This window comes from Eptesicus fuscus, chromosome 15 (genome assembly GCF_027574615.1).
Source record: "Eptesicus fuscus isolate TK198812 chromosome 15, DD_ASM_mEF_20220401, whole genome shotgun sequence".
Taxonomy (NCBI): Eukaryota; Metazoa; Chordata; class Mammalia; order Chiroptera; family Vespertilionidae; genus Eptesicus; species Eptesicus fuscus.
In genome coordinates, this window is record NC_072487.1 from 53224059 (window position 1) to 53296147 (window position 72089).

Here is a 72089-nt window from a genome sequence, read left to right on the forward strand (position 1 = left end):
TATAGGAGAAGGTGTCCCAGAATAGAAGAGAGAGAGAATAGACCTGCTCAGTTTCTGATTGGTCCATCTAAATGCACCTTTGACACTCCATCCAGGCCTTGCCTAGGAGAGAGAAGGGGAAATGTGCAGAATGTCCATGGAGGCAGCCAAGTGGGGAGAGGAAGGGCCATCAAATCCCACCCATGCTGGCTACAGAACCTGGAGCTGTTCAGCCTAGAGAAGAGCTCACATGGGGCCCAATTGTGGCCTCCACACTCTGGTGGGTTCTCAAAAGCAGAGAGTACAGATGTTATTTCTTTCATTACAGAAGTAAAAACCAAAACCAGAATGGGAGGAAGGGGGGTCAGAGAAACTGTAAGGAGGCAGATATCAGCTGGGGGGAAAAAAAACTTTTTTAAAACCAGGGCTATATAGAGAGAGGATGGAGAGGAGGCAGGCTAGCCATCCCTGGAGGTGACCAGGCATTACATGCCCACTTGTGGGACAAGTATTGAAGGGATTAAGGTCCTGGAAAGCCCCTCTAACCCTGAGTCTGAGCTATAGTTCTGTCACAATTCTGTACACTCTAATATAGCTGTCACCATCTCTTCTGTATCCTGAAGAATGTGACAAGCACAGTTTTATGAAGAGAGTAAACAGAAATCCCAGCCAAGGTAGTACTGCAAATCAAATTCACATTTTGAGGTTCCCTCCTCCTCACTGTACCAAACACACAGCGATGATATAGCTAAAATAGAAAAATGGAAATTTTAAAGATATAACTTTGAAAAGAAGACAAAATTCTCAAGAAAACCACAATGTGGTAAGTGAAGATGAAGAAAAGTTAGCGGCAGAACTATATTCAGTGCAAAGGGGAACCAGAGCCAAACTCACTATTGGAAGCAAAGCAGGTAGCAAATAGCTTCCACTACTCATGAGAAAAGCTGGAACAAAGTTCTACCGACTGCTGCCTGGCGCTGCAGACCACATGAAGCTGCATGCTCAAGGTTGCAAGACAACTAAGCAAAACAGAGTGATGAATTGAATGCAAAAATGGCCTTAATTATTCAGCCTTTTCTGCACTCACAGCTTTTGTAATATGACTTTGCAGCTCACTCTCCCAATAAAAGTTGGAATCTATGTTTCCACCTCTTGAATCTGGGCTGGCCTTCTAACTTTATTTGGTCAACAGAATACAATGGAAATGATAGTAAGCTGGTTCCAGGCATGGGCCTCAAGAGCTAACAGAAAAAGACAGTTTGTAATGAGTCAATAACCAGATGGACAGCAGGTGTCTCATCAGTAACAAGAGATCCAAAAGACAAGGTTCTGAATGCAAATCACTATTTGCCTAGAATTCTATACCCTGCTGAACTATTGCTCAAAAGTGAAAGAAAAACAGACATTTTAATAGTTGACTACCCTTGACCTTCACCATATGCACTGAATTCAACTTAAGAATTGAATCCAGAAGAGGGAATGGGATGCCAAAAACCAATGATGAGCAGGAACATTGGTAAGACTTGTTGGCAAATTTAATTACTAAATAAAAAAATAACTAAATTTTTGTTTAATTAGTGGAACCAAAATTCTAGGAAACAATAGAAAATACAGAGCAGATATTTAGTGGGTTGCTTGACATTGTTACAATTCTTGCCAGATTCAATAGAAGAGAAAGATACTGAATAGCTTTAGATTTTAGGAGGAAAAGGAAATATAATTTAGGATGTATGCTAACATGTTAAGGGTATTACTTCAGCAGAGAAAAAAGGGGGTGACAGAAGGAACACTCAAAATAAGATGGCAGAAATATGTCCACAATCACAATAAATATAAACCAATTAAAGCCACCTATTAAAAGACAAACTAAAGTGAGTATAACAAAATGGGATGCAGAATGTTTTGTACAGTATGATGTTTATATAAAGCTTTAAAATACTATATATTGTTTATGGACATGTACATCTGTAGTAAAATATAAAAACAGAGATAGGAAAACAATACAACCAACTTCCAGACAGTTGTTATTTCCATGGAAGGAAGAAGGGAGGAAATGGGGTTGGGGAAGGGTAAAGAGGTGGCTTTGGCTGCATTTGCAACACTTGAGTTCTTGAAAAATGAGATCTGGAGGGAAAATATTCACATTTTTTAAATCTGAGCTGTAGGTATAAGCTATATGGTAGCTATATATTTTTTTCTTACTGTATGTTTGAAATATTTTATGACATGTTTTAAAGTTGGAAGGAAGGAGGAAAGAAGTAAGAAAGGGCTCCTGAAGCTGTCCAATTCACTTCTGAATTACCAGCCCCTAGCAGGTGTGGATACACCAGAGTGCACCATTCATGTCTATGCAGATGAACCGGATGACAGGTACAGTGCTCAGAGGCATGCAGAGTCACTCCCAGTAAGAGAATTACTGGGGAAACAAGCAAAGACTACAAGCCCATTTCGGCACAGCAACCGGCAGCATCCACTGTGGAACCATGAGATGGCATTGACTGTTCCATGGGAGTGAATTTTTAGATAACTCAAGTGTATATCTTTAAATGCCCAAACTTTCAAATATCTTTTTAATAGATTCATTTTTAAAATGTAATACAGTCATAGCCGGTTTGGCTCAGTAGATAGAGTGTTGGCACACAGACTAAAGGGTCCTGGGTTCGATTCTGGTCAAGGGCACAGACTTCAGTTGCAGGTTCGATCCCCAGCCCCAGTTGGAGCGCGTGCATGAAGCAATCAATTGATGTGTCTCTCTCACATTGACGTTTCTCTCTCTCTCCCCCTTCCTTCCACTCTCTCTAAAAATCAATGGAAAAATATCCTCAGGTGAGGATTAACAAAAAATAAAAATGCAATACACATTTAGACAAGTCTGGAGGTTTTATTTTTTTATTTTTAAATATATATTTTATTGATTTTTTACAGAGAGGAAGGGAGAGAGATAGAAAGTTAGAAACATCAATCGGCTGCCTCCTGCACGCGCCCCACTGGGGATGTGCCCGCAACCAAGATACATGCCCTTGACCGGAATTGAACCTGGGACCCCTCAGTCCGCAGGCCAACGCTCTATCCACTGAGCCAAACCGTTTAGGGCAAGTCTGTAGGTTTTAGATACATTCTTATCATTTACAATTCTTTCTCTATCTCCTAAGAACATTTTTTTAAAAAATAGCTAAGATAACAACACATGCTTGTAGGAAATTCCAACAATACAGTAACATATCAAGTAGAAAAAGCAATCTCCTCCCCGCTCCCTTCCCTCCAATCTCACCTTCCAGGTATAATCACTGTGGACTCCCTGCTCTCCTAAACAATTAGAGCTGTACGCAGCCCCCACTCAGACCACTTGGTGTCTGCCTGCAAGACACCTTCAAGGCTTCTTCACACATTTGATTTAACCCTCTAAACAGCTCTGGGAGAGAGGGGGTGATCATTTCTTCCAGAATAACAGCTGTAGTCAGGAATTAACTCTGGAGCCTGGCTTTAAATCCCGGTTCTGCCATTTGTGAGCTCTGTGGCCTTAGGCGGGTTTACTTCTGTGCTTCAGTTGCTTAGTGCTAACAAATAGTGCATACCTAGTAGATGGTGAGAATTAAATATATTGACACACTATAGGACTAAGAACAGTACCTGACACACAGAAACCCAATAAATTACTATTTCCACTTTATAGATGAAGAAACTGAGGCTCTGAGAGGTTAAATGACTTACCAAATTCAACGGATGATTATGAAACAAAGCCATAGACCTGCCAGGAGCACATGAAGCCCCAAGAAGCCACAGGATGTGGGGTGTTATTCTGCCCTATGACTTAATTTCCCCAAATGCTCATTTGACATTATTTTCCTCTCTCACCCTCTGAATCAGGTGGTAAGCTGTAACATCTTGCTGCTAGCTCCCTGCCTCCATCAACCCAACATCTATATACTAGTACAATTGTTTGACTTACTGTGGACTGAAAACCAAATACAATACTGTTGGTGAGAACAATGTACAAAACAAGTACAAGGAGGCACAGACTGAAATCCTAAGCAGAGCTCCCATTCATAAACCGGATGAGTGTTAAAAGTCTTCTTTTCCAGCTGCTCAGAGACCTGCAGATTCGGGCTGGGTTCTGGATAGGTGAGATGGCTGGATCCATGCCCTCTGAATAAGTGAAATATGGATGCATGAATATATTTTCTAAATTTTTAAACTAAAATTTCTGGTGTAGGCATTTAAAAATTTCTCCACTCTTAAAATGCAGAGCTCTGACAGTGTGTTTCACTTTAAATATCCACATTTCATGCCCAGGTACTGTGTGTCAGCTCTGAGCCCCTCACTCTCCATTCACATTCTGGAGGCACGAGACCTAGAGTCATCCGGAGGTACCATGCTGCATTTAAACAACATCCCAACTCCCCACAATAAATCCTCTTTCCGACAGATAGTTGCGAGTTTGTAAGACGTCTGTGTATCTGAATCCTATGCTATGCTGAAAACTAAACACAGGGCCACAGCTCTGGGCTGGACCCTGGGGCATACCAGGGTAAGTGAGACCCTGAAGGAGGTGGGGGTCAGAAAAATAAAATGCAGTATGAGAAGGATTTCTGGAGGAGGGGGTATACATGCAGTTTGGGGAGAGCTTGGGACACTGCTTGCTTTGGGGCTCCAAAGATCTGTAAGATTTCTGATTTCCTAGTTACGTTCTTGTGCTTGTTGAGCTCATAATGAAAGCCTGTGCATTAGACACTGCTGGGGCCCACGCAAACATACCCAGCTTCAGCAGAAAGGGTGACAAGGGAGATAGGATTTTCTGGCTTATTTGACAATTAGATAACTCAGGTTCTAAAGGGATTTCTTTGGTTTTGATTATCTAATTGGATTACCTCAAGATCCTTACCTCTCCTCTGGTAAATATGGAAGACCCAGATCATCTGTTACCCCAAAAAAGTTTCAGAAAATCCAGTGCTGAAGTCACAATGGGGATAGGCTCAGCGTGAGAGCGGCATTGTTCCTGGGACCATCCTGAGTAGGTTGCTGGGTGAAGGGTTGCTTAGGAGTCCAGACTGAAGAGGCAGCCTTGGCAAGAACAGGGAGGCATTAAAGGCTGAAGACACTTGGCAAACTGTAAGCCAGCAGATGAGAGAGACAGGGAAGGGGGGTGAGGCTGAGGAGCACTGGGACTGTCTTTGCCATGTGAGACCTGGACATTCAGCTAGACCGACCTGTGTCCATTTTGGCTCCACTACCTGCAGGCTGTACGACCCTGAACAAGTCCCCTTATCAGCAGTAGTTTCCTCATCTATAAAATGGGACGGCACCTATCTCATCAGGTTGTTTATGACGACTGAAAGAAAAAAGGTGTGTAACCCAGTTCCTGATACATAGAAAGTGCTCCAAAAAAGTTCCTAGTAGCTGTTATTCTAATTCTTACCATCATTACGAAATGTGTCTTTTACTCACGTCAGAGACCAACATCCCCATGGCAGTCAGGCTTTGGGAGAACTGACCCTGTGACCCCAGCTCTCTGGTTTCAGACCTCCTGGAGGGCATGAATCTTTACTCCACAAGATCCCACTAAATGGCTTAATAATAGGGGCTCTCAGAAAGAGAGACAGATTCAGCATAATTACTAGTCTCCTGCTCTCTTTATAATCTTTATTTTGTGGTGATTGTTTGATTATAATAGTTGGGGGTTTTTGTGTGGTATTTAATTAGGCAGATAAAAGTATGTTAGGATGAAACAATAGTATCTCTAATTTAATGACCTGTTCTGCATCTTATCCTAAAACCATGACAAAAGATGCTTCCATTCAATGGAAAAGAATATATCTTTCCCTCTCCCTCCCTTCCTCATTTCCTCTCTCTCTTTTTCCTCACGTGATATCCAATTAGCATGGCTCCTACCTCATGGCTAACAAGCCATGGCTAGCCACTCCTCACTCGTTTACACTCAACATGACTGACGGAATCCAGAAGAGAAAGGAATTTGGGAGGAAGTATGGTGCAGTGGTGAGTGCCTCGGGCTTCCAACCCCAGCTCCTGGCCCAAATCTGTGACCTCACACCAGTCACTCTCCTTATCAGGCCAGTTTCCTCCTCTATTTTAAGCCTAGCATGGCTCTACTTTTACAAATAAAATATATATTATAACTTGTATCCATGGGACCAAGATTTGGGGAGATTTATAAAATTAAACATAGTTTAGGAGGGGATAATTAAATGTAATAAAAATAATGCCCAGCTAATCAGAGTCCAGAAAGAGATATTAGCAGGTAATGGGATGATTTCAGAGGTCTTGCCTCACTCTAAAGTTCAATTATTTTAATTCTGGGCTGTAAAATGCCAACATTTACCCAAGTCAATAAACATCTAGAGACTGATATTTCATTGGAATCCAAGTCTGATTTTTCAATATTGATTTTTGTGGAGTCAATTTTGGTTGAAAGCGCCTTTTAAAATCGGTGCTCCTGTGGTGTCAAATGTCAACATTTATTTTTCCAGAACTCTTTTTCCTGTGGGGACTCTGGTCAGCGAATGAAGCTCTTGATACTTGGAGTTGCTATTTTCCTTGGTTCTGATTGAGGGCCTGGATTAATTATGTAGGGTATATTTTCTTTTTACCAAGCCTTTAAGGTCCCTGTTTGGACATAAAAAATAAGTTCTACTATATGCATGCCCTTCATGAAAAAGCCAGGAGAGGAAGAATGAAAAGGTGGGAGAGGAAGGGACTTTCACTTATGGTCCAGCTGAAAGTTTGGAAAGCTTCAAGTAGACCTGCAGTTCCCCATTCACCTGCAGCATGACCTTGTGCAGGCTGCTTGCCCTCTGAGCTTTGTTGGGTTATTTGCAAATGGCGATAACCACATCTACCTTAGAAAGAAGATGTGAGAAACAAATAAGGTAGCTCACACCAGTGCTTGGCCTGGAGTCTGGCCCACAAAAGGTGATCAGCAAATGGCAATCTTCGCCCAGCCCCTTGATTCATTTTCCCTCCATTACTACATTTTGTTTAAAATTTTTCAAATCTATAGAAAAGTTGAAAGAATAGTACAGTTAACATCTATATACCTTTCATCTATCCGCTAATCATTAATATTTTCCTCTTTCTCTCTACCTGCTTTCCCATGAATTACTTGAGTGTAGGTTGCAAACCTAACACCACATCATCCCTAATACTTCGGGATGCATCTTTTAAAAATAAGGATACTATTCACCTAATAGTATTCCCACTATACAATTTGAAAAGTAATATTCATTAAATAATATTATTTAAAATAAAATTCATACTTCAAGCTTCCTAATTGTCCCAAAAATGTCTTTTACAGTTTTAATTCCAAATTAAAAGAAAATTCACACATTACATTTGAGAAATTACTAATTTCTCTTTGCCAATCTATTCTGTGATTTTTATATGGTTTGGAAAAAAAAAAGACTCTCTCCAGGACAAGCAGAAACAAAAGAGCAATTAATAATTTGGTAGCAGAAAAGGCAAGAAAGAACCCTCAGAATTGGGTTGAAATCCTATCTGAGCCACTGGCTCTGGGTGACCTTGGGCCTGATGCTTCCTATAGATATTTCCATCATCTGAAATCATGGGCTTGCACCAGCCTATGTCATGGACCCCTTATCACTCCAATACAGGAAGCTGAGACTCACCAGCTTCTGAAGTCATGCAATTTGAATTCTGCTTTTACTGGCAGTGTGATTCTCAGGATTACCCTCAAATTATCTCTGTGTCTGAGCCTCAGCTTCTTCGTCTACAGAATGGGCATGCCAACATTAGTACCTACCTCAAAGGGCCCTACTCAGGATTAAACATTATAATTCATGTGAAGCACTAGGCACAGCAACGGGCGTAGAGTAATGGCTCAGTTAAAAAAAAAAGAAAGAAAGAAAGAAAGAAAGAAAGAAAGAAAGAAAGAAAGAAAGAAAGAAAGAAAGAAAGAAAGAAAAAGAAAGCTATTACAGTTATTAATGTTCCAGAAGTTATGGACTCTACAATCAAAGCTCTTATCTTCACAGCAATTACCTTTGGCTTATGAAGAGCCCTTCACAATTTATGAAGTACTTTCTCTATTATCTCCTGTGGAATGCAGTCTGGGGAGGTGGCAGCATGAGAACAATTTCCCCCAGTTTAAAGAGGCTCAGAGAGGTTGAATAGGTTAACTGAGGTTACTCAGAGGGAATCAGGACTCTGAGGGGCCACACTCTCATCCTGACCCCCAGGTCTGAGCTCTTGTTCTATTACCACAGCATCAGCATTGTGTGGATTTCCATCCATTTCTGCCTCGAGATCACTCATCTTGTCTTATTTCAGCCCACTGAATGTCCAGTCATATCTGGACACACCTTGCATCCTACTGTGTGACCACAGGAAAGAGGCTCTGCTTCTCTGAGCTTCTGCTCCTCCACCTTGAGATAGAACATGAACCCTCTGCCCCAGCGGGCTGCTGGAGCTCTGAAGTGCGAAACAGAGAAGCACTGGGACCGCAGAGTGCTTTAGACTGAAAACCACCCTCTTACTGTCAGATTCTGTGGGCCCACTAAGGCTCCTTCAGTAGAAATGTGGTCCTTTACATGTGAGGCCAAATATATAGCACAGAAAATTAGGGTCTCTTCTCCCAGGCCTCATTTTTGAATCAAAGTCACTTTGAAAAATGGCTTTTCATTTGTCATGATTTTCATTTCCTCAAAGAATAGGCATACTATGCTAGGCAAAAAATCAATGCTTCCCCATAATAATGTGCCTACAGATATCCGGTGCTGAAAGCCTCATGGAGAAGAAATAGAGGCTTATCTATAGGATACATCAGCCACATCAAGAGTCTGAAAATCAATACCTTACGGGCTTTCATTAAAAATGCACAATTTTTTAATCAAAATATAAAACATCTGACTATAGGCTTTAAGACAAAAACTGTCTTGCATTATAAAATGCCTGCAGACATCCCAAGTTAAAAAAAAAAGTATTCTTTTATCAAACTGAATATTACAATTATGAGAACATCCTCCATGTCCCAGCATCTAGTCACTCTTCCTTCTTCCATCTACCCAACATACATTTTAAAACCACCAAACCAGAACCCCGATTTGTGAATGGAAGAAAGGAATTAATGTCTATTGGGTTCCAGCTACATGCCACTGTCTGGGCAACTTGGGAGAGAAACAAAGACACTCAGAATCAGATCTTATGTCAGACTATAGCACTCCTTGGTGCAAAATCTTCCCATGGTTCCCCTTCTCATTTGGAGTCAAAGTCCCCAAACTCACATGACCTTCCCCTGGTCAGCTCCCTAATGTCACACCCTTTACTCTTCAGCCATGCTGGCCTTTTCACTGCTCCTCGAACAAGCTGTAATCATTTCCCAGTGCTGCTGTAACAGGTCACTATAATCGAGGAACTTAAGATAAATTTATTCCCTCACAGTTCCAGTGGCTGTAAGTTTGAAAGCAATATTCAGGGCCAGGTTCTTTCAGGAGGCTCTAGGGAGAATCTGTGCCATGCCTTTCTCTTAGCTTCTCGTGACTGTTGGCAATCCAGGGCATTCCTTGGTCTGTGGACACATCACTGATGTCACACGACATCCCTGTCTCCCTTTAGATGTCTCTGTCTCACTCTGTGTCTCTTTTTCTCTTCTTTTAAGGACACCAGTCATACTGGACTAAGGGAACACACCAACTACTCCAGTATGACTTCATCTTAACTGATTACATCTGCCATGACCCTATTTCCAAATAAGGTCACATTCACAGATACTTGGGGGTAGGACTTCAACATATCTTGCAAAATTTGAATATGAGTCTAAGTCAGAACCAAGGGTAAGATTCCCCAAGGTTTCAGATCCTAAGAAACTATTCTGGGTAGGAAAGAAATAATCCCCATACACAACTGGTACTGAACACTAGAGTTCATCTAAACAGGAACTGAACTGAGGTTCAGTATGCAAGGCAATTCACTTATACTTGATATTTACATATTTTCTAATGTGCTCCAAAATTGTGTGTGCCTTTATTTATAGGGGAAAAAATCGAGATTATTCACATTTATAATGTTATTTTAATAAAGAATCATAATTTTCACAGAAAAGACTAGAAGTGATCAGATGATGAGCCTAAAATTTCTTCTTGCTTTTATTTATACCTAAGCTGATTCTAATCATTAAGCTGAGCAAGCACATTTACTGATGGGAGCTCCTTAAATTACAGGCAATTTTCTTTTCCTCAAGATTAAATGATATAAACCATCCTGGAAGGGGGGCCACCCTTTTCCTCTTACACCTGATAGCTTCAACATTCTCTGTCCACTGATTTTTAAAAATGGATATAGTGGACAGTGGTGATTTCCTATATAGCATTCATCTTCCTCTCCCCTGATAGGCCCCCATTTTCATTTGGGCTCACCCCTCTCACACAGTATAGCAACCACACTGTGATGGAACCTGCCAATTTGTCTAAAGCAAATCATGGTTCAGTCCATTTTCCTTGATCATCATGGGTGCAGGAGTAAGCTAAGGAGAACACATACTTCCCTGAAGAAAAGTACTGGGAAAATTTGGGCCAATGAACTATGAAAAGTTCCTTGGAATTATAGGACAGGTCCCCAATATGACACAAGGCAAGGAGTCCAAAAATCTGGATTCAAACTTTGATTCTCATACTTCCTGGCTATGTGACCCTAGAAAAGACGAAGTACCTTTCTAAGTAAGCCTCGGTCTTTCTAAAGTGAGAATAATGAAAGTTTCTATCTTATAAGGGTGCTGCTATCACCACATTAGCTAATATAATTATTCAACTAATATTTCCTAAGCATCTACTATGTGCCAGCAACCATTTATTCTGCATTCTGAGGATAAAACGGGTAATAGAATAGACAGATACTCCCTGCCCTCATGAGCTTACAGCCTAAAAGATTTTAGTAAATGTTGCTAATGATCCTGATAACAGTTATGGCAATATTATGATCTTATTTATCAATTAGTAAGAAAGCAATTTCAATTTTAAAAGAATTGGGCCCTCTAACTTATCTACCTCCCAAATATAGATCTCAACTAAGAATTCTTTAAACTTGTGTGCTACTTTGGGTTACATCATAAAACCAAAGATTTCCCTGTGATATTTGAATTTAATTCAAGAAAAAGATCTGATTTCAGCAGCTTTTAGTCCAGACTTTAGAAAAAATTAATTATGCATGCATTCAACTAGCAATGAGCAAACTTGATAATTTAGTCAGTTTAGCAATTGGATTGAAATTTTACAGCTAATTTAAAGCACTCCACACTACTGACTTCAGACCTGAGGTTATGAAGCTGAATTACCCTGGATAAGAGCAATTACTCAGCACTTTCAGCACACATGGCCTTGACTGACTTTTAGGCACAGGGAAGAAACTGCTTATACCCAACCACAGTTGGCTGGATACTAACATGCCCAGGGATGCATGTATGCCAGACTGAGTTTGTTTTATGTTCTCTGCAGCAAGGCTGGGTCTTATTTATCCTTGTCTCCCCCGCCTGACAAAAGTCACAGCACTCCATAAATGAATGAAGTAAGTCCTAGGGGAAGTTCACAATGATTTATGGCTGTGTGACTTTAGGTAAGCTCCTTAACCTCTTTGAACTGCTTCCTCTACAAAATGGAAATAATAACAATACCTACCTTCAAAGCAGTTTTGAAGAACTAGAGATAACATATATAAAGCCGTTTGGTACATACTAGGTTTTCAGTAAATTAGCGTCTTGCCTTTTTCATTGTGGCAGTTTTAAAACATGAACCCCAAACTCCTAGATATATGTCTCTTAGTGGGGTCCATGTCCCCTCTTCTTGGATCTGAGCAGACTTGTGACTGCTCTGGTCAATAGAACATGGTGGGAGTGAAGCTATGTGACCCCTAAGACTAAGTGATAAAGGCCATGCAGCTGTTACCTGAATTCTCTTTTGGGATCTTAGGATGATCCCTCTCAAAACCTACCCACATGCTATAAGAAGCAAAAATCACATGGAGAGGCTGTGTGTCAATCCTCGGGTCAAGGGTCTCAGCTAAGTTCAGCCTTTGAGTCAACGCAGCCCATCAAGTGTTAATCCTTGCTCTGGCCTAATTTCCTGACCCACAGAGTCCCTGAGCATAATAAAATGGTGAGTATTTCACCACTGAGTTTGGAATGGTTTATCACAGAGCAGTAAGTAACTGAAATACTCAATAGGTATCATTCATCCACTCAACATTCACTGGGGCTTTTTGTGTGCAAAGCAATGCAGTGTACTGTGGAAAGCCCCCAGAAGTGCACAGGCGAGGGAGAAATACAACTGTAAATAGCTAGTGGTGTGCTGGTAAATGTTTAATAAAGACCAGGGGTGGGGGAAGGCCCTCCTTTGTAGTGTTGGCCAATTTCCATGATGTAAATTCTCCCATCATTGTCAGTTTCCAGATACCAATATGAAGTTGGCCTTCTCAAAAGATTCCTGAAAATTTAACATCAGCTCTCATTGAGCCAGTACGAACCAGCCCCAGCACACCATTGTCTCTCCAGAGCCATACTGTCCTGTCTGTACAAGGAGACTGTGTCCAGATCTAAACTTGTACAAGTACATATTTTAAATGCAGCATGACTTGTAGAAAGTCTAGGCTTCTTCATAATATGTAGTATCTTGCAATTGTGTGGATTTCTCTACGAGCAGAACTTGCTTGAAGGCAGAGAGACCATCAGCGAGGGAGCAGGGACAGTGGGATGGGCAAGAAGAAAAAGTGGATACAGGGTGGACTGTTGGGCTGGTCGCTGCTCTGGGTGACCGAGGAACCACTAGAATGCTTCTCAGAGGCTTCCCGCTGAAAGAGGGAGGCTAAGGCACCTACCTATCCTGTGCTGGTCCAGTTCCTCTGAGAAGCAGGTGACAGGATTTGATATGCAAGAGATATAACAGGGGAAGGTCCTCTGAGAGAAAATGGGCCAGCAGCTTGTGAGGCAGAGAGAGCATCAGACTACAATGTAAGTCAGAGGACAAGCAGGTAGATTGGTCAGTGGAAGAGAAACTGCAGTGCACTTCTAGGGTGCTCAGCAAGCTCGATGGGGGGTCCTCAAGCCCAGGGTGCCCATCATAGCTGTCCTATGTCTCCCAGGAATGGGCATTCCCGAGTGTCCCTGCTCAGCTCAGTACTGGCTGGGAGCATTCCACAAGAAGCATGACAAATGGTGATGGATTTCAGAAGGCCACAGCTGGAGCTGTGGTCAATTATGCTTGCCACTCCTGGGGATGGCAGAGACGCATTTTCATAGCTGCCATATGGGGCCGTGTGGCCCAAAGACAGGGACCCAGAGAAGTGCAGTGGGGCCTTGAGGGGGGACCCAGTGTGTGCATAAGACTGTAGCTGATCTAAGGAGTATCCAGGGGATGTGGGTCATGGCAAAAACTGTTAGCTCACCTGCCAACTGGGCCCTGGGTAAAACCATTATTCCAACTATTTCAATCTATACACATGGGGAGTCTGACCAACAAGAACATGGAACTTCCTGAGGCATAGCATTAGAAGGTAAGCACATTTTATACCTTTTCTTAATGTGCTGAGTAGTGTACCTCCAAAATTCATGTCCTGGAACCTCAGAATGTGACCTTATTTGGAGATAGAGACTTTCAGATGTAACTAGTTAAGGATCTTGAGATGACATCATCCTGGATTTAGGGATGACTAAGTCCAATGACTGGTGTCCTTCTGAGAAGACACACAGAGAAGAAAGCCATGTGAAAACAGAGGCAGAGCCTGGAGTGACGCAGCCACAAGCCAGGAACCCCCAGAATCTGGAAGAGGATGTAAGGATACTCCTGTACAACCTTCAGAGGGAGCATGGCCCTGCCGATACCTTAATTTTGGACTTCTAGACTCCATGACTGTGAGAAAATAAAGTTCTGTTGTTTTAAGCCACCCTGTTTGTGATCATTTGTTACGGCAGTCCTAGAAAGCTAAAAGACTAATAAATCATCACAGTATTAGTAAAATAAAATAGTAAATTAGTAAAAAGTAAAATAATATAAACTAATAATTCTGTGCCCATCAAAAGTATAGCCCTCACAGAGTTGGAGGAAGAAAAGCCCAAACATTAAATCAGTGACTCTTGGACTGGAATGCATGAAAGCCATGCCTCTCCTCCCCTAGAAAACCTCTAGGCAAGAACTCATTCAGCTTCTGCTCGAATACCTCCAGAGACAGATAACTTACTAACTCAAAAAAAAGCCCCTTTGTTTCTGGCAGCTCCAAGAGTCAAAGTCCTTCCTTACATGGACCTAAAATATCTGCCTGCCTGTGATTTCCCCAGCTTCTTCTAGCCTAGCTTTGTTCTCTGGGATCCAGCCTGTTCCTGCAGCACATCTACTGAATCTCCTTTCTGCAGCTACTCAGCCCAGTTCCTTTAAGGAATCATGTAATTTACTTGAAATACAACAATGAACCAGAATATGCAAATTATCTTATCAGCTATACTCCATAAAGACAATCTGATTAGCATACTGCTCTGTCTCTATTTTCATCAGGGATTCACCGAACTAGCAAGCCCAGAGCTTCTAGTAACCACAAGGCATTTTGGGACAGACAAAGAGGCTGGGTGGGCCACCAAACCAAGTTCAGGAGGTGAGAACTGGAAGAATGGCCCCTTTATTCCACATATATCTAGAGAGTGAGTCCCAAGTGCCAAAGCCTGGGGTTGATGGGGTAAGTCCCAAGTGCCAAAGCCTGAGGTGAGGGTAGGGAGTCTGTGGAGGAAGAGAATGGGAGCAATTGCCATCAAGTTACTCCCAGAACAACACTGTGGGAGCTAGAGCCAGAAATACTACCTAGAACTCCCAATCTAACTCAATTAGTGTCATACTCTAGCTTAGACAAAGGGAAAGGCACATACAGATATAAGAGGTATGACTGCCTCCTATGGTAGAATCAGGGCAGGCTTCCAGAAGGAGGTTCCTACAGGTTGGTTTTAAGTCAGACATGACAATCAAAATAAAAGGAACAGCCCAGCCGGTGTGGCTAAGTGGTTGAGTGTTGATCCATGAACCAGGAGGTCATGATTCTATTCCTGGTCAGAGTACATACTGGGGTTGGGGGCTCGATTTCTAGTAGGGAGCATGCAGGAGGCAGCTGACCAATGATTGATATTGATATTTCTCATCATTGATATTTCTATCCCTTTCACCCTCTCCCTTCCTCTCTCTGAAATCAATAAAAAAAAATATATTAAAAAAATAAAAGAAAGAGTGAGCAGAGGAACTGCCTAAACAGAGCAAGAGGATATGAACCTTCAGGCCATGTTTGAAGAAAGACAAATCTAGTGTGGCAGGAATAGAGGAGATATGCATGTTTTTGAAAGAGGAAGAGATAAGGATAAAAGATGAAGTAAAAGATGGTCTTAGACTGGGTAAAGGTTTCTTCTCTTTAAGACAGGAATTTTAGGTGCATTTATGGTGTTTCTTAAACGTTCGTATGCATTAGAAATCACCTTGCAGTATGTTTAACCTGCATACCTCAGCCTTACCACACTGTGTCCCTGGCACCCCTATTCCCTTTCACCCTTGTCATGCCCTCCCCCCATTCTAATTGTGTGCTTCAGAGCTGAGCTGGGTTTCTGTATCATAAATATGCTCCAGCAATGATTCCAAGGCAGGAGGTGGCAAACCTCACTGAGGAAGAGCTTCCCACCTTCATTATGAAAAACGGTGCGGGTGGCATGACAACAAATTAGGTTATGCCAGAAATACCAGCAATTTAAACTCATATGAAAAGATGCACTGGGGAAAGAGAACCAATTTCAATTCTCCATCAAGGTACTTGGCAAAAACAGAAGGCCAAGATTTATCAGAATTTACCTCTGTGGGCAAAGCAATGACTTGGGGGCTGCCCAGCCTTCTTCCTGAACCTCAGAGTTGCCTGTAACTTACACAGAGAGCCCGGCCCCTCGGGTCATTTCAGGGTGAGCACAGGGTGTGGCCCCAAGATCCCTCAAAAAATTGAAGCACACCCTTGTTGAGAAGTTATTCCCTCATGAAGGAGCTAGAGGGATTTAAACAGGCATTTCATTTTGTTTTGGAAAAGCAAAAAGAATTTTGAAGCAGCAATAGAAAACAAGCAAACAAACAAAAGAATTTTAGGAGCAAAGCATCTCAGGAGTGGAAAATCCTTTGGGCCAATCTGTCAACCGATGCTAAACTATCTCCTTCAAACACCTAGCTCAGAGTTGTCCACAAATACAGCATACCAGGTGCTCTACTGGTTCAGGAAGTCTGGAAACAATGATCTAGCTCACCTGGACTCTGCTTACACAACTCCAAGGACAGGGCTTTCCTTCCCTTCAAGGATGACCCATCCCAACTTTGAAGAGCTGTGACCATTAAAAACATTTAAAGTTCTGAACTTTGGAAAATACAACCAAGTATATACAAAACATTTAAACAATTTGACAGTAATTTCCTCAAAACAGCTAAAAGTCCCCTTGCTAAGAGTAGGACCAGGGCCTTGTTCACCAAGTGGGTGCCCAAGTAATGTGTACTGGCCTGAATTTAATCCCGCAACCTCATGCAAGCCTAGGGATAGAGTCACAGACACTATGAGTCATGGACATGACATAGCTTGCCCTGCTATCTACACACAGTTGCTAACTACCCAACACTGAATAATAAAGACGCAGGTTACCCTCTTTTTCTCTTCATCCTGCAAGGCTCATCTCAAGTACCCCCTCCTTATTGAAACTGTCCTGATGCCCACCTTGCTGCCAGTCAGAATCTATCACTCCTTGAATGATGCTAAGGGGCTACAAACAGAACAATCCTACCATGTTCCAGATATTGGGCATACAGGGAGTGTGAGAGATGCTTTCTTTAGGGGGTGTGCGTGTGTGTCATGAACAGATAAGCATCATCCTAGACTTTGGGCAAGCTATGCTTTGGGAGCCCAGAGCAGGGAGAAATCTAACCCACTAGAGAAGAGGGAGGGCAGGAAGACATCCTAGAAGACTTCCTGGAGGAGGTTCCATCTGAGCAGAGTGGGAGAATGGGTGATATGCAGGCTATAGGAGGTGGTAGAAACCATACTGCGGAGGCTCAGAGGTCATGAGAGAGGGCACCCTGTGGGAACCACTAGCAGATCAGTAAGTCTGACACATGGTATTTGGAGTAAGTTATTAACAAACTGAGCTTTGACTGAGTTGGTAACACTTCTGGAGCCTCAGTTTCCTCATATGTAAAATGGAGATAATAAGGCCTACTCTACTCCTTAGTGATACTCATACCTTATACGCATAAAAATAACTGGAAGTCTTATTAAGGCCTCCAGGCTCCTGGGCTTCTCTCCTCTTCCCTCTAATCACAGAATCTGAATCAGTCGGTCTGGGATGGGACCCAAGAATTTGTGTTGTAACACACACACATACACACACACACACACACACACACACACACACACACACACACACACACACACTCTACATACCACAAACTCACATACATACCACATATACCACACACACACAGAGCACACAGGTAATTTTGATGAGAGGGATGTCTATGAATCCATAAAACATCAATTGAGTTATTGTAAGACTTAAATAATTCAATGTAAATAAAGCAAGTAGCATGCACTTGACACATTGTTGGTGCTCGAGGTTAGTTCCCCTTCCTTCCTCTATCTTTGTTCCTGAAAATCACTGCACCAATTTTAATAAAGACTTCATTCTGCCTTCATTTTAGCTGAAGCTGCTTTTATATGTTTCTATATGTGTTTCTGTATCTGCTTTGTCCAACAACACCTGAGCCCCTTAAGGGGAGGGACCAAATTAGCATCCTCAGCATCCTGTTGGCTCCAGGCCAGGAAAGTGTTTTGAGAATGAAAGGTGAGAAGGAACACAAAACTATCCCACAGCCCCTAGCCTGACTAGGTGTTAATCGTGCAGTAAGTAGGTTGATGGGCTGAGGGGACCCTGATGGCTTCACCCAAGAGGATAAGAGGGGCTCTGTGAGGAGTAGAAAAAATGAAATCCATCAAGAAGCAAGGCTCCTCCAGCACGCCTACTTACAGCAGCCCTGGGAACAGTTCTGCTTCCTGGGCACATTAAGTACAAGCTGCTTGACCACTCAACAAGTTCTTTATGACATTTCCAGACTCTCAGACCGGAATCGAATTAATGAAAGTTTCATGCCCTGATAAGTAGTTCTCAGGAACCAAGAAAGGCAATGGCCCCACCCACTTCCCAGTGAGCTAGCTGAGACCCTCAAAGCCTCTTTCTCTTCTTTCTCAGTCTTCATGTCCAATTAGCCACCAAAGCCCAGTGCCTCCACCCCTCCAATCTCCTGCCATAGCTAGCCCTAATGTAGACCCCATAGCTTCACAGCTGGACTGTGGCAACAGGCTCCTCACCAGTCTCCTTGCCTTTTCCAGTGCACCCCCACACTGTCATAGCAATCTTCCTGCAGCACAGCTAAGAACGTACCACACCCTACTCAAAAGCCTGCAATGGCTCTTCATGGCTCCAGAATCAAGTGCAAATATTTCAGCCTGGCATTAGAACTCCTCGGGGGCTGGTCTGACCTAAGTTTCTCCCTCATCACTCGCTACTCTGACTCTTCGCCTTTTCCTCCAGCCTCGTGTTTTCGAACTGCAGATTCCACTCTATGAGTGAGGCTTCAAATTAGTTTAGCAGGTCCTGACCAGGAATTTGTAATAAAATAGAACAGAATATGAAATACCAGAGTGCATAGGAAGTTTTCATTTCATGAAAATTCTGTTTCAGGTGTGTGTGTGTGTGTGTGTGTGTGTGTGTAAGTGTGTGTGGGTGTGAATGTACCGTATCATGCTGTAAAATATACGTCTTACCATGAATCACAGTCAGATTTGAAAAGGGCTGTTCGAGTCTAATTGAACTCACTGCTTTTCTTCCACGTTCTGTGTTCACTGCACCATTTCCACACTTCTCACATGAGCCCTTCCTCCTGCATTTCCTCCTCTCCTCCAGCCAGCCACCTCCATCCATCCAAATCTTACCCCTTTATCCAGCTGTCAAGCTGGTTTCCCCCAGAAGCAGATCCTGGGATCAGGATGTCTGTTTGGGAAGTGATCCCAAAAAGCAACAGTAAGGAAATGGAGAATGAAACAGAAAAGGAACTGGAATCATGGAGGGTGGTCTGTGGAGCAAGTTACTGCTGTGGGCAACTGAACTCAATCTGCTGGGGACTCTGGTGGGCCAGGGGGCTGGGATGTTCACCCGCTGACTCCTTCTAGTCAGTGTTGCAAGACCCTGGCAGATGGGAGTTGTCAGGGCAGCGTGGGGTGAGGGGGGAGTGCATGTCCAAAGGCTATGGGTGGTACAGCGACAGTGACAAAGGTCATTTCTTACATGCTCTGCCCACCCTACACGCACACACACACACACACACACACACACACACACACACACAGGGGCATCATATTTTAGTTTTGTTGTGGGCATTCCTTCCTCTATCTTTGTTCCTAAAATTCAATGATATAAAGATTTTAATAGAACAGAGACTCCATTCTGCCTTTTAGTTGGAGCTCTTTTTATATTTCCATATCTGCTTCCTACAACATGACTCTGAGCTCCTTAAGGAGAAGCAGCACACTCTTCCTCCTGAAGGGAGAGCCCATAGCCACCTTGGGGAACACCCTCCCTTCACCCTCAGTCCATGTGAGCCAGTGTATCCCTGTGGCCACAATGACAGGGCAGAGATGGGCACTGATTCCAACAGGTTCACTTAGGCTCAATCTGGGGACTTCTGTCTGTCCTGTTATCAAAAGAATCGGGGGTTTTTTGCTGGAGTTGCTGAGAGCTGCTGGCTACCATCTTCCCACCAAAAGGAGAGAAGCTACTAGAAAATGTAGCCAACACAAAATCAAAAAGGGAAGGGGACAGGGGACCAAGTCCTGTGGTATCATTGCCTGAGCCTATGGAACCAGCCTTTCTCAAAGCCTCTGAGTGATTCCAGTCCCACCCAATCAATTCCTTCTTTCCCTGAATCCTATCCAGTGCACCCTGCCTTATGTCCCTCTGTCCATTCCCTGGAGGACAGAGAACATGACCCTTCTGTATCTCTACAATGCTGGCACTCAGTGAGGAAGAGAAGGGGTCTAGAGAGAGAGGAGGGGTGAAGATGCCACCCAAACACATTTCCCAAGGCACTGCAGTTCCCAACGACAAGCAGACATAGACACAAGATGAATGACCCAGTCAAAATCAGGACCTCCTAAACAGGGGGCGTGGACAGTCACAGACTTGAATATGGGCAGCAAAGAGCAGAAAAGATTAAATTGTGGAAAAGGAGGCCAGGAACGAAGCGTGTCTGGGTCACCTGGGTCAGTCTAAAAGGAGTCCTGAGTTCTAACACAGGGACCTCGGAACTTGCCAGCATGTTAACCCAGATTCAGTTCCAGTGAGGCCCCTAGAAACACAGTTTGTCACAGCTGGAGGAACATCTTGTCCAGCCCTGAGGAGTGGCAGAAGCTGGCCTGAGGTCACTCAGCAACCTGGTGACATCGCTGGGACTAGAAGCTTAGCTGGTGCTCTTCCCACTGCACAGGGAAGAAGCTAGAAGGTAGTCTAGTTCTTTCCATCATGTTGTCGGACTGCTGGAGGGCTACCCTGAGCCTTCGGCCTTTCTGTCCGCCATCAACCACCCTCATGAGGATCGTCTCCAATGCTCAGGAGACCAGCAGGAACTGAGTCCCCACCCCACCCTAAGGCTCTAATGTCCCTGTACATGCAAGGGCCACGTCTCCAGCGCTGCCCTGGACCAGGCATAGCGTGGACAGGACATTTCTAGTTAACATAAGTACAGTTCCTTTGGGAAGCTCCTTTACTGCAACCAAGCATGTATATTTAGCACCACAGAACCTTATATTACAACAACAGTGAAAATAATAGCAGCTAAGCTAGGGTTACTTAGTACTGTCTATGTGCCGAGCACAGTTCAAGTACTTTACATAGACTACCTCATTTAATCCTCACACCAACCCCAGGAGATGGGTACTATTGCCATTTTATAGGTGAGAAAGCAGAGGCACAGAAAGATTAAATAAGTGCCCCAAGATTACCTACATAGCAATTGGCAGGCCAGAATGGGAACCCAGGCGGTCTGGCTCCAGGTTCTGCTGAGGACCACTGTGCAGCATTTGTGAATGGAGCGGGCCTGAGACTGTTATCCTCAGAAAGGCCTGCTCGAGGTTGGCTACTGGCTGGAGTCCAGGAGCTCGGATTTCAGGAGGGTTCCCACCATTCCGTGATAGGAGTGGCTCACTGTGCCTACATTGTGCAAATAATACGGCTCATACTAAACATACTACACTCTTCTGAGAGTTTAACCATTTTGGTATGTGCTACGCAGAGGGTATCTAGACGAGCAGCCCCTAGTAAAAACCCTGGGGAAGGAGCTTCCCTGGTAGACATTTCACACATGTTGTCACTATTTATTGCTGGAGAATTAAGCGTGTCCTGTGGGTTCCACTGGGAGCGGCTTTTGGAAGCATGTGTCCAGTTTCCTCTGGACTTTACCCCAGGTGCCTTTTTCCTTTGCTGATTTTTCTTTTTGTCCTTTCACTGCAATTAATCGTAGCTGTGAGAAAGACTCTATGCTGAGTTCTGAGTCCTCCGGGATGAATTGTTGAATCTGGAGGTGGTCTTGGGGGCCTGATACATCCTCAAAAGCCCTAAAGCTAATCACCTGAAAGAACATCATAGAAGGCCACGGCTCAACTAGTCTTTGGTGACATTTTTCTCAAGCCCTTGCTTTTATCTCTCCAGTATTACACTGGGCCTTAAAGTGAGTCAGCCCGCACTGGCTGGCACAGGGTCCCAAGGCTGGCAAGATTCTCAGAGGACTATCTCCAAGGTGGACCTCCCAGCCTCATGAGCATCAGAGATAGGCCCTCAGCCATCAGTAATACCAGGGGGACTGAGGTTCAGAATGGTTGTGTGACCTCCTCAAGGACTAGGAATTAGGTTTCTTCCTTACCATCCAGGGACCACCCATGATCTGTCCTAGAAGGGGACAAGCACAATGAGTAGAAGGGGCAGGGAAAACATGTTATTGCAACGTAAGGAATAATACCCTTCCTTTAACAGGGATGCTCCTAAATGCACTGAATAAACATAGGCAATGTACTGGGAATGCTAGAAGAATCAGACACAGTCCCTCTCCTATGGAGCTCACATCTAACAGCAGGCTTTATTTAAGGGACAGCTTCCCATCACTAGGAATGCCAAGTAGAGGCTGGGCCGCTGCCTATTAGGAATCCCTGCCTTCTAATGCCTGACTAGGTTATTTTATGTTTACCTAATAATGTCACACTAGCATCATCTCAGGCCTGCTATATTCTTTGTCCAACTTTTCCTTTCTGCTCAAGCACTCTTCTCCAGAAAAGTCCAGCCCAGGAAATGTGCACGGCACCAGCACAGAAGGTGTAGTGAGCTTTGGAAACAGATGGCCCCTAGTTTGATCTCAGCTCTACCCCATACTAGCTCTAGAATTTTGGCAAATGCTGTGAGCCTCTGACTCTTAGCTTCCTCATCTGCAAATAACAGGGATCTGGGAGACTGCAGGAAATCTGCACCTAGCTCTGTGCCTGTTACCCAGCAGGAGCAAAATAAAGTTGTGCCCTACCCCCACTCAATGCCCAGTGTGCTAGATGTGCCAGTTTTATGAATAGGCCACCTACTTTCCCTTCTTCACTCCACTAGGAGGGAGAACTAGGTTAATTACATCGAGAAGAAATACAAGAGGGTAATAAGGTCTCCAATCCCATCTTTTGTTTATACTCAGGGGTGGGAAAACTTTTTTCTGCCAAGGGCCATTTGGGTATTTATAACATAAATTCACGAACCCTACAAAATTATCAACTTAAAAATTAGTCTGCTGTATTTAGTCAAACATTTAATTAATTTACCCCTAATCCTTTGGCAGGGCCAGACCAAATGACTTCATGGGCCTTATATGGCCCGTGGACCGGACGTTCCCTATCTCTGCGGATAAATGTAAAAGTTATTACCCAAATAATGCTCAAATATTTGGCCTCATTATCTTGGGTCCTGGCCAGGTATAGGGGTTAGTCACTGAGATCTAGTTATTCAAGTATGACTTCTCTTATATAAGAACCAGTATCATTTTTACATTGTCAATTGAAATAATATTTTTAATGTGGTTTTTTTTTCCTCCAAGCAAGTTCACAACAACAGGAGAGAGAACAGCCAAGCGTTGTGGTACCTAAATAGAGGACTATTTCTCTAAGTCCCCTTCTTCACTGTAGCCTTATTTACATGTTTATGATCATGCAAAATATGTCAACCATTTGAGAGTATTTTCAAAACCCATCTCCCACATTTCAATATCACCTTGATATTTACCATGTTAAGGGGGTAGGATAATGGCCCAGTTCTGCTACCAGATAGCTCCTCCACTGTTGCCTCTATGAGTCTCAGTTTCCTCCTCTGTAAAGGGATGGGGGTTACCAAATCCAGCTTAATTAACATCATAATCAATGTACGAGCTTTTCCATATCCATATTCCCAGGCCTCACCCCACCACCTTTAGAAAGCAGGGCCTGGACACCCGAATTTTTAGCAAGACAAGCTCCCTCCCCCTAGGCTCTCAGATGCAGCCAGTCCAGCATGTAGCCAGCTGGATTAGACTATCTTTACATTGCTTCCTGGTTGATATTCCACATTTTGGATGATCCCACAGAATTAATACTGGTAATAATCTTAATCATTCCCCTATTTCTAGGTGTCAGTTATTTTCCACTTTTCTAAATTTAAGTGAGTTGTGCTGGCTATCATTTTTCCTCATTCACAGGCATCCTCAGAAAACACAGAGCCCAAAGGAAAACCCACATCCTAAAGGTCCATTAAAAAGTGATAGATGTCTCGGAATCCAGGTCAGTTTCAAAGGTAGATTTCTCTGATTCATCTCTCAGTGAGGACAGGGCAGGGCTGGGTGGATCTGATTTAAATCTAGCTGATTTAACTTTCCAGTCAGGAGAACTCAATTTGACCAAATTCTTTTCCTACAAAAGATGTATTCTTTTTCCCCAGAATATAACCTTAAAGCCTCCTTCACAGCTCAAAGACAAATGTAGCTTTCTTTTTTGTTTAAAAAAAAAAGCTATTTTATTAGCATCCAAGCACCCTTGAATATCAAGCTAGATGAACTATGGGTCACCTAATTTGACATGTAAGGCCCCAAAAAGCTAGTACCTTCCGAGGTCCCACTGAGAATTTGTGCAGGGCAGGAGGAGAATGGCTCTCTAGACTCCTGGGCAGTGCCTTTCCCAACACACCCCGCTGCCTCCACCTCAATTCACTCTCAGTCCTTCCTAGGAATCCTACGGCTACAAAAAAACCTCAACATTGCCTGGATTTTCCTTTTACCCCAAACTAACTGGAGCAGTGAATACAAACAGTGGCAAAAGAAGGGAAATGCCTTCCTCTCGATTCCCAAGTCCAGAGACTAAGGTTTCAATCATTTAGGAATAAGACTTTCAGTTTTAAAGCATTGCAACAACTAAAATATATCTATACATTTATGCCTATAGGAAACATAGACTGAGAAAAATAGACCTGATGGAGCAGTGGGATTAATAGATTTTCTTCCCCATTTTCTAAAATAGCATTGTGTTGTTTTCAAAATAGGTATAAACTTTACAACCACAAAAACATATGAAGCTCTTTGTAAAGGGAGCATCCAGGGGCTATCAGAAAGACAGATGAGGCCATTTACCTTGCTTTATTTCTGCTAACTACCATGACCACCATTCTGGATATTTTCTCCAACAATAAGCATTCACAGCTATGCTAACAAAATACCCCAAGGTGATTCATATATCTGGATTTACAGTGACTTCATGAGAGCTTATAAAGAGGTTCTCCTTCCATTACCCTCCCCTGACATTTACAGTATATCTTAATCATTTGAAAGATAATTGGGTGTGGTCTTATAACATTCCCTCTGTTGACTTGAATTCCATCTCAATTTTTCATTCTCTGTGTGTGTATTTTAATTTTAATTCATGTTAGGTCCTGTTTTCCCAGGTATCAAAATGGTGCCCTCCTTTTAACTAACCAACCCCCTAGCAGTGCAGCATAATCCAACAGACTGCCTGAGACAGAACCTTGTTCATCACTTGCTAGCTGGGTGACTAAGTGTGAGTCATTTAACCTCTACTTAACCTATTTCTCTATCTTTAAAATGGAGGTTAAATGAATAGTATTTACCATATACGGTTAACTCAGTTTACATTTTTAAGTACTTAGAATTGTGTCTGACATAGAATAAGTGCAATATAATTGACAAATTTTAAAATATATTCACCAGCCAAAAAGTTAATGAGGTCACCAGCAAAATCCCAGATAGTGGAGAACACTACAGGACAAATGACCCAATTTCATCAACAAATTGTAAGGAGAAAAAAAAAAGAGAAAAGAAGGAGGGAGATGAAAGGGGAACCTATTGATTAAAAGATGCCTAAGTGATATTTATACACCCATGTTCATAGCAGTATTATTCATAACAGCCAAAAGCTATAAGCAACACAAGTGTCCATGAATAAACACAATGTGGTATAAAAATACAATGGAATATTATTCAGCCTTAAAAAGAAACTTCTGACACCTGCTACAACATAGATAAGTAAAATAAGGCAGACACCAAAAGACAAATAGTGTATGATTCCACTTATATAAGGTATCTAGAGTAGTCACACTCATAAAGTAGAATGGAGGTTGAATGGGGAGTTATTATTTACTGGGTATAGAGATTCAGTGTAGGATGAAGTAGTTCTAGAGATGAATGGTGGTGATGGTAGTACAACAATATGAATGCACTTAATGCCTCTGAACTGTACACTTAAAATGGCTAAAATGATAAATTTAATGTTATATATACAGAGTGTCCCCCAAAAATTTATACACACTTTGAATAATTATTTATTCCAATGGGTTAAATCTGAGAAGAAAGAAACATCAACTGAGCTATCAGAAAAAAGTATGTATACATTTTGGGGGGACACCTTTAATTTACCATAATATATATTTTTTTAAAGATGATTAAGAGATATGTTAACCAATTGCAAGGTGTGGATCTAATTCAAAATAAACTGGAAAAAATGTATGATATTTATGAGACATTTGGAAATTTGAACCCTGACTGGATATTTTATGATATTAAAAATTAATGTTGATTTTTAAGGTCTGATAATGGTTTTTAAGAGTCCTTATTTTTTATAGATACAAACAAAATATTTACAAATGAAATTATTTTATATGTGAGATTAGCTTCAATATAATAAGGAAGGGGGAGAACTAGATGGGGATAACCGTAAAACAAATTGGCCACAAGGTAATAATTGTTGAAGCTGGGTTATGGTACGTGGGGTTCCTTATACTATTCTGTCTACTGTAGGTGTTTGTAAGTTTCCATCATAAAATAAAGTCAGATAGTTTATTATCTTTAGAGAACGAGCTGTTACATTATGTATATTATCTCTGTTCTCAATGCTCCAGAAAGGTTCCTGGCGCACCACTGCTGTTCAATGACTACTCGTTAGTTCCGTCTGCTTAATTTCAGTTAATCCCAGTCCCGAGACCTAAGGTACATGGAAAGCCAGGGATCTTCCCTATGACCTTGCCTCTGCCCTCTCAGTTTTAGTATAGACTCTTCCTGTTGCTCACCCACTTCAGGAGTTAAAGAAGTCAACAACCTCATAGCTGTAGAACCCTTTCCAGCAGAATTAACCTCATTTTATAGATGAAGACCTGAGTCCCCAAGAGTTCAGCAACTCACTCATGCCTCAAGCAGCAGAATCAGGACATAAACCTGGATCTGTGGTTACAGAGTTGTCCTCTTTTCCAAGCAGCCTCCTTTATCATGGCCCAAAGAGAAAGCCTTGCCTTTTCATACACCCACCTCTTCTCTGCTCTCCTTCAAAGTGATCTTGGAACCCACTTCCCATCGATCTTCTTCAGTTAGGCTGAAGCCTTTGCCCCAGTGTTTCCTAAGTGAGCCGGAATTCTCACTCTCTTTGTCCGGGTTTACATTTTGAGGTTGTTGGTCCGCTCACTGGCATGGCAGGTTAGAAGAGCTGCCACCAGGTGGCCTACAAAGGGCCACCAGGTGGCTCTGAGATCTTAATACCCACCAGGATTTCCAGTCTTGGTTCCCAGAAGGGGTAGTTCTTAACCCTGGTTGCACATTTAAATCACCAGGGAGATCTGAAAAAACAACACCAAGGCCACACCTCCAGAGATACTGACCCAATTGGTGTAGGGTGGCCCCAGGCATGTGTTGTTTAACTCCTTAGCTGTTCTGAAGTGCAGCCAGGGTTTCTGATTCAGCCTCAGAAATGGCAGGATCCTTTCTCTAATCAGTTAGCCTTCTTTACATACAAAATGGGACTCTATTTTAAAAAAATAAAAGGCTGAAATAAAACTAAGATTGGCATAAACATAACACATAAGTAGAATGCACAGTAAATACTGGTTGAAAAAACACACACAATTAAACTAGAACAAGACTTAAAGAAATGCAACTTCTGCGGTTCCAAGGTAGAATTAGGTATCTTCTACTGTCTCCTCTGTTTTCTATCATAGCTCTTTCAAAAGGAGAAACTTTTTTTTCTTTTCTTTTTGTTAATTCTCATCTGAGGATATTTTTTCCATTGACTTTTAAAAAGAGTGGAAAGGAGGGAAGGAAGAGGGAGAGAGAGAGAGACAGACAGACAGACAGAGAGAAACACATCAATATGAGAGAGACACATTGATTGGTTGCCTCCCATATGCATCCCAACAGGGGTCAGGAATCGAACCTGCAACCCTTGTAGTGTGCAGACAGATGCTCTAACCACTGATTTTAACTTCTCTTTCTGGTTATGAATGCAAAAGCCACTAGGATGTGGCTGTTTAGCACTATCTCTCCCTTCCACACCTAAAGGGACTCCCCAGAGGTTTTCAGTGTAGAGGCATGTTTGTGTGTGCGTGCACGCGCGCGCGCACACACACACACACACACACCTCAAATCTCTACTTGTCTCAATAGTGGTCTAAGGCTGTGGAAAATACTAGTCTCAGGCATCATAAATAGCTAAACTATCCATTTTTCTACTCAAAATGGAGGAGGTTCCACACACAATACCTTCCATTAGCTGTGGAGAAACTCCAGTTTTAATATTATTGGATGCATGTGATATGCAGTTACTGTCTAAGATCTTAACATGTGCTCCATATTCCCATCTCACCCATAAGGAAACTGGAGCTCAAAGAGATTAAGTCACTTGCTCAAAGTCACAATGCTCCTCAGTGACTGTTCTGAAATGTATAGTCTGGTTTTCAGACTCTAAGTTCAGTGGTCTTTCCACCTTACAGCCATAACCATCCCTTTTACATGCCCACACAAAATGTATACAGACACAGAGCTACAGTTGCTGAGGAATGCAGACCTGTGGGGCCCTGAAGGGGTGCTCATGAATATCACCGCAATGGTTGGTGCCCACTCTTCCAGGCACCGAGTAAACAGAGCTGAGCACCGTTTAGGTGCCCTTGTTCTGGGCCCCTCTGCATGTGGGGCACAGCTCCATCACAGCCCTTCCCACCCCCAGCACAGTTGTCTGTTTAAATATCGGTCTCACACAGAGTTCCTTTGAGGGCTCATGATGGAAGGAAGAAGTAGTCTCTTCACCATTATTCATTCACTCAACAAATATTTATTGGATGTTTTCTATGTGCCAGACAGCAGCACAACAGTGTGCTAATATGGAGCTTACATAATAGTGGTGAAAATGGGTATTAGTCTGAGTTCCACAAATATATGCATGATTACAAGCTGATGAGTGCTATGGAAGGCACAGGGCATTAGAAAACATAGAGCAAGAAGAGGAGGACCTGATCTGAAGGGACAAGGGAGACTCCTTGAGGAAGTGGGGTCAGAGCTGAGCGCTGAAGAATGTGTTGGGGTTCACTAGACACAGGGCAGTGGGCAGAGGGGGTCCATGAAGAGAGAACTATGCATGTATAAGACATGCAACAAGGTGCAGAGGTGGAAGCCCAGAGAGCTAAGTAAGAGAAGTAAGAGATAAGAATGGTGATGTATGCAGGGGTCAGTCCATGCTTAAAAGTGATATAAAGAATTTTGGTCTTTATTCTGAGGGCAATATGAGCCGCCAGGAGGGGCCTAAGCAAGGGGGTGATATATAAGATTTCAATTCTAAAATTCTTACAAGGTGACAGTCAGGAGGTCAGTGCAGTCACCAAAACGCTGATGATGATAGCCTAAAGCAAGGTAGTGGAAGAGATGAGAAGTAACTGGATCTAGCAGATAGTATTTAGGATGGATTTGCTAGAGAAGAAGAAAAGGTGTGGAGGATGACCCCTAGCCTCCAGTTTGCAGAAGCAAATGCATGCCATAATGTAGGAAGGAGAACCCTGAAGGAAAGGCAGGACGAGGGAACAAGACCAAGGTGCCACAATCACATCCAACAGGCTTCATCACTGGGCTGGGCGTAGGCCCACATTGCTCTTATTACAAAGAAAAGGAAAACAACAACAGTTGAGCTGTTTTTTTTTTGAGTAATAAGTGGGCAAGAACTTCAACATTTAATTTATATGTCACTAGTTTCAAAACTCATTTTAAAACCTTCCTATAATCTTACCAGGTTTTAGGTAGACTGACATTATAACACCCAAATTATTTCTGATCTAAAAATAATTATCCAGTATATTTCTTTGCCTGGAAGAGTGTTGAGAGAAATTATTGGCAAGGAATATTTTTCTATTGCCAAGGAACAGTGAGCCAATTACCAGTAATGCCTTAACTCAGTTCATCCATTCTTAAGAAAACCTATCACAGGAGACACACTTTTCCTGAATGCATTTGGGAATAAGGGTGTGCCAGCAGCGGGCAGAGCATTGGGAGGTGATTATAGACATATGAACTACAAGGAGATCCAGACAAGTTCTATCAACGCCAGGAGCTCTGTTAATAGGTAGGTGGGTAGGGGGTATTGGCAAGAGTGTTCTTTGATTCTGGATCACAGGCTGTACACTGACTGCTCTTGGGCCATATTCAACTTTAAAATGTTTTTGTTTGCTCCACACATGCTATTTTTTCAAGTTGAGCTAACATGTTCAAAATCCAAATTTCTGGCTTCTCTTGAAACATCAGTAGGTTTGGCCAAACTGGGACACATTCCCATGATAACCATCAGGTGAAGCTGAGCAGCCATTGCCCTTCAGATGGGCAGGGCTCTCCTATCCACCATATCCCCATGACTCCCTGTCTTTATCCAACAGTGTCAGCTGACATTTATCACTGCACTTTCAATGTTATTTTTATGGCGAAAAAAATATCTCTCTGTACCCATGGCTCTATTAAGAGTGGGAAAACAAAACATAAACCAAAATGACTGAATGTTTCCAAGAAAAATGGAGAGAACACATTTCTGAACATAATTAAAAACTATTCTGACAGGTGTAATTCACAAAGTGTGTCGTTGTCAATTTCTCTTATCCCCCTGCTCTCTTCATTGGTTTATATTAACTGCCTAGTGCCTGCTGGCTCCTGAATGCTCTTGAGTTTGCAACCTCTCAAGACTTGAGGCCCAGACCAGGGATTCAGCTATAAGGAAGGGACCCAATTTTAGGGGAAAGAAATATGAAGAAGACATGGCCACAAAAAAGACCAATGTTCAGTTATTAGAACCAGGATCCAGGGTGAGGGCCAACTCAATGATAATGATAATTCTGACCATGATAATCACAACAGCTGTTATCAAGCAGTGACTATGTGATAGCACCATATATAGGTACTTTACATATATTTCTTTTAACCCATTTTGCAGATGAAAAATATGAGGCTCAGAGAGGTTAAGTCATTCACCCATGGCCACGTAATGAGTAAGCAAAGAAATCAGGACTCAAAGACCAAATCCAAGGTCCACCACCTGTGGTTTTTCTGCTGGATATGCATATCAGAATCTCTAAGGGAGATACTTGGAAATAATATGTCTGGGGCCCCACTTCCAGAAGATTCTAACTCAGCAAGTCTGGGTGGTATCTAGGTATTGCTATTTATTTACAATCCTCCCCAGGAGCTCTCTATGCACGGCCTAACATCTTGTTGTTGGATGAATGAATGAAGTAGCTAACACATGTAAAATGGTGCCACTAGGACCAGCCTTACAGCAACCCCTCCACGTGAAGACAAGTGCTTGATCCAATCTATCATTCTCAACCCTCCAAAGACAGAAGCAGCATCTGTTGCTCAATGAGCCATTCTTTCTTCAATGTGGCATCCAAAAAAAAAGGCTCTTTCAAGGAACCAATGACAGTATTCTTCAGGGATATGTGTGCAGAGCACTTTGTTCAAGGCTCCCAGAAGGGAGAAAACCCTGGCTTGAAAATGGGGCATGGGGTGGGCAACAAATGATCTCACACATGTTACATGGTAACAGCTGTGGCTCATAGTGATCACAAGCCACATACATATACAGGGTGGGTCCCCAACTCACTCATCCATAAGACGCTTATCTAAAACCAACAAGAAACAGAAAGAAAGGAGACAAAGGCTTTGGGTACCATAGAGGATGTCATGTCCTGAAATTTAAAAATTTCCTTCATAAGATTGTTCTTCCATATATTCAAAGCCAATTTATTCTCCCTCTGGGCAAATATGATCACACCAAAAATTTAGTTTATAAAGCTTCAGAGGTGGTATTATCGCAGATGAGAAAAACTATTATACTTCTTTTGAGCAACTGGGATGTTTTGATATTATGGATCATGTATATAGTCTTGCTTTATGAAGCCCAGAGCAGAACTTTTATTCACGTTCAGCAATTGTGCAAGACTTTTTGCATACATTTCTCTCCACTCACTTTGCTCATCTCTTCATTTTATGATGCTCTCTTTAGTATTTTTAAAAATGCTCCAATGATCTATTTACTATAAACCACTACACCATGGAAATGTTTACAAACCTTTTTTGTTTGTTTTACATTTTTAACATTTCACGGAAAATTAGAAGCTATAGTTCAGGGCTCAGCAAACTTTTTCTGTAAAGGTCAAAATAGTAAATATTTTAGTATTTGCAGACCATATGGTTTCTATTTTTAAAACAACCCTTTAAAAAAAATGTAAAAACAGCTCTGCCGGTGTGGTTCAGTGGTTGACTATCAATCTATGAAGCAGGAGGTCATGGTTCAATTCCTGGTCAGGGCACATGTCCAGGTTTTGGGCTCGATCCCCACTGATGTTTCATCATTGATGTTTCTCTCTCTCCCCCTCTCCCTTCCTCTCTGAAATCAATAATATATAATAAAAGTAAAAACAATTCTTAGCTTATAGGCTTTAACCTCACCAAAAAAACCAATACCAAAGTAGGTGCTGTAGTTTGCTGACTTCTGATATAAATTAAAAATTAAATTAAACTATAACTTACCAGAAATAACCACTATTAACATTATGGTGTATATCCTTTAATACATTTCATATGCACATTTTAATGAAATCTGGATTATATTATACATAATGTTTCATGACCTGCCTTTTTCATTTAATAATGTCATTAATATTTTTATATGTCAAGACCGGATACAGAAAATACCATCTAGATATGGTATATCAATATTTATTCAACCAATCCTCTCTCCTTGAATATTAGTTTTTTATTTTTCACTATCACAGATAATATTCCAACCATTACCTTAGGATAAAGTCCTAGAAATAGAATTTCTAAATCAAATAAGATACATATTATAGTCATTTGATAAATATTCTCAGATAACCTTCCAGAAAAGCTATAACAATTTACACAACACTCCTACCAACAGTATAAGAATACATATTTAATCCTCACCAATAATGGGAATTACCATTTTTTATCTTTACCAATGTGATATGTTAAGGTGGTACATTATTGTTTTAATCTGGATTTTTTGATAGCTGGTATACATATTTGTAACTATGGTATATATTTTTACTGCATTTGTATTGTATTTATTCTTTGGTGAATTTCCTGTTCAGGTCTGAATTAGTTTCCTGTTGCTGCTGTAACAAATCACCACTTCATGGTTTAAAACAACGCAAATATATTCTCTTATAGTTCTGGAGACAAAAGTCCAAAATCTTACAAGGCTAAAGTCAAGATGTCAGTGGGGCTGGTTCCTCTACAGACTCTGAGGGGAGCATGTTTCCTTGCCTTTTTCTGCTTTTAAATGCTACCTGCATTCCTAGTCCACACTAAGTAAAGCAGAAATGCCAGAACTCTCATGAAGATGGTGGAAGAAGGGATTAAAGAACATAGAGAAGTGAGCATACTAGAGCAGACATACTATCAAGGCCAGGAAACAGGGGTGGGGTAGGACTGGAAGAAGGGACCAGCATCATGGAGATACTCAGTGTGGCTCTCCTCTGTAGGCCAGAGCTGATGGCAGAAAATGCTGTTATAGAGACCGGGCTCCCTGACAGCAATGGGAACGACAGGATCCCAACTAATCAGAGGCCAATCAGCAGCACTTAAGTGTTAGAGGCAAGGTGGATGTAATTATCCTATCTAATAAAGAGGGGATATGCAAATTGACGTCAGACCATAACAAGATGGTTGCACCCACAGTGGAGGCAGGGATTCCGTAACACAAGATAGCTGCGCCCACAGCAGAGGCCGAGTTCCCATAATGAGCCTTAACAAGCAATCAGCAGGCACCTGAGGCTACATGGTGCTGGGCCGGGGCAGGGGACCTGAGGCTGCGCCCCCCCTGCCTGGTGGGGCTTGACAGGGGACCTCAGGCCGTACCCCCTGCCCCAGCACCAGGCCAGGGGACCTCAGGCCATGCACCTCGCCTGGGTGCCAGGCTGAGGGACCTGAGGCCATGCCCTCCACCATGCAGGGATTAATGGGGGACCTCAAGGCACGCCCCTCTGCCCCAGCGCCAGGCTAGGGGACCTGAGGCCGCGTCCCCCGCCCTGGCCTGGGATGGGGGATCTCAGGCCGCGCATCTCGCCTCGGCACTTAGCACGGGGACCTGAGGCTGCGCCCCCTGCATGGTGGTGCTTGATGGGGGTGGGGTCCAGGGACCTCAGGCTGCGCCCCCCACCCAGCCGGGACTGATGGGGGTGGGGCTGAACGGGTCTCCAGCCCAATGGGGATGGGGCCGACCGGGTCTGGGTCTCACACGATTTCAAGGTGCACGCGGGTGGGTGGGGACATGACTCTGGTTCCTGTGGCGTGCCCCAGACTCTGACAGGAGGAAGATTTTCATATACATTTTACTAATTTTCTTTCATCTCTGACACTTCTATTATAGAGAAAGGGCAAATAGCAATATTAAAATATTTCCTCTAATTATTCCCTTTTAATGTGCACGAATTTCGTGCACCAGGTCACTAGTCTTATAATATGCAGCAAGGTCAGAGGGGCAGTCTGCGAGGCCTACTCCACAGAGATCTAGGAAGATGGTTAACAGAACAGTGTTTCTGAGGGAAAGATAAATGAGCAGCCAACAACAGTACTGCTTAACTCATGCAACCAAAAAATGAAAATCAAAAATAGAAGAGTTGGAGGTTGAAGGCATCTGTCCCACTAAACAAATCCTAATCCTTTCCCAGTGTATGGACCTGAGACATTTTTCAGACCATAAAACCTCTGTCTGAAGGTGAGCCTAGGGATTCTGATGCCGAAGGACCCTATAACACCACAGCAAGTATATATAATAACAATTCCCTCATCTTTCCCAGAGGGACCTACAGAATTTATTCCGGTAATCATAAACTTAGGAAAAAGAAAGACCCACACATTTTGAAAATTTTTAAACACAGGGTCTGAGTTGATACTGATATCTGGGGACCCAAAGGATCATTGTGACCCCTGTTAGAATGGAAGTATATGGGGGATAGTCAATAAAAGGAGTTCTGACCCAGGTTGAGGTCATAATGAGTCTGTTAGGTCCACAGACCCACCCAGTGGTTTTATGTCCCCAAGTGACCCATGGAGAGATCTTTCAGTGGTCCTTTGCCCAATTTTAAGAGTAAATGGACAGTGCAGTGCTCATGGCCTGAGAAGAACATGGTGTCCCAGGGTCCAGAGCCCTCAGAGTCACCTCACCTAGTAAACCACCTAGATCAACAGAGATGCTGAGGGAACCAGAATAGATAGAACAGGGGAGAGATGGTGAGTATCAGGTGTCCCCCCGCAACAGCCCCAGTGTTGGGGTCTGAAGTATGTCCCACTAACTTCCTCTTGGAAATTTCCTAGGAAAAGAGACCACAGAACTTTGGAGAGGATGTTCCAGATGGGATGAACTTACTAATCAAAGCAAGTGAATGCAAGTGGATGGGCTGTATGCTGTGGTTGTCCAGATCCTCCCCTTCAGGGACCAGACACTGTTCCCCCTGCTGTGGGGAGGGCTGGCTGCTCACCTCACAACTGCACCCTCTCCAGGAACTGCCCTTGGCCAGAGAAAACCACCTTACCCAAGTTTACAACCCTTCCCCAGGGACAGCTGACATCCAGTAACTGTTCTACTCAGGGGTATAAAGACTCTGTATCCTTGCCTCGATTCACATCTGAGGGCTCTCCTAGTTTCAGAGCTCCCTGTGGGGCCAGCCGAGGTCCCGGCTGCAACTGCATAGAAGTTCGTTTTCTCAGCCTGACCCATCCTGCCTTCCTAATTCCCTCACGGTGTGTTCCAAACAACACCCCTGCATGTAAACCTCCTACATGCAGAACTCTGCTCAGAGTCAGTGTTCTGGGGAATCTGACTTAAGACTGCTTTGTTATAAATATTTGTCTTGCCTGTCGTTTATGGCTGTAGTGGATCCTGTGGGGCTCTACCCAGCTCCCCTTTGCTGGGTCCATATGCCTGTCCCCCAACTGCTGGGAATATCTGCTGCTGGGAATAACTGAGTCCCTCACTGGAACGTGCCCTCATCCTCAGGAAACTGCCTCATCCCAGGGGAGCAGTGGTGCCCAGTGACTGGTGATGCAGGGAAACAAAGGCATAGGCCCACGGCCTCAATTTGGGAAAGCCCTGAGGAGCCATCGCAGCTCCGGAGCTCCTTCTGGGACCATCTGAGGCACTGAAGCCGACATGCTGCTGCCTCTCCCTCTGCCCCCTCCTACTGACATCCTCCGCAGAGCACTCCCCAGTAAACCTTCTGCAGGCTCTTCTCCATCAGAGTCTTTTTCCTGGGAGCCCAACTTAATATAATGGTGGTTCTAATTTTCAGATATTTTTTAATTTTGTGTTCAAATTTATCAGTCTTTTCCTTTGCATTTGCCTATTTTTTTTTAATTGGGCTGTTTTAACATTTTAACTTTTTAAATGTGATTAACCAGTCATCCTCAATAACCTTTGTTGAATAACTCAGCTTTCCTCAATTATTTTACATGTAACATTATACATGAAATCATTGTATTTATTTGGGCACACTTTTGGAGTTTCTGTTCTGTTCCACTGATCAGTCTATCTCTTTTTGGTGATAGAACATACTATTTTAATTAAATTTTATTTATTCATTTTTAATTATTCATTTAAAATTAACATTTTAATTAATATTTTAATTAAGTCATTTTATTAGCTGCAATTTGCCTTGTTTTGTTTTAGGCTACCTTGAGTCATTTTAGGAATAAGACAGAACATTTATATCATAAACCTTAATACCTAAAATGTTATTGATTCATCATTCCACAAATAATTATGGAACATGATTGCTAGGACCTGAGGACACAGAACATACAGAACAGACTGGGGGACAGCAGGCTGGCACACACACTCAATGAGGACACAGAACATACAGAACAGACTGGGGGACAGGAGGCTGGCACACATACTCAATGAAGCCCAGACATGCAGGACGCAGTAAGTGCATATAATGGGGAATATATACAAAGCATCACGAAAGGTCTCCTCAAGGAGGTGATGTTTGAGCTGGGATCTCAACTAGGAAAACTCATCTAGGACAACTGAGCAAGTGACCAGGAGGGTTAGGGAGGATGCACTCCAGGCAAGGGCAGACTGCTGGGTGTGCAGCCTCCGGCTGAGATGGGATAGGGAAAATGCCCAGGCCAGGCAGGCACGACCCCAGAGCCACTTAAGGACTTTTTCCTGAGATTATGAGGTGGCCACTTAAGGCTTAAAAAACAAATAGTTTGATTGAGATATAATTCATATATATAATTCAACCATTCAAAGTATGCAATTCAATGGTTTTTAGTATATTCACACATATGTGCAACTGGCAGTAGAATCAATTTTAGAACATTTTCATCAACTCAAAAAGAAACCCCATATCCTTTAGAAATTGCACCCCACCCCCAGCCTACTTCTCCAGCTCCAAGCAACCACTAATCTACGTTCTGTCTATAGATTTGCCTATTCTGCACATTTCATATGAATTGAACCATATAATGTGGTCTTTTGTGACTGGCTTCTTCTTTCACTCATCACAATATTTTCAAGGTTACCCATTCATCAGTTGATGGATACTTGGGTCCCTTCCACCTTGGTGACTATTTTAAAAAATGCTGCTATAAACATTTTGTACAAGTTTTTGTGTAGGCAGTTTTCACTTCTCTTGAGAAGCTATCTAGGAGTGGAATTGCTGGGTCACATGGTAACTCTATCTGTAATAATAAAAGCATAATATGCAAATTGACCGAACAGCCAAACAGCAGAACAACCATCCTGACAACCTTCTGGACGAAGCCAGGGCTGTGAGGGCCGAGGCAGCCAGGGCTCCGAGGGCTGAGGCAGCCGGGGCTGCGAAGGCTTACTCTTGCACGAATTTCATGCATCAGGCCTCTAGTGTTTAATAATTTAAGAAACTTCCAGATTGTTTGCAAAGTGGCTGCACAATTTTACATTCCTATCAGCAGTATATGAGGGTTTCAATTTCTCTACATCCTCACTAACACTTGTTCTTATCTAACTTGTTGATTCTAGCCATTCTAGTGGGTGTGGTTTCGATGTGCATTTCCCTAATCACTGAAGGCTTTTAACTGAGGGCCTGATATAGTCAGAATTTTGAATCTTCACTCTGGAAAAAGTACTTGAGGACAGAAAGAAGCCATGAGAATATGGTTTAGAGGCCATCAGAGCAATCTGAGGAAGCTGAAGTAGTAGCTTAGGCTATAATGGAAGAGATGGCAAGATGAGAGTTGGCTAAATAGAAAATAAAATCTATAAGGGTTGAAGGTCATTAAAAGGGGCACAGGGAGGGGTCAAAGGTTACTGGTTCACAGAACTGGGTGGATAAAAATATTTTTTAAATTGTGGTAAAATACACATAACATAAAATTTACCTTCTTAACCATTTTAAGTGTATAGTTCAGCAATGTTAAGTATTTTCACATGTTGTACAACCAATCTCCTGAACTTTTTCATCTTGCAAAACTGAAACTCTATGCCCATTAAACAATAACTTCCCATTTCCTCCTCCCCCAAAACCTTGGCAATCACCATTCTACTTTGTCTTTATGAATCTGACTACTCTATACATCTCATATAGTATTTGTCTTTTTGTGGCTGTCTTATTGCATTTAATATAATGTACTAGTTTCATCCATGCTGTAGAGTCTGACAGGTTTCCTTCATTTTTAAGTCAGATCACAGAATTTGTTTACTTACCAACAAAAACCACAGGATTATCTAAAACACTTTATTCTTCAGTATCATATGCTAAACTTTAATTTAAACATATTTCAGATTCAGATTCTCAAGGTTCTTCTAACTCAGTGCTTACCTTTGCCAGATATGCATAACATTATGCTGATACCTTGCTGTTCATGACCCAAACTTCATGAGCTTGACCCCTTTAGCATCTTTCAAACTGACAGAATAATTCTCAGGCAATCCAAAGGATAAGGGGCTTTCATCTGAATTACCTATTCAGTTATTTGCAGTTTAATTTTTCTTTGAATTATATAAATGGAAACTAAATAGTTTTGTTTGAAAATCAGTCCTAACCCTTTCATAATTGTAGACACCTGCTATTTCTCTATTACATAAAAGTTAGTCACATCTACCTCCCTTAAATCTGAAATTTTTATTATCTATTCTGAGAGATTGGGCAACTTCTGCTACCTTTAATCATGTCGCCTTCTGCATTGACAATAATTTCATTACTTCATTATAGTGTAATCTTTTAGAACTCATAATAAGCAATAATGTAGAATCCAAATGCAAGTTAAAATTCGAGTGAGTGGAAAGTCTCCAATGAAACAAGTGACCATAGCAACTGAGGTGGAAAAAAGATGAAACCCTAACTACACACAGACGATGATAATCATCAGAACTATTCCTTTGCCTGCTGGAGAGACACATCCCAGTTTCAGAAACATTAAAATGTCCAGGGAAGATATGCATCCCGGAATCAAGAAGACATGGTGAATGGAGAGAGAGAGGCAAAAGGAATATAAAGAAGGTTTACAGAGAGCAGCAGAAATTGCTAGTAGGCGTCAGGAGAATGAAAAAAACAACAAAATAGATAACAACCACACATTCCTATCAGCAGTATATGAGGGTTTCAATTTCTCCACATCCTCACTAACAGTTGTTATTATCTGGGTTTTATAGCCATGAATCCTAGTTAGGGACAAAAATTACATGCCTTACCTAACTCCGCAGAGTGAAGTAGATGACAACTAATGAGGACTGAGATAAGGATCTTGAATCATCAATAAAAGATTGAATTAAAAGGCCCACATCTTAGAAGGTGGAATATTAATAGTGCTTATCTCTGATTAGGGGAGAAAGTTGTTACAAGTATTTTCTTGTTTTTTTCTACAATGAACATACATACGAAAAGTGTTACATTATAAAAATAATTAAGAAAGAAACACAAAATGGCCAATATTTTAAAAGAAAACAGTTTCTGGTGTTTAAATGTAAAAACCGTAGTTCCCCCAAAATAACTGCCTTAGTACAATTCCTGTCCTGAAATCCAAAATAAAGGAGGCAAAACTGCACATGGAAACCTGCGTCATCACCAATAACACTTTGGTTTTGCTATAAAGCACTGCTCAGCGAACAAGTAAGCCCCTGTCTGACCTACACTCAGTGCTAATTCTTTAGCTGCTATCTCTGAAGGTCACAAGAAGCCCTGCTGAGGAAGAGATAAATGGTAATGGTTTTCGTAAGGACGGAGCCTTGTTTGGGGCCTACAAGTCACTGCAAATGCCATCCACACACGCCACACATCAATCCTCCCGGGAGAGAGCAAAGGTTTATAAACTTTGCTTAGCCGTCAGACACTGGTTCTCGGGGCGTTGTGGGCCCAGCCTGCAGCCTTGCATAGTTCATGCTGTTTGGTCATTCTGGTCACCATCATCCTCCAGGAAGGAAACAGGAAAGCTTTATAAACTCTGCTTAGCAGTTCCCTCTGGTGCCCTGGACAGTGCCTGGAACACAAAAGGGGCCTAATGATTTGCTTCCCGATGGAATTAGAGCCAACTCTCCACAAGATTCCCAAATCTAGATTCAGTCACTACGCCTCATCTTACAAACTGATTAAAACAATCAACACAAATGATAGGGATATCCCTGATGTTCTTCTGAGGGGAAGAGCATACCCACTTGTGAAAGCCACAGAGGCCACAGTAAAGTGGCGGATCACAGGATCCTTCACACATCCTGCATTTACCTTTCTGCTATAAATATGGGCTCCTGGTCCAAGGGCCCTGACAGCTGGTGCCTCCCCTGGCAGGATGGGGCTGGGAGTCTGGAAAAAAGCAGAGATGAGCAAAAGAAGATCCATGCCAGGGAGTCCAGCCTAGAGGAGGAGACAGCTCCTGGCACATCACTCACCCTGAGTACAGACTCATTGCTCCTGACGGATGAGAGAGAGGAGATGGCAGACTCAGTGGGAAGAGAAGCAACCAGTCAGCAGTGCAGCACAGAAGAGCCAACATGCTACACCCTCACACCTGGTGGGGCCCTGGGGATGCTGGGTCCTGAGTTTGGCCTCATAGACTGGGCTGGCCATGCCACCCTGCCTTGTAGAGCTCACAGAAGCTCTGGGGGGAGGGGGGACCCTGAGGCTTTACAGGCTAGAAACAGGTCATCACACTATTACAGGAACATAGGTGGGCAAGGTGCCCAGGAGCACAGGAGGCCCCTATAGTGCAAAGGAAAGAATTCCATACTGGGACCCAGGACCTCAGATGGTCATTCACTCAACATAAGCTCCCAGTCCAACCTGCCCTGCCTTACAGGCCTATAAACCAATAGGAGTAACACTAAAGATGAGACAATTATTTCACACGGCCAAGAGGACTACTGCACTATTTGAAGCCCAACTGTACTACCAGTGCCCAAGTCCTGCCATCTGCAGTGGTTATTCTCGTTTCAAGAAGATGGGTCTAAGCCACTTATACGCCAGACCCAGGCTCCTGACCAAAGGAGGTGTCTGTCAAATTGCATACTGGCCACCCCAGGACAGATGAAGGCTTGATCCAGACAATAATCTGGTCAGAAATGAAAAGTCCTACTCATTGGCTTTTCCCATATTAATCATCTGAGGGCAGCTGAGACAGGTTTACAACATCTTACAGATATTCAAGCCAACTTTTCAGAATTCTTTTCTGGGTTTTGTGGTGGTTGTTGGCTGCTTTTTCCCTCTTTTTATATCTCTGTCATTTTCAGCCAATTATGCCTACTCTGCCAAAAATTTTTTTGAGAAATGAACCCAAAAATGCCTAAATACAGAGTTTGGAAAATGGCCCTAAAGCACAAGTCAAATCACATAATCTCTCTGCTCAAAATCCTGGATAGTATCATAGTCATAAAACCTATGGGGATCCAATCCTTCTCTCTGGCCAGTGTGATCCATAGCAATCCATCACTCTGCTCCAGCCCCAAGAGCCTTCTGGCTGTCTCAGGTTCCCTCACAAGCTGCCTCAGGGCCCCCACAGCTGCTCTTCCACTGGCCTATCCTTCATCACATCAAAGGCTCTCTTTCTTCCAATACGCAGTTTCTGCTCACATGCTACCTCAGAGGACTTCTCTAGACATCAGAGCTCACCTAGCCCCTAAATCATTATCACTCACCCCCTTACTCTGCTTCACTTTTCTTTTCTGGTGACATGGTTTATGGCCAGCTAGCTAAGATGTTGATTTACGCATAGTTTGTCCATCTCCTTCACTAGCATGCAAGCTCTCTGCAGGGGATCTTTGTTTTGTTCACTAACATACCTCCACTGCCTATAACACCTGACCCACAGTAGATGGTTAACATTTGTTGAATAAACAGTGTGCCGACACTACTACACATAAAAATCCAGTATTAGGGACTATTCATTTTTTGCCAACTCATCATTTTGGACCTAATTTTCACTTGATCATACTGTTTTCAACCAAGTCGTTTTAGAACCACTTGTTTTCAGCCAAGTCAACTGATACTGTCCTGGGGACACTTCCAACCACTGTCCAGCTCATCCCCTGGCACCTTAACCACTTATTTATTTGGAAAGCAGGTCTAATTCCCCAGATGAAATTTGCCCAATTCCAGCAGCACCTTTACTGTGAGGTGCTTTGCTAGAAAGCCTACCTGCCATCCCAGCATCTGGCATAATCAGGAGGCTGGTAATACCAGAGCTCAGGAAGGGTGCAATTAGTACTTGACAAGCACTTTATGGCCCACAATTTAAATGTCTATGGCATTGTAATTCAGTTCCTCCATGAGGCAAACATGATACTAACCTCATCTGGAAAACTGGAGGAAATGCCTCCTCATATTGATGGCTTCCTAATCAGTACACGTGGGGAGGTGTGGCTCCCCTACCATCCCACCTCCAAATCTTGAGGAAACTTTAGCATCCTCCTAAAATTCATGCCCTTGACTGGTTATGCATCCACTGGCTCCAACACACATGTTGACTGAGCACCTACTGAGGGGAGCACTAGGATGGTTTTGTTTCTCCACAGGGCCTCAGTTTGACTGGGGAGGAATGAGTGTAGATGACCTTGAAGGCAGTCCCCACCCTCTAAGTGTTTACAGTGGAGCTGCAGAAATGAAGCTGAAATGACTCTGAAATGCAAACAGTTCATATAGGACAGTGGTCGGCAAATCGCGGCTCGCGAGCCACATACGGCTCTTTTGGCCCCTTGAGTGTTCTAACGCCACTTCTTCAAAATAGACTCGCCCAGGCCGAAAACCGACTTCTGCGCATGGGCCATGAAGTTTCAATCGCACTGTATGTGCACGCCCGCACGTGGTATTTTGTGGAAGAGCCACACTCAAGGGGCCAAAGAGCCGCATGTGGCTCGCGAGCCGCGGTTTGCCGACCACTGATATAGGAAATGCTGAAAACGCACTTAATAAAATTCAGCACTCATTTCTGATCTAAAATAACAAAACCAAACTCTTAATAATGAGAGAGAAGATAGACAAAGTCTGTCATAAACAACAGCCAGCATGCCCAGCAATAGTAAAACAGCAGTCAGTCCATCGACCAAGAATATGCTCACGACTTCTACCCAGTTCTGTTCTCAAAGTTTACAATTCAATCTGTGGATAAAGAAGCAAGGTAAAAATATTGGAAAGAGGCACAAGTATTGCTACTGGCAAATAAATGACTACCCAGAAAACCTAAGGATGCCTGTGAGAAACTATTAGAACCAATGAGAACATTCAATTAAGTGGCTGGTGATGAAAGTAATATTCACAAGTCAAAGTTTTCTACATACCAGCAATAATTAATTTAAAAATACAGTAATGAAGGGGAACCACTATAAAGTAATCGGATAACACTCACAATAGTAATAATAATAATAATAATAATAATAATAATAAAACACTGAGTAATTAACTTAGTGAAACAAGTAAGATTTACATGACAAGGGCTACAATGTCTGGAACTGCTCAAGAAATATTTATTGAATGAATGAATAACTATCAATTTTTCCAGAGGGATATGACAGGTAAGAATGAAAGAAAAGATGTACCCTGTTCCTGAATGTAAAGACTCAATACTGTAAAAAACTTTATTCTCCCCAAATCAATCTCTACATTCATCAAGTTCCAACCAATATATTAACTTTTTATTATTTTTAGAACTCAAAAAATCATTCTAAGTTTCTAGCATAAGGATAAACAGGTAAGGATAGTTAATAAAATCCTTTAAGAGAGAAGTACTATTATGGAGAAGACTTGTCTTAGGGATATTAAAGTATAATATAAAGCTAAGGTGATTTAAATAGTGGGGCACTGACCCAGAAAACATCAGACATACCTATGGGACAGAACAGAAAATTCAGAAATAGAGCAACTATTTCCAGTAAGTGGAGAAATAAGTTACTCAACAAATGATATTGGGACAGTGGATTAAACATTTGGAAAAATATATTACAGGTTCATGTCATAAAAAAATAAGTTCTAAATGTATTAGAGAGTTAAAAATTTTAAATTATCCATGCAACCAAAAGAAAATCTAAGTGGTTATTTATAAAGCCATGGAGTATTTGCAGGATGTTCTAAGCATGGCACCAAAAGCAGAAAACATAAGATATAAATCTAGCTATGTGGAATTTAAAAAACCCCTATGTTAAAAAATAAACATATAATAAAGCAAGAGAGAAAACTGGAAAAAAAATATGTGCCACATACATGGAAGGGGGAAGAATTTTAATGTATAAAAAAGCAGTTTCACAAATCAGTAGAAAAGAGCTATGCATTTTAATTAAAACAGGCAACAGATATGACAAGTCAATTCACTAAAACAGAGGGCTCATTAAATACTGAAATACATTCAACCTTTCTGATAAAGAAGTGCAAAATAAAAGCTTATCAATTGCCCAACTGGCAGAGCTTTAGTTTTTGTTTTTATTTAGTAATAACTCCCACTTATGTAATGAGGTAAAGGTCTCCCCCCTCTCCCTCACCCCCCGCCCCCGCCTCCCTCCACCCGCCATTGCTGTCTGAGAATTTCAGGTGTGCCTGCAGGCAGCTAAGTGGGCTTGATCCCTTGTATGTCCTGCCTCTGAGGTCTTGGGCAAGTTACTAAAACTCTCTAAGCCTCAGGTGTTTTATCTCAAAAGAGGAATAATAACAGTTTCTATCTATGTTATGAAAACTAAACAAGATGATGCATATAAAAGCACCTGATTCTGGTTCAGAGAAAACTCTTTAGAAATGGCAGAGAGAGCTAAGTATTAAAATATTAAAATTGAGCATACCCTTTAGCTCAGCCAATGCTAGCCTGAAGAACTAATCACGAAGAAGCACACGTACTTTGTTTCAAGACTGTATGCTGCAGCATTGTTTAGAACCACAAAAACTGGAAACAACCCACATGTTCAATAACAGAAGATTATACAAATTAACTATGGCCTAGTGGACTATTGGGAAGCCACTTAAAAATAGGGAGTAGAGGGTCTGAAACGGCCTGGAGAGCTCTTCATGATATACAGAGTTAAAGAAAAAACAACAAGTAACAAGCAGCAGAAAATCTGAATCTTATTTTTTAAGAAGTGTGATGATACATGTCACAATCTCAACAGTGATTATGTTAGATAGTGGGGTTATGAGTGATTTTCATTTTCTTCTTTTTATTTGCATTTTCCAATTTTTCTACCATAAACATAAATTACTTCAATAATAAGCTAAAAACACTGCAAGTTATCTTTTTTTCTTTTAGCTCAAACTCTGCAAATATGAAAGCTCGTTATTAGGATGGTTTTTTCAAAGATACAAATGGTCTTGTAAGTGTGCATTCCCTTCCCAGCTGGAAAAAGTCCAACAGCAGAGACAGACTCTATTGGCACAATATTGACTAAAGCCCCCCAAACAGAAATTGCTCGTGGTACTCAAAGATATCTATTGATCATCAGTACATTTGTCCTCATTCTGAAAAAGGAGGCTTGTGATTCCAAAATAATGGGAGATCAAGGCTAAATACATTTTGCCATACTCCACAATAACATTTTCCAAAAAACACAGAGTGAGAACAATGTGTGTGGTAGAGATGAACTGTACCCCAGTCCAAAACCTCTCTCCTTATAGATCTGTATTTTGTCCATGTGGTGGGCTCTGCCCAAGTTCCCTGCCCTAAGGATGAAATTCTGTGCTTTCCTCAAGGCCAGCTGCTGCATCACCACCCTCTCTCTGAACTGCTCCACCCGAAGCAGAATGCACTATTCCACAGAATGACCCTTCCACTTCCGGCTCCTCCATTTGGTCTCACCTGTGCTTGCCAGCTCTTGGCCACATGGCTGCCTACTTTAGGATGCCTGGATTTTATCCCCAACCAGCCTGATGACCCCCTTCCCATAACCCCTGACACCAACTGCACACATGTTCCAGCTCCAGAAGGACAAGGACCATGTTTGGTACTGCCCACCAGGGCCCATTGCAGTGCCTGGCACACAACAGTCTTACATATTAAGCATCAATAGAAGGAAGAGAATGGGGGGAGGGGGTAACTTAAGACAAAGCCAGAGTCACCAATAGGAGCTTTTCTCTAGTCTGTGGACATCTTAGATAGTATCACTGGCATCGTCTTTCCCTGCACAAGCCCTGAAAGAGAGCCCATTCTCAGGGACCCAGGGACTCCAGCCTACCTTTCCCAGGTGGCCTGAATTTACATCAGCACATGCGCCGAGCAGCAGACCCTAGTTGCTCCCTCCCCACAGAAATCATAATGAATCATGGTCAACTAGGGCTTCAGTCTTTTTTCACACCAACTCCCTTTAAGCCTCATCAACTTTGTCCTGCCCTTAAGCAACTGGTTTTTTTGAACCCATATGCCAGATGATACAGTGAATTCTGAAAGAAAAAAAAAATTGGAATCCTGGAGCAATGAGGGGAATGTAACAAGAGGAAATTTGTTTTCTAGCTCTGCCATCTATAATATTTGCTAATATCCTAGCTTGACATCATCAGCAAAATTTGACCAGTATGACTTCTATGACCTTATTCAAATCACTGACTAAAGAAAGAATACATACCTTCTTTTAAAGATATATCTATAATAATAAAAGCATAATATGCTAATTAGACCGAACATGCTGCAAGGGAAGCCCAGGTCCCCAGTGCCAGAGGAAAGCCGGTGCTGGCAGCCGGGGGAAGGAAGGCCTATTCTTGCATGAATTTTGTGCATCGGGCCTCTAGTACATATATAAATTTAAAGGCCCAGGCAAAGAACAGAATCCTTTTGACAACCACCACAGACTACTTGCAGATGAACACATTTTGGACTTGAGATTCAAACAAGAGATACACCAAAATGGACCATCTTCTCTACCTGGTTGAAAAGTTACAAAAGATTTGTATGAATTCCACCACTCAAAAGGTAGGACAAACTCTTCTGGAGGAGGCCACTATTGTAATGAAGACCCCGGGTTTGAGTTCCGGGCTCCTGCAGTCTCACTGTGTGCCTTAGCAAGTCAAGGCTCCCTTATTCTCTGGGTATCTTAATCCATTTGGTCTATTATAGAGTGAGTGGCTTACAAACAACACAAATTTCTCACAATTCTGGAGGATGGAACATGTAAGATGAAGGGATTAGTAGGTTCAGGGTCTGCTCCCTGGCTCATAGACAGCCATCTTTTGCTGTAACTTCACCTGGTGAAAGAAGCAAGTGAGCTCTCTGGGGTCCCTTTTACAAAGGCACTAATCCCAGTCATGAGGGCAAAGGTTCCCAATCACCTCTCAAAGGCCCCACACATAGGGAGTCAGAACTTAACATATAAATATTGTGGGGGACACAAACATTGTCTATAACTTGGGGCCTCAGCTTTCTCTTCTGTAATGTGGGGATACTTATAAGTTTATCTGTGGGAAGCCTGGTGACCGGACTACTTGATCGTGGGAGGTCCCTTCAGAAGCCAAACACAAAGACAGTGGTGCATGGTGGTTAGGGATGTGAGCCCTAGAATCAGACTCTTGAATAAGTCAGTTGCTAGCCATGTAACCTTAGGCAGGTTATTGAACCTCTCTGTACTTCAGTTTTCTCATCTGAAAAATGGGGGCAATAAAATGCTTACCTCATAGGGCCTTGATGCCAAGTAGATGATCTGCTACAACGAAGTGCTTAGAACAGAGGCTAAGACATGGAATGTGTTTATTCTGAAGAGGCTGATAGTACTGATGGTGGGTGACACTGTGGTTTAACTGGGCAAGTTCCTGCCTGCTCCCAGGGCACCTAGACAATAAAGCATGATTCCCACATCCCAGGTTTGTAGAAGACCTTATACAGCTCCAAACAGGAAGAGCTGGACTGGAGAAAGCAAACTGCTGCAGCCAGCAGATGGGCCAGTATCATCTGCTAAAACATTCTCTATTCCAGACATCTCCTAGCCGGGCATGTCTCCAGAGGACTCAGAATGGTAGGGGTTTGTGGCACTGCTGTGTCCTTCCTAACACTATTATGTCAATTATGATTATTTATACCATACAAAGATCTGAAAGCTTCTAAACTGGCTTCTTTTCAGGATATATTTATTTGTTTTTTTCTGGTGGGCTTTAAATCCCCAGTGACCTCCTGACTTCTAACTTATACAGGAGGAAGGAATTCAACTGCCCATTTTCTGCCCTGAAAAGTACATTCTGACTTAAAAATAAGAATAGATAGTTCAATCTTTACATCTACTGCCCTATTTCATCCTAAAACCTAAATGATACCATACCTACTTCAGTCCCCATTATTTTCACAATACTGCTTTTTCTGTAGCTTTTATGATTTCCTTTTTCCCACGTTCAGACAAGTGTCAGACAATAAATAGGGCTCTCTCACCGAAATACTTAATCTCAGATATTCCTATCTTGACTTTTCTCGAGGGCTTTCCAACACCATTATCTGATTTAAGCATAAAATCTCCTGGGGGAGGGGAGTCAGAGCAGGTACCCCATCCCTGCTTTACAGATAAAGAAGCCAAGGCTCAGAAAACCCAATTCCCACAGAAAGACCCTGGGGTGGAGCCTTCTAAGATTCACACCTATATTCTGAATGTGTCCTTTCCCTTCCTTTCAGCATCCCCTGAGCCATCACAATGCTCTTTCTCTAAATACCCAGAATGGATCCATTTCAGTAAAAATCCAACTCAGACTTTACACATTACCTTCTTATCAGTGGGTGTGAGAAACCACTGCATTGCTCTGCTCCGAATCTCTTCCATCCTGATGGGTTTTAGGAATGGCCTCATCACTGCTCAGAGAAGTGACCTGTGGCAGGCTGGAAAAGGGCTGGAACCTATCAGGCCGCAAAAGGAAATCCATTCAGCATCCCAGTTGGGCAGCAAGAGTTCAATCCTCTCAAAATGGTCTGCTCAGTCACTGGGATGCAAATGACAGCAGCAGCCCCGGAGTCTCAGGGGACAGAGGGGGTACCTAATCCTTGCCAGATACCTTGCCACACTCAGAGGCAGGTCTCCCAGGACCTACAGTCTGTGGCTAACCCCATGTCAAAAAGGGAAACCTCTGCAGCAAGACTGGCTGCCCATTTTTCTATTGTTAAAATTAGAATGGCCTCATGGCAGGCTCACTCCTGAATCTAAGCAGTGTCACATAAGGCTGGGCCCTACTCCTGTTAAATGCTCTCAGGCATCCATGGTGTGCACAGCTCCCACTGGGGCTTTTGGGGATAAGTCCCCTCATCCTTGCCTTCCCAAGACATCTTATAGTTGAGAGGAAGACATTTAACTACAACTTATTCTAGATGCTTCTGGAAGACAGCCTACGAAGGTCAAAACACCTTAGCACCTTGCCTTTCCGCTTTCACAGTATTATAATCCAATAATAGGCCCTCCCAGTATCAGGAGGTTGAATGAATCACCCACATGAATATCTCTGTGTCTTTATAAAGATGTCATTGGAAACATCCAAAAGCCCTGAATAACAACCCTGAGTTAATTAATTATTGTGCTTAGCTTAAGGCGTATCTTACATCTGTAACTCTTTACAACTTTTTTAGGTCCTTTCACTTAAATCTATTTCTCTTCCCCTCCCTTCCTCTGTCACACCTCTCTCTCTCCCCTTCCCCTCCAGTGATCTCCACAATAACTTCATGGAAAAGAAGGGCAGCCATTATTGTTCCCACTTTATATAATATAACCAAGGTGTGTAGAGAGGTTAAATGATTTGTTCAATGTCATCCACTATTGAGTATCACAAATGGGTCACCCATGTCAAGTGCAGAGTTCTCTCCCCTGAACCACCCTGCTCTCTAAGCTAAAAAATGTGTCCCTGGAGCCTGAAGGGAAATATGTTCTCATCACACAGGACGACTCTCTCTCACCTTCAAATCCAGTAGTCGATTGGAGCAATCATTCCTCACAGATGCCTGTTAATGTTTTCTCCCTCTGCTCCATTAGAGGCTCAGTCATAATTTTACCCAAAATTGTTATATTTTACATTGTGTTTAGCACCACTTGTGCAAAAAGCATTGGCTAGCACTTGCACTGTGCCAGGGGCCAGGCTAGGTGCTCGGACACAGGCCTTCATCCACTCACAGATCTTACCGAGCACCTGCAGGCTCTGTGCTGTGCACTTCGGGGGCTGGCCCAGCTCAGAGTGGTGTACAATAGCCAGCAGTGACAACACAGAGCTCTAAGAACCTCCCTGGGACATCCACCTAGTCCAGAGGCCCAAGGGAGGTTCACCACTGAGCTCTCAGTGCACCTCAGATTCTTCTGGAAATGGATGGGATGTAGAAACAACCACTTAACTTAGAAAACCCATTCAATCAAGCTCAGACACAGATCACACACTTCTTCATTATATACACTGAGTGGCCAGATTATTATGATCTCTGAACACATAATAATCTGGCCATTCAGTGTATATCCTATATAATAAAAGGCTAATATGCAAATTGTCCCCTCGACCAGGAGTTCGACCAGAAGGCAGGCTGGCCAACCACCTATGTCCCCTTCCCCTGGTCAGGCTGGCCGGACCCCACCCATGCACGAATTCATGCACCGGGCCTCTAATATATATATAAATATACTGAGTGGCCAGATTATTATGCGTTCAGAGATCATAATAATCTGGCCACTCAGTATAGTCCCCCACTTAAATAAGATCCAGTTTTTATGTGACTACATAACATTTTACATTTTCATATACATTATAATAAAATAGCAACATGTACTGGGTGCCTACTCAATGTGGCTCCCTATGCTCAATACTTCACATAAATGTTCTATCTCAACCTTCAAAATAAACTTCTAAGGAAGTAGTATCCCCATTTCACAGATGAGGTCACTGAGGCTCGGTGGGTGAACAGCACCAGCACACACACACAAGTCATCTGATTCTCTTTCCACAGTGCCCCACTGGCTCCCCATCATACAGACTCACAAATCCCTCAGCATTCATCCATTCAGTCATTCCGCAAATATTTATTGAGTACCTACTATGTGTTAGAAACTGTGCTGGGCACTATGGCTAGCCAACACAGACCTATTCCTGCACTCACAGAGTTCACAGTCCCCTGGGGAACAGGGGAACACCAATGCTGACCAAACAATCCAACAATGTAAAATTGTAATTGTGATAAGCACCAGAAAGGAAAGTTCACAGTTCTTAGAGAAAACATGCTGAGGTTTTTTTCCTAATCAGGAAGGTTAGAGAAAGCACACTTGAGCTGGTATCTAAAGATGAAGAGAGGTGGCCAAAGCATTCCAGGCAGTGGGAACAGCTTGTGCAAAGGCTCTGTGCAGTGGGGAGCACACTCACCCTAGAAACTAAAAGGACCCCAGAGGGAGAGGGAAGAGTACTCAGAACTGAAGCTGGGGAGTGGGTAGGGCAGACTCTGCAGAACTTCCAAGGCCAAGGGAACTGTTTTGTTTCCATTCCCAGAACAATGGTGAGTCCCTGCAGGGTATTAGGCAGGGAAACCACAGATGAGGTTTCCAGAGGGCTGGGTCGTGTTGCTAACTGCCCTCTGCACCTGGGGGACAGCCCTTGCACCTGCCCCAAGCTGCACATCACACTTCTCATGCTGCACGATACGATCCGAGTGGCCTCCCCATGTGCCTTTGAGAGCACAGCTGTTCTGAGCTCATCTCTACATACCCCCTAACCAGCCCCAGGCCTCGTACTTGGTGCTTAGCCAGTATGAGCTACATGTATAAAGGAAGCACTGCTGCTGCCCTTGAGATGATCCAAGTCTAACAGGAGACCCGCACAGACGTAGACACTAACACTCCGAGAAAGCACTACAGGAGGTGACAAGTTCTGCAGGTACAAGAGGAGCAGAGAGAGGATCTGTGTGATCCAGGTGTGTAGACAGACACGCCTAAAGTGACTAGAGTACAGCGCTGCCTCTATGTGTGACTGAGGGGGCAGACAGGGAAATGGGTGAAGATGGGACTGAATTAGAGGGAAAGGCAAGCAGTTGGGTAAAATTCACCAAAAAAAATTTTAAAGCATCAGCTACTAACAAAACTTGCCACTTGCTTTCAATGGGAGCAAGACAACTATATGAAGATGCTGTTTCACTTAGCGCTTGAGCTTGCAGAGATCAAAGTCTGACCATCCAGTTTAAAATCCCAGCTACCTTGGTTGGTGGTGATGTTAAATAAGTCATTTAATGTCTCGAAGTCTCAACTGTAAAATGAAGATAACAACAGTATTTACTCCATCAGATTGTTGTGAGGATGAAATGAATCATGATGCAAAGCATTTGACATAAGGATGGACACACGCTAAGCTGAGGATAAAGGTGACTTGCTGTTGTTGTTATATTCTATTTTCCTTCTCCTACACATTTGCACCTGTTTCCCTTCCCTTTCCCTTTGTTTATGACAAGATTAGAAGTTCTCCTAGGGCTTCCCAATGTTTCTAGACTTCCAGAGTCCCGAAAGGAGCTGGGCCCTCGAGGATGCTTTGTGGAGTGATAGGAGAGCCAATTCTCCTTCCATCACAGTCAAGGCACTCTGAGCTGGGCTGGGTGGGAGCGTTAGCATGTCTCTGATGGCATGTCCTGGAGTGTGCTTCCAGGTCCCATCTGCCAGAATCCCTGAGAGAATTCTGGGTATTCTCAGTAAAGCTTCAATGAATGGGTAGTCCTAGAAACAACGCGATTTAGATCGATTTAGATAATATAGTGAGCATTATAAGGATGGCTGTTGCTTTCAAAATCAGTTCTCTCTGAACAAAGTCAAGTGGATCATGAGCAGAGTACAAAAATATCATTTTCTCTCTTCCACCTCCTGACCCTGCATCTGAGAGAAGCAGTAATGTGTCATTCCACAAAGTCCTTCATTGGCTACATTTTATCAGAATGGTGACTGATGATGTCCTTGCCAAATTGCAGGAGAAGGGGGTCTGCTCCAGCCAGCAGCAGTGGAACGTGGGCACTGATGAAGACAGATGAATCCATTTACTCAGTATTTTGGATCTACCACTAATTTTCAAGATGACAATGACACTTTATCCTTCCAGCAATGTAGACAGTTGCACACACACACACACACACACACACACACACACACACACACACGGTCAGTAGAAAATTGGCAAAAGAATACCCCAATCAGCCCCAATAGGTGTCACAACATTGCCCTTACTCAAGCAAGAATTCTCAGACCCTCAAACTCCAGCTCATAACCAATTTACTCTTACTTTGTACACAATTCTAATCAACTTGGTCATCTCTCAGATTTAGGGTCCAAACTAAAACCAGTCAGGAAGATGTTCACCTCCAGACTGAGCTTACCCAGTTCCCAAGTCTGTCCTGACCATGGAAGGATAAAGAGCAGAAGCTTCCAGCTCAAAAGCAGGGAATGGAATAAATCTTGCTCTTCACGGGATCCCAAGGCCCCTCTTCATTCACTACACCCAGACCTGTCACTAGATTGCCTGGTTCACCAAAGCTGATGACTTGACTTTATTCCTAGGACCAGAGCCCAGAAGGGCCTCTGTTGGCTCTCATACTCCCTAGAGGTGAAAGGGGATATCAGAACCTGATTCCTATGTCCACCAACTGCTGGTTAGAGCATTTGACAATAAAACGGTCTCCTAAAATCATAATAGTTCTCAGATACTGAAAAGTATTTCTTTCTTTGGTTTTCATGTGTCTTAGAAGATGCTGTGCATGTTTGTCAGGGGAAAAGAAACTCACGTCAGCTTTACATGTAATTTTCTATTGGACCATCTAACATGTACCCTTTCCCATTTGCACTCCACAAGTACAGGGCCCCCGAAAACCCTAAAGAACAAATAAAGAACAAGCAGGAAGCTCACCTCACATGACTTGGCATAGAAAGCACTTCCTCAATTTGTTAAAATGACTTCCATTAACTATGTCCATAAATCCTCTTAGAACCTAAGAGCTAAAGTTCCAGGCTTTTAGATCTATTTGTTTGCTCAATAAATATTTATTGAGCACCTGCTCTGTGCTTGGCCCTGGGATAGTGCCACAAGGGAGCCCGGTACCTGCCCTCTCGGTGCTTACAACAGAGCAGAGATCCTCAATTCATGCTGCGATTCACAGAGAGGAGCAAAGAATTCCCTGTGGTCTCCGCAACTAACCAGCACCAGAACCCAGACCACCGACCCCATATGGGGCTCACACTCACACAGCCTGGCACACCTGCTTGTTCCTAGAAAGGTACACAGAGAAAGGCATCTTACCAGCCTCACTGCACATCATTACATAAGCAGAGAAAATAAGAATAACATAAATGAACAGATGAATGCAGATGCTCATTGGGCAAACTATGCCATTTAATTTTCTCACCTTTCTAGAATCAAAATAAAGAACTAGATAAGTGATAAGAAGTCACTCACATTTCACTCCGTGACAACATAGGGAATGACCAAGCCATTACTTCCAGAAGGGGATGCATTCCCAGCATCTGCTGCTGCCCCTTCCATGGCTGGATCATACTACATGTAATGTTTTATGTCATGGCCACCTGTTTAGACAGTGAGCTCCCCAAGGGCGAATCTGTGTGTCGTCCATCCCAGAACCTAGAACACGGACTGGCAGAAAGTTCTTTCAATCAGAGCATGAAGCATTAGGGTGCTGGAGCAGAAACGGGTAGTACCTGCGGCAGCCATCTAGATGGGCCACTCAGATCTTCTTTGAAGAGAGAACCTACAGGAGGAGTGCAGTCAGCTATCAGCCTTCAGCTGTAGCTTCAAGATCTTTCACAGCATTTAATTAAGCTGAGGACACAATCTCCCCAGGCAGTCCTCAGCCAATGATGGAACTGGGCAGAGATTCTGGAGTCTGACTCTTCTGGTACAATATGAGAACCCTTTAATAGAATCTTTGCTCCAGTGCAGCCCATTGGGCTGGCCACGACTTTCTAAGAGCTCTTCCCACCCAACTCTCCTTTCTTTCCCCTTCCCTTTCACAGGTATATGAGCAGCTCTATATTGTTATCTGAGACTTTCCCTACCTCCTCTTTCACAGGAATTACCTCCCCCCAAGAACTCTGGCACTTCTAAATCCATCTTGGCATCACCTGCTGAAGGACCAGAATGACAGGTATCCGTGGCATCCACATGCTCTTCTACATATCCCAGCCTCCTTTGAAATTAGGTTGACCAGTGACTGTTTCTGATCAATGAAATAAGTGTGGAAACAATATGTTGCTGCCAAGAAAGGATGGTTATAAACCCTGTGTGCCTTCCCCATGGATTCTTCCATACCCCCATCTTCTTGAAGCCACAGGTGGCTGAGTCACAGCACAAAATAGCCTGGATTCTAGTATTCCAACCTGGAGGAGAGCCACCCAGGAGGACTCCTTACACACACTGACTTTGGGTGAGTGACATATAAATTTTACTGTATTACACAGGAGAGATTTCAGGATTTGTTTGTTAACAATGCAGAGCCTAGGCCCTAGTCCACCCTGACCAACAAAAGACATATAGCCTGTACATGATTTGTTTAGCACTTCTATTTGCATCGCTAACTTATACTTTCAGCTTGTTCATTTCCCTCTGAGATTTTAGATGTCTGTGTGAAGAAGTTGATGTTACTCTGTGCCCACAGGAGGGTAGGCCAAACACATGAAGAAGACCCCTTTAAAGTTAGAAAGCCAGAACTCTTAGCCCAATGTCAAGTACTAAACAGGCCCTAGTCTGTTAGTTGCACCCACCATCCCCATGAGTGCCTGGCTAAGTCTCAGAAACTGGTTGGGGACTGGCACAGCCAAGGGCATTGCCCTCGTACTAGGGAAACTCATGGGTTGGTGCTGATGGGAATATGCAGACGGTAACTACAGTTTGGCAGTCAAGTTAACCCTGATATGTGAGGTCACCTAAGTCCTGTGGTGATGGGGTGAGGAGGGTAAAGACGCTGGAGAAGAAACCTGAAAAAACCATTCATTTTATGTGCTACTAATTAAAAATGCAAATTTTAATTTGTTCACTCATAGTTCAGTTTAGCAAACATTCACCGATGCCCACTGCATGTAAGATACTGGGGCATCAGACTGTCCCTGCTCTCACAGAGCTATAGTCCAATAGGGGGAAAGAGACAAATATGGCTGTGCTATATGGCAGAGTGGAAGATGTGCTGGGAGATACACATTAATAAAGATCTCATGCTCAAATCCTCTTTCTCCAACACACCTCTCAGCAAACAGTGCTGGAAAACAAGATTTCAGAGAGCACTGCATTTACATCGTGTTTCAAAGTTCTACATCCATTATATTTATTCCTTATGAGAGCCCTGTGAGGTCAGCGTAATTAGCCCCATATAGTACAGGAATACGACAATGGTGACAATGTAGCAGTGAGTATTTACCAAGCACTCACAGTATACCAGGTAATGATTTGATGATTTATTTTGGATGGTCTCATTTGTTCCCCACCCACCTTACAAGGCAGTTAATAGATTAGATCCATTTTATAAATGAAGAAAGGGAGGCAAAGTGGCTTGCCCAAGGTCATTAAGCAGGTAAGTAGTAACCCACAGGGATATACGGGGCTCATGCAACAGACACTAGGAGCTAGGGGAGCTGAAGGCTCTGGAGTGGGAGTTGGCCATTCTATGCCCAGGATGCTCTCCTCATTCCCCTACAGTGCATTGATTGGAGGCATTGTCTTGCCTGCCAGATATACCCCCACCCCCCCACCCCAATGGTTCCTTCTCTCCATTGTCCCTACTGCCCTGTCAGGTCTCAGTGCTACCCATTCTCCACATCTCCTCACTGCCTCTCCATGTCTGTTCAAGCCTCAGCATCTCTCCCTTCAACTACTATAATAGCTTTCTGGCTTCTTGGTCTCCAGGCTCCTCTGTCTACTATCCAGCCTCTATATTCCTACCAGCCCTGATCATGTCACATTTATGTTCAAAAACCTCCCATGGCTCCTCACAGCTCCAGAATAAAGTCCAACCTTCACATGGCATTCAAGGCCTTGCACACCCACCACGAGGCTAACTTTTCCTCCACTCAGGTAAAAATACAACAAGTCAGTGATTCTCAACCACACCTCACACTTTGTTGCCTCTATCCTGCGATTTGGGGGGGCCAATCTCCAATCCCCTGAGCCCCACTTCTCTGTGTCAACATTATATTCACCTTCCAGGGCTATGTTTACTTCTCATCCAGGAAGCTCTTGACTTAGATATTATCTTCCCTTTCTCTTAATGCCCCTGGCATCTATTGTTTCACTCTTGAATTCAGCATTTTCCAAGAGCCTGCCTTTGTGGTTATCGGATCAGACCCACCTGGCACCACACCTCTTGAACAGCTTCTGATGTCCTTGGAGGAATCACCTGTTCTCCACTCTGTATTCATATAGTGGGGTGGAGCTGACCTCATCCATCCTCCCCCCAACCCCCACCCTGCCAGCGGCATTACCAACTAAAGAGGGTCTGCCCACTTGACACACAGCAGAGCCAAACACTGGACACTGAGTTTTGCAGGCAGTATATTGGCAGGGCCCAAGCCAGGAGGATGGGGAGCTAGTGTTCAAAATCTGAAATCCCTGATCATTTTTAGTCAAGGATTTTTAAAGGCAAAGATTCAGGGTTAGGGGTTAAGGGGTCATGGGCAAAGCTGACCGGTGTAAGCTTCAGTGTTTTCCTTAGTCTGATTAATTCAGTTCCTAATGTCTTCTTGTCTGGTGTCTTCATCACTGTGGTTGGGTGATCTAACTGACTTGAAGAATCAAGATTCTGTAAGATATTTCAAGACTGCATCACTGACGTTATATTTAAAACAAAATGCAGAAACTAAATGTTTTGTGACTATTGTTATGTTTAAGCCAGTGATTTTCAACCTTTTTCATCTCATGGCACACATAAACTAATACTAAAATTTGGTGGCACAACAAAAAATATATTTTTGCCAATCTGACAAAAATAATAGGTATAATTTTGATTCATTCACATCAAACAACTATTGTTGTGTTGGCTATTTTAATTTTTGTATTTGACAATCTAAAGGAAAAGACACTATTAGTCAGTGCCTCTGACTAAATAGGTATTGCATGTTTTAAAAATTCCTGTGTCACACCATATGCCATGGCACATCACTTGAAAGTTGCTATTTTATGTTGTGCATGAACTTTATATAAATGGAATTATGCTGTAAAAAAAAAAAGTTGCTGGTTTAAGCTATCATTGTTTTGTGCTTAACTAGCTATATTTTTCTATTATCTCAAGAGAAGTGTATTTTTAAACATTTTTTCCTAGAACTTGCTTTACAGGCAGGCCTCTAGGACATGACTACCATACTTAAATTTTTTACTATAAGTGACTAAAGTATTTTCTTAATGTTTGACTACAAGCTATGTGACAACTAAGGTAATTGAAACATTTAGTTAAAGCCCATGCCTATATCTCTAGACTATATGATCTAATACCTAAAAGCGTTTATTATTAACTGCCTACTTCACCTCTATGAAAGGCTGGCAGCTGTCCCAGGCCCATCAGTGTCATGTGATTGGTTTGGGGATGGGCCTATGACCCAATCCAAGCCAATGAGAGTTGATTTTGGGATTTTTCCTGAAACACTTGGGAAACACACTTCTTACTGGAATTTCTAAACTGGAAATGTGTAAACTTGCAGCTGCTAGGGGCCATCTGTGCCACCACATGGGGAGAGCCTCCTGGAGAGTGAAGCCAAACACAGAGGAAATCAGAGCTAAGAGACAGAGAGAGATTTTTAAAGATATCATTTGTGTTTCTGGATTCAGCCATGCCTGAGCACAGCCTACTCCACGATTTTTCAGTCATCCGAACCAAATCAAGTTGGGTTTCTGTCACTTGTAAGAAGAATCCTAAGCAATACACCTACTAAGGGCCAGATACCATGATGGGCAGTGGGGTTGTAAGGTGTGAGCCCAATCCTAAAAGAGATCCTTTTCTATCTTTTTATTGCTAACAACAGCTCTATTGAACTATAATTTATATACCATAACATTCATTCTTTTAAAGTATATGAATCTATGGTTTTTAGTATATTTACAGAATTTTACAACCATCACCATGATCACTATCTTGCATTGAAAATGAGAAATATATCCTAACTCTTCTCCCCTATACAGCAGCTCCCCTCTTGAGCCCAGGGCTGGGTTTTACTCCTTTCTGCAGAACCAGCAACTGCAGTAGGTACTCAATTAATGCCTGTTAAGCTCTATTCAGACCTCCTTGAAAAACTCGGCCTCCATCCAACAGTTGTTTGAGTCCTTTCTAAAGAACAATGAATGAGAGAATAGTTAGTAGGCAAAGCCACTCAAAGAAAGGGACGTGATCACCAACCACTAGGTTTTCTCCAGTTTTCTAAGTCTATCCGTGCATCAGGGTAGACTTCCGGAGAGATGCACACCTGGAATGTGCTCCTTTGGCTCCTAAACTTTTCCTAAGTTTATTACAGAATAATTTAAAATAGTAACCATTGGAAAAACATAAATCCAATAAGAAGGGAATGATTTAATACTTGTGCACCCAAAAGATAGAGTAGTTAACAGCCACTAAAAATCATTTTTAAAAAGATGATTTGAGGATATGGAGAAATACCCATGATATAATGTTAACTGAATGAAACAAAATATGAAAGGGCACAAGAACATAAATTAGTAAATACCGGCCATTGGAAGGGAATAATGCTAATTACTTTCTGTAGGTGAATTATGGGAAATTATTTTTTATGCTTCTATATAATTTTTCATTTTCTAAAATGAACATTAACCAAATCAGAAAAGGTAATTTTTAAAAACTCATTTATTGGGTAGTTATTTCATTAATGTGACTACCAAAGAGTGAGAAACAACCACATGAAGAACATTTCTGAGTCTCCTATAAAACTTAAAAAAAAAGACATTGTCCCTCAGAATCTTTTAATCCAACATGTAAGAAATATAATCCAGCATGTTTACCTTTTTACTTTGACTGCCAGGAAGCTCAGAGGTAAAATTTAATACTCAAAAATGCAATAAGCATCCTAGCCCAGGTTTCTTGGTACAGCAATTTTAATGCTTCTAAAGGGTTTCTGATGCTTTCTTTTACCTATATTTTCAGTTGTCCAGTTTATGTTTTTATATATTCAACTCTTTCTTAGAATACATACAGAAATATTTGCTAAAGTGATTTGAGGTACCCCAGAGAAAAGAGGTCCTGACTAGCAGATTCTCTGTTGGGCTGTTTCATTTTTACAAACACATGTCACTGAATGGGGCTTTAAAGGTTCTGTCACTATTCTAATTACAGTAGAGGATCAACCCTGGATAAATGCATATAGAATGCTCCTTTACTGACAAAGGCTGACCCAATGATCAGATTAACCCATTCCTTGCTAAATCTTTATCTCTTTGAATACTGTGTGGACAAGGGTCCATCCTGGCTGCCCACAGTCTCTGGCCATTGACTGACAGCAAATGTCAGCAAAGCCAGCCAAAATCAGCTCACCGCATCCATCTTGTGTTCAAGTCTACAGACAAAAAGTGACACAGCCAGCAAGTGATTAGGGCGTAAACACAATCCACAAAGACAGCCCATCTGAATAAAACAGGTCCCAAACACTCTTCAGATGACTATAGATTTTGCTGCAATTACCCAGACCAATCCTTCTTTTACTTCAACTCAGACAGAAAGTACTTCCACTTTACAGATGGGCCACTTTAAAAAATTAGGTATTATATCACCTGGGCATTCTATTCTCCCAAATGTGACACTTCATGGCAGGGGATAACATAATTATTTGATTATAAGCCAGAATTCTTTTTTTTTCCTGGTGATAACTTCACTGACTCTTCATGAGATTTCAAAAGAAAACAAAATAGGCAGTCTTAATCTTTCTGTTGTGACCATTTTATCACACCTAATGTCTCAACATCTTACTTGTGAATTCATGCCAGAGGAAAACAAGAGAAGGGAGGCAGGAAACATTTATTTAGTGTTTACAGCATGCCAGAGAGAGCACTGGCTGCTGAGTCCACCAGCTCAAGGTATTTCCACTCTGGCCTGTTATCACCCTTAAGCAGAGTACATAGAATAGTCCCACTTTCTCATAGGTAGAAATCTAGGCTTAGAGAGAGTACATGCCTTGCTCAAAGTCACCCAGGGGTAAGACAGCCTGTTTCTGACTAGGTCCAATCTACCCCAAAGCCCATGTTCTGTGCCCCTTCACAGAGATAGAGATACATCCTATTTGCCCGAGACTGATACTACCCACTGTCCTCCTTGCCAATGCTTTCTACATATTCCCACGAACTGAAGAGCCTCCTAACTGCCTCATCCTCTTGACTCTGGGCCCTCTCATTCAGAAAGTCATCAAGACACACTTGAAAAATAAAATTAAAAGCTTCAACCCACGCCCTGAAACCAAGCACCCATCCCTTTACTGCCACAAACTGGCTAATATGAAATCTCGTTCAGGGAAGCTTTCTGAAGGGATAAACTGATGATGAAAACATTATGCAGCTGACAATATTTGGTGATGATGCAAGCAGGGCTGCCTGTCTACAAACGTTTTTGTCTCCAAAGAACCAGTTCTCATGTGTCCCTTCCAAAAAAGTATATATGTACAGAAGCAACAGAGAAATTTGTGCATGCCTCCGTGTAATTACGTGTGCAGGGCAAGTACCCCAGAGAACTTTAAGTGTTCGGACAAAGATGAGGGCGATGGGAATGTCATTCAAAAATGATTTCACACGGGGTTAGCTCTGCACAGTCCGACCCCCACCCCCACCCCACCCCCACCCCAGTTGGCATCCTCCTGGGGAAGAGGAAGCCTCTAGGCTTGCAGCAGCCTTCGCGCACCTACTGTCACCCGTTCCTTCACCTTTTATTTACAGCGCGGAGCAGGCTGGTTAGTCTGTGCGGATGGCAGGGAATAATATGCAATCCAGGTTTCTGCTCTTACTCCAGGGACCAAAAAGGAGCCAGAGAGAGAAGAAAGCAGAGCCTGGGCTGCACGATCAGCGCGGCAGCGCGACTCTCCTCTCGGATGGGGTAGGCACCTGGGCTCTAGCAGAAGTGCCTGAGAGCACCAGGAAGCCGGGGTCAAGCCCAGCGCCCCGGCCAGGCTTGGCGCGGTGGAAGAAGCGCCAGCCGAGCTTACTGCACAGGAAATCACTGCCCCCTTCAGGCCGCGTCTCAGACTCTGCGGCCGGAGCGTTGGGGGCTTTCTTAGTCGGGGAAAAAACTCGTAAACCCGACCTCGAGACTGACGATCTCTCCTCCAAACACCTTCTGCGCACCTCACTCAGACCCGGAGCTGCAGTGAAGATCCGTGCTGGGGCTTCAGCCGAAACCCAAGCCAAGAGGGTGAGGAGGGGGCTTGAGAGGGGAAGCTCTAGGCTATTCGGCTCCCCTGGGAGAAGGAGGCCGGGAGACCAAGACCGCGGCTGCACGCCAAGTCCCTGCTTCAAGTCTGCGCCCGGAGAAACTGTGCCTGCAGCCGCTGGGCCAACAGCAGCAGCGCAGCTGAACACCCCGCGCATCCGGGGCAAGACCTGCTCAGGGCACTCTGAGCAACTAACCCAAGGGGGGAGGCGGGTCTCCTTATAAAACTGCTCCGGCCACAGGCAGCACCGGCCACATCCAGGAGGCAGCGCTGCAGAACCGGAGGCCCCACACCTATCCGCACCGTGCGGACCAAGCGCCCAGCCCTGCTGCGCGCGCTGGCCCCTCGGGTCCCGGAGCCCTCCAGACCTCAGAGCATGGCTCGGCTCTCCTGGGGGCCCGCGAGCAGGCCAATGGCCTCCCCAGCCCCAGGTGGCCCAGTTTGCAATCAATGCGCCAGTTCCTCCCACCTGGTACTCCACAGCCCCACCAGCGGAACCTGGACAGGGAAAACCTATGCAGGCCTTTTGGGGGATCCAGTTCCCACCGTCTCCACTTCTTCTCTGGTGAAAGGAGATCCTAATCTCCTATCCTACACCACACACACATGCAATCCCGAAGGAGTGAGATGCTTAGCAAATCTTGGTCGCAGCTGTGCCAGCCAAGCCCGATGGGACACCGGAGGGTGAGCACTGAGCACCAGTTGGCAATGCTCTTGGCAGGCACTGACGGGTCAATCAGGGCTTTGCCCAAGGACCAAAGCTTGCCTCTGACCAACACTCCCCCCACACACCACACACACACACACACACACACACACACACACACACACACACACCATTGCCCGCTACAGCCCCGACGGAGCGGGCAGCCGGACACTCACCTCCGTGTCATAGAGCCGCAGGTCGAGGAAGTAGGGGCGCAGAAGCGACTCGTTTCGGATCTGCTCTATGGCCAATTCCACCGCGGGAAGTACGCCGCGCCCGATGCTGCCCTTGGCCACCTCCTTGGTGAGCGGCATGAGGCCCATGATGGAGAGCGGTGGGCTGCTGGGCGGCGGCCGGGGGGCGCCCCGCGCCCAGCCCCAGGCCCCTGGCGCCAGTGGTAGCAGCAGCGGCAGCAGCAGGAGCAGCAGCAGGCGCGCGGGCGGCGGCGGTGGCGGCGGTGGCGGCGGCCCGAGCTGTCCGAAGCTCCGCGGGGAAGCCATGCCGCGCCGCGGGCTGCGGGCGCTGGCTCACTCGGCCCGCATGGCCTGGCCCGGCCCGCCGCCCCGCGCCAAGCTCTCCCCGCGGCGCCCGCGCAATGGCGCCGGCCCCCGCTCCGGCTCAGGCTCCGGCTCGGCTCAGAACGGCCCCGGCGGCGGCAGCAGCGGCGCCCGTGACGGATCAATCACGCTGGGAAGGGGTGGGAGCGAGAGGAGTGCGGGAGGCGGGGAGTAAGCGAGCAAACGCGGAGAGGGGGGCCAGCGTCTCTGCGCGCGCCTCCCTCCCGCACGGCCGCCCCGAACCGGGCCGCCTCCGCCCGCCCCCGTGCGCGCTCTGAGCCGCTCTCCCGCCGGGAGCCTCTCGGCAGCAGCTCCTGGAGCGGGGCCGGGGGAGGGCGAGCGGCAGGAAACGCGGGAGGCGAAGGCGAGGCTGCTCAGCGAGGCTCGGGCCGCCTCCGGGGACGAGGACAGCCGTGCGCGCTTGGGAAGGGGGAGGCGCTGGCGCTGCGGCTGCGGCGGGGAGGGCTGCCTTCCCAGTACACGCACACACGCGCCCCCGACCCTCCGCTGCGCGGGTTGCCGCTGCCCGCCAGGGACCTGAACATCCGAGGACAGAAATCTGGGAAGGAGAACTGGCCACCACCGCTTTCCCGAGCGCTTCCTGCAGCACCTGCACGGTGGTTTGGGACTGCTTCTCTGAGGTCTGGCTGGGAAGGGCGGCGAGTGCGCCAAGGAGGCGTCTTAGGCACCTGCAGCCAGTGCTCTCCGCCTCTGCGCGGGTTCCCTGGGGTGGAGGAATGAGAGGGGAGGGCTGACCCAGTCCGGAGGGGCAGCCGAAGACGCTGCCACTGCCGGCGCTGGAACACCTCCTGGTACTCGGTGTCCCGCTGGCCCTGGGGTCTTGGATAAGAGCCCTCCTCTTCCCCACCAGACGGAGAAGCCGCCCTTTGCCAAACCCAGGCAAGACTGGAGTCCTCACCTTGCCTGTGCTACTGCCCCCTCCAGGCATTTGACCTCCCCGCGTCCCCACTCTGAAAGGGCTCCGCCCTAAAATTCTCCCAGGGTGGGAGCACCGTTCTCAGGCCACAGCAGGTCCGGGGTCCACGCTCCGCAAGCCTTAGCCCGCTCTCTACCAGGTCTGCACTGGCTGCACTGGCTAACCTTAAGCAAAGCAGTCCTGTGATCTGATCTAGGGCCGTGCTCCCCGTGTCTCTCTCCATACTTGAAGAATATAAATCGTGATCATGAAAATATAAAATCCCAAGGGATGATTAATCAGGGGGACACAGTAGGTCATCAAATAAAAAAACACACCCTTAATCCTGAACCAAACATTGTGGGTGAAACTGATGACCTTGTAACAAGGTTGGGTGTTTAACCTTCCCGGAACACTTAATACATGCCTTACAATCTAATCCTCACAACAGCCCTCTGCATTACTAGTGAGTATTGCTTATCATCCTCACTTTACAGGTGAATGCCCTGAGGTTTCACAGTTTGTCAAAGTACACAGACAAAGTCCTCAGGGAGGACTGGAACCCAGAGCCAACAGGAGCTCTCTACATAGTGCAGTGGGAAAGAGGTTGGGAAACAGCTTCCCCAACAGGCAGGAGGGACAATGCCCTGACTTTGGATTGTTCTGGACCTCATTTCCCTCAGGCATGTGCTGAAGGAGTTGGACCAGACTATGTCTACAAACCTGCTGTTCTGCAATGAGGCAGGAAGGGGCAACCCTGAATTACAAGATAGGTTCTCAGGAAACATGAAGGAGAAGGGAGGCTGAGCTTAACTCCTGGAGAATACCTTGGACAGCTCCGGGGGAACCTGGCCAAATTCTTCCTGCCCTAATTCCTCTTTCTAGGCTTCTGCAGACAACACCTCACTGGCTAAGTGGAGCGTTTTCTTCTCTCCAAGCTGCAAGGTTTGCCTGGGCAGAGCTCACCTGAGCATCTCCACCAAAAACAAACAAACAAACAAACAAACAAACAAAAATCCATAGGACAATGTAATCTCCAGATGCTTACTCAGCTGGTGTCTCACTTGACGTCACAGATATCCTGTAGTCATAAGCTTCTGGCATCTGCCATTCCTCAACCTTTCAGCTCAGGTTTCTGAATGAACATTTTTACTTTTTTTCTTTTATTTCCTTAGTTATGTTTTCCTTGTAATTTGTACCAATATAGAGAATCTGCTGACATCTCCATCTGGCAATAAGTTGAAAGCTAGGAGAACTTTGCTTGACATTTACTAAGTGGTTGAAGGCCCTGATGGGCAACCTGCCTTTCCTGTCCTCTGTCTCCACTTATGAGGTGTCCAGGCCCCAAGACACATGGCCTGGGACCAGCACAGACCCTAGGAGCACCAGACTCACTCTCCATCAGCCTGGTTTCAGGCCAAGCTCTGATCTCATACCCCACTTCTGATGTCTGGGCATCCCACTGGCTCACAGATCCCACCCTGGCCTGTGTTCCAGTTTGAGTAACTGGATCCTTGGTGTGCTTTCTGGTGATGAGTTCCTGCCTCAGCCACCAGCCTCAAGTCCATATTCCTCTAGAACTACAGTCCAGCTTTTTGCTTTATGATAATCATTTGTTCCTGCAACAAATGTTTTACAATGTCTACTATGTGCTGGGCAGTGTCCTGGGAGCTGAGGACACAGGAATAAATAAGCCAAACTAAAATCCTGTTCTCATAAAATTTAAAATCTAGTGGGAGACAATAAACAGAAATAAGCATAAGATATTTTATGTCAGTTTATGAACAATAATAAAGCAGGAAAGAGGATTGAGATTGACAGGGTGGGACTGCAATTTGAAATAGGGAGGTCACACTGAGGTGACTTTTCAGCAAAGGCCAAAAGGAGGTAAGTAAGAAAAACCTGCAAATGATGTTCCCGATAAAGGAACAGCATGGTAGGGGCTCCAAGACAGTAGTATGCCTGGCATGTTCAAGGAACAGTAAGGAAGCCAATTGGCTGGGGTGAGCAAGGGGGAAAACAACAGCACGTAAGGTCAAAGGCAGAGGGAATCAGGTAGGACCTAGACATTGTCAGGACTTTGGCTTGTACATGATGAAGTAGGAACTACTGAGGATACTAAGTGAAGCAGTGACATGATCTGATATATTTTAACATGAACTCTCTACCTGTCAAGTGAAGAATCATTGGTATAGAAGCATGGAAACCGATTAGAAGATTATTACAATAAGCCAGGTATGGTGGCAAGAACCAGGTGCAGGAGGTGGTGAGAAGTGGCTAGGTTAAGGATTTTTCTTCTTCATAGTAGTGGGAATGAAATGCATTGGCAGATCCCAAGTCCTAGGGCTGTGGTAAACACTGATCCTTAAGAGCTCATCTACCTTGCAAGAGATGTAGGGGCTTTAGAAAGCAACATGGTCAGGGGTACACCCCTAGGAAGTGATAAATATCACCTCAGATCTGTATGGCTTCAATTCTCATCTTCCAAAACCCTACCTCCTTAGCAATCTTTTCTCCCATGTCCTCTCCCTACACACAAGAACCAGAAGCTGGTCTCCAAACCACAGTTCAGAGTTGGTCCTGAGACATGGTGCCTTTTCCCTTTCTGGGATTTTGGGGCACTGTGGTCCACTGACTGCCTATCAGAAGGAACCCCATCCCTTTGAGCAGGACAACAGCAGGAGGCTAAACAGGGCTCCCCCTGCTGTCTGTCCTCCTTCCATATTGGGCTGGACACCCCTTGCCACCCCAGTGCCAGCTACCCAGATCTGCCTTCCCAAAGCTGCCTCCTCTCAGGACTGGGTTCAGTTTCCAATACCTTGTTCCCAGTGTGACCTGTCATCCATGCTGCCTCTCCTCTAACTCCCATTTATGAAAAATCACAAGCTATGTTTGCAAACATCTCCCATGTATTTCTTATTCATGTTTATATTGAAATGTTTCTTTCAACAAAGTAGCTCAGCTGGATTTTTAAAAGTTCATTATTTGTTTTCATTTTTTAAATGGATAAGTTATGAATGATGGCTCCAAACAAGATTAGTTGAATGAATCGAAGTTGCTTTTCTCTTTTCACAAGGCATGTTTTTTAAACCGTAAAATTGAGTTTCAGGCATCAAATGTGGTCTGGTGACACAGTTTGAGTAATAATAATAGCTACCATTTATTAAACACCTACCTCCTCTGTGCCAGACACTTTGGTATGCATCATCTTAATCTTCATGACTACCTGAAAAATAGGTGTTAGAATCCCAGTTTTGCAAATTATGAGACTGAGGTCCAGATGGATTAAATGATGTGCCTAATGATACCCGGCTTATGAGACTGAGGTCCAGATGGACGAAATGATATGCCTAATGACACTCAGCAGAGACAATGACAGAGCCCAAAACCAGGCTGTCTAACCCCAAACTCCTGCATGTGCCTCTACTCCACATGCCTCTCCTTGAAGATGCCCTTATGTGACTGCAGAGAAAATAGTCCTAAAGAAGCAAAGAATGCTTCTGAGGATCAGCACCAGAGAGAGGTAAAATGACTTGGCCAGAGTCCTCCACTGAATTAGACATGAAACTAATTCTCCTTCTGCTTATCAGGGGAAAGTGTCTGGCTTAGAGACAGTCTGTGACTAAATCCTTCAGGAGTCAGTGCTAAGCCTGGGGTGGACCAGCAGAGCCTGGAGCCTTCTCTTCTATCCCTGTTCCTCGTGTAGTTTGAGAACAGTGGAAAGATGGTTCCATGTCATCTGGACAGGTCCTAAGTGTACATGGGCAGGAAATTTAGCTCATAACAGACTGGCAAAGGGACACAAAGCCCCTCTCATTTAGAGGTTTCAAAAGCAGATCCTTTACAAAGGAGATCGTGGATGGATAAAAGGCACAGTTTAGGAACAGAGCCCTATTTGGGAAGAGTCTTGTCAAGTCTCTGGTCCACAAATGCACCAAGCCTAAGGGGTAATGGTGAGTTTTGGAGTCAATAGTCTTGGGTTCAAGTTCTAGCTTACCAATTATTAGTGTTGTAACTTTGGGTAAGTCACTTTAGTTTCCTTATCTGTAAAGTGAAAATAAATGATTCCTCTTTCACAATAACAAGGTTATTGTGTGGCTTAATAAAACAGCAACTAATATGTATTGAGCACTCAAATGTGCTAGGCACTATTCCAAGTGTATATAATTAAATCCCTTATTAAACAAGATTATGCATATAAAGTATTTCATACAGTACTTATTGGGCATGCAACTCATGATGATGATGATGATGATGGTGATGATGATGATAAAAATACCACCAGAAATGGCCAGATCAGTGCCTCCTGAGGCTCCCACTCCATTATTTGATTAATGCAAATTTTGTACATTATTTCTTAGGCTCTACCAAAGTCAGCCTTCCTATTGCATCTGCTTTGGATCCCAATCTGCTGCTGAAGGCCATGGTGCGCCCCCTCACCCATGGCAGCTCCTCAGCAAAAACAGTCACAGGCACCTCCTCACTCCCATTCCCAACGAAGTCTTCTCTTCCTCAAAAGTGTTATCTAAATTCCTCATCTTTTCTAGCCACCAGTTTAGAATCTGTCCATGGCTCTCTTCAAAGATAATACCCAGAACTGATCACAAACCTTCCACATGGGCCAAGAAGCATGTAGAATAGCAGGGCCATTCCTCTGTGCTCACGCTCTAGACTGCTGTCCCTGCTGACCTTGCAGTCTAGAGTTACTTGCATTTTGCTAACAGTCACATGACCCTCTTTGGGTCATTGAAAACTTATGGTTCTCCAAGAGTCCCAGGTGGGGTTGTTGTTTGCTTTTTCAAATGAACAGCAAGCCGGATGTTTCTGGTCCTATTTATCAGCAGTTTAATTTGAGGGCCTATGGACAGGATTGAAACAATTCATCCATGATTATGTCCCAATGTTCTAGCTTATTGAGGGCATCCTACATCTTGGATCTGCTTTGCCTCATATTCAGCATTTCTCAGGGCCATTTGTACTGGAAGCATTGGTCAAAATGTTAAGTGGGAGAATGCCAAAGACAGAGCTCTGTGACTGCCCACACTGGGGGTCATCTGCCTTTCCTGTTCCTTTGAATAAACCCACTGAAATTCCCACAACTTCTGCATTCTGCACCACTACCTTTTACTCATTTCCCAGAGATCCTTAGATGCTCTCTCTCTGTAAGTATCAAAGTGCCCTCTGAGATTCTCATCTCTCTATTTATTTATTTTTAGAGCAATCAGGGCTGGACTTGAACCTACTCTAGGAGGCTTTTCATCATGAAGTCCACAATGGGATAAAGACCCACCCAAATCAGCCCTCATCCCCCACATAAAGCACATTCCACTCCCCCAATCCAGGGGATGGGGAGAGAGTATGCAGGCATGTCCTTCTGTTGCCAATAAATAACTCATGATGGTTGTGGAAACAGAGAGACAAAGTGCTAGTGCGTGTAGAAATGAGTCTGATTTGTTGCTGGGGAAAGACCAAGAAGGAGTGGCACTCCCTGGAGGTCAGGAGAAGGAGAGTTAGTTCTTGCTGGCAGTTTAAACCTGGGCTGGGTCTAATCTAATTATCACACTCTCCTCATCTCTTCTTTTCTCCTTAATTATGCTCACTCCACTATTTCTGTTTGCTAGTCATTCTCCACCAAAATGTCTAGTGTGCCTCTGTCACAGGTCTGGAGGTGTGAAAGTTATGCATTCTCTTCATCATCCACCCATGTTTGCTCCAAATGCACTCTATGAAAGCCCCTTGGTTGGTCCATGACATTCTTCCAAAGTCACAGCTCATTCTGGGATTGAGTGCCTTTATGTTCCAGCAGATTCCCTCCCTGCTGGACTGCTAATTTCAGTTTCTCTCCATGGCACTAATTGTTTTGGGAGAGGGGGTTAATTGTATTGAACTATAATATACACACAGAAAACTGTACAAATCTTAAATGCACAGCTCAATAACTTTTCATAGAGTGAAGACACGCATGTAAACTAAACTGCACCAAGATTAAGAACAGTACCAGCACCCAGAAGCCCCTGTCAGATCCAGTCATTATCATCTCTGAGGGTAACCACCATCCTGACTGCTAACATTCTAGATTGGCTTTTGCCCTTTCTTGGTCTTAATATAAACGGCATCACAGTTTCTTTGTGTCTGGCTTCTTTCACTCAGCATTATGTTTTGACATTCATTCATATTGTTGTGTGTGATTGTAGATCTTTTATTCTCAGAGCCATACGATTGCCTTAGCCTTTTGCAATCTGACTTCATCTCATGGATCTGTGTTCAGGCCCTCAGTTTTCTCTCCACCCACACCCAACCTGGCTGGTAGCAATAGTCTAAGTTGTATGCCTGCTTCTATTCTCCTCTTCTCCAGCCTATGCTTCATCTAATCGGCCAAACTAACCTTTCCAGAGCTCAGCTCTAATCAAGTCTTTACCTGCTTAAAACGTTCGATGGCTCCCTGCTATCCATGGCAAACTCCCAAAACTGGGATTATAGGCTATTTACAATCTGGCTTCAATGTTTCCAGATTCAGCAACCAGTCCTTCTCCTTCCCTACATCTTCTGTGTTCTAACTACTTAGAATATATTAGCTGGGTCCATAAATATGTCTACCCTTTTCTGCCTCAATACCTTTGCTCAGGCTGTTCCTTCAATGTAGAATGTGTTATTCCCACTTTTTCTCCCACTGGCAAAATTCTTCAAGATGCAGATCAAATGTCTCTTCCCCATGTGATACTTCCTCTAGTCACTCCAGAAGAAATAACTGCTACCTTCTCTCAGCTCCTATAGTAAGGCTTGGCTCATGCTGAGAGATATCATTTATCACTTCTTTAAAAGTTAATTACCACATTTCACCCATTCTAAGACACATTTTACTCCTCTCTGAAATCTGGATGCACTTTACCATGGATGACATCTTATAATTAGCAGTATTTTTTCTTTCTTGGTAATACACAAAATAATGGATATCTTAGATTTGATGAAAGAGAGTATTTTATTTTTTATCTCAGCACACTCTAGAACAACTCTCTGGATTACAGAGTTTGCATCTCTGGCTCCCTTTCCATGTGTGAGACCATACATACACATAAAGCATGCAATATGTGTTTGTTGAATAAATAGGTATGCATTATTCTTTATTACCTGGACACTTTCTGCACATGTTTCTACTGTGCGGAGAGCAGGTGGCACTGGGAAAGCTTCTCAGTATGGCTCTTCATAAGGTTCCTCACAAGGGGTAGAGGATTCCTCTTTC

The 72089-nt window shown here is 43.7% G+C and overlaps 2 long non-coding RNA genes across 2 annotated transcripts; both read left to right on the forward strand.

Annotated features, from left to right (window-relative positions):
* Window positions 1–4945: 4945 nt before the first annotated feature.
* LOC114231684 (uncharacterized) lies at window positions 4946–6119 on the forward strand. The gene is made up of 3 exons (XR_003617669.2): window positions 4946–5088; window positions 5217–5322; window positions 5857–6119. It is a non-coding gene; the product is annotated as an uncharacterized LOC114231684 (long non-coding RNA).
* A 28854-nt stretch (window positions 6120–34973) lies between these two features.
* On the forward strand, window positions 34974–35762 carry LOC114231686 (uncharacterized). The gene is made up of 2 exons (XR_003617670.2): window positions 34974–35150; window positions 35235–35762. It is a non-coding gene; the product is annotated as an uncharacterized LOC114231686 (long non-coding RNA).
* Window positions 35763–72089: the final 36327 nt, after the last annotated feature.